Genomic DNA, 72,089 nt, shown 5'->3' with positions numbered 1-72,089 from the left:
TAAGGAGCTCCAGAAACAGAGGGATAAGGAGCTCCTGAAACAGAGCGATAAGGAGCTCATGAAAAAGAGAGATAAGGAACTCCTGAAACAGAGGGATAAGGAGCTCCTGAAACAGATGGATAAGGACATCATGAAATAGAGGAATTAGGAGCTCCTGCAAGAGAGGGATAAGGAGCTCCTGAAACAGAGGGACAAGTAGCTCCTGAAACAGTGGGATAAGGAGTGCCTGAAACAGAGGGATAAAGAGCTCCAGAAACAGAGATATAAGGAGCTACAGAAACAGAGGGATAAGGAATTCCAGAAACAGCGGGATAAGGAGCTCCTGAAACAGAGGAATTTGTGCTCCTGCAACAGAGGGATAAGGAGCTCCTGAAACAGAGGGATAATGAGCTCCTGAAAGAGAGGAATTAGGAGCTCTGCAACAGAGGGATAAGGATTTCCTGAAACAGAGGGATAAGGAGCTCCTGAAAGAGAAGGATAAGGAGCTCCTGAAAGAGAGGGATAAGGAGCTCGTTTAATAGAGGGATAACGTATTTCAGAAACAGACGGATAAGATGCTCCAGAAACAGAGGGATAAGGAACTCCAGAAAGATAGGGATAAGTAGCTCCTGAAACAGAGGAATAAGGAACTAATGAAACAGAGGGATAAGGAGCTCCTGAAACAGGGGAATTTGGACTCCTGGAAGAGAGGGAAAAGGAGCTCCAGAAACAGAGGGATAAGGAGCTCCTGCAACAGAGGGATAAGGAGCTCCAGAAACCGAGCAATCAGGAGCTCCTGAAACAGAGGGATAAAGTGCTCCAGAAACAGAGGATAAGTACCTCCAGAAACAGAGGGATAAGGAGCTCCAGAAACAGAGGGATAAGGAGCTCCTGAAACAGAGCGATAAGGAGCTCATGAAACAGAGGGAAAAGGAGCTCCTGAAACAGAGGGATAAGGAGCTCCTGAAACAGCGTGATAAGGAGCTCATGAAACAGAGGGAATAGGAGCTCCTGAAAAAGAGGGGTAAGGTGCTCCTGAAACAGAAGAATTAGTATCACCTGCAACAGAGGGATAAGGAGCTCCTGAAACAGAGAAATTGGAGCTCCTGCAACAGAGGGTGAAGGAGCTCCTGAAACAGATGGATAAGGACATCTTGAAATAGAGAAATTAGGAGCTCCTGCAACAGAGGGATAAGGAGCACCTGAAACAGAGGGACATGTAGCTCCTGAAACAGTGGGATAAGGAGCTCCTGAAACAGAGAGATAAAGAGCTCCAGAAACAGAGATGTACGGAGCTACAGAAACAGTGGGATAAGGAATTCCAGAAACAGCGGGATAAGGAGCTCCTGAAACAGAGGAATTTGAGCTCCTGCAACAGAGGGATAATGAGCTCCTGATACAGAGGAATTTGGAGCTCCTGCAACAGAGGGGCAAAGTGCTCCTGAAACAGATGGATAAGGAGCTCCTGAAACAGAGGAATTAGGAGCTCCTGCAACAGAGGGATAAGGAGTTCCTGAAACAGAGGGATAAGGAGCTCCTTAAAGAGAGGGATAAGGAGCTCCTGAAAGAGAGGGATAAGGAACTCGTTAAATAGAGGGATAACGTATTCCAGAAAAAGACGGATCAGGTGCTCCAGAAACAGAGGGATAAGGAACTCCAGAAAGATAGGGATAAGTAGCTCCTGAAACAGAGGAATAAGGAACTAATGAAACAGAGGGATAAGGAGTTCCTGAAACAGAGGGATAAGGAGCTCCTTAAAGAGAGGGATAAGGTGCTCCAGAAACAGAGGGATAAGGAACTCCAGAAAGATTATGATAAGTAGCTCCTGAAACAGAGGAATAAGGAACTAATGAAACAGAGGGATAAGGAGCTCCTGAAACAGGGGAATTTGGAGCTCCAGAAACAGAGCGATCAGGGGCTCCTGAAACAGAGGGATAAAGTGCTCCAGAAACAGAGGATAAGGACCGCCAGAAACAGAGGGATAAGGAGCTCCAGAAACAGAGGGATAAGGAGCTCCAGAAACAGAGCGATAAGGAGCTCATGAAAAAGAGGGATAAGGAGCTCCTGAAACAAAGGGATAAGGAGCTCCTGAAACAGAGTGATAAGGAGCTCATGAAACAGAGGGAATAGGAGCTCCAGAAAAAGAGGGGTAAGGAGCTCCTGAAACAGAAGAATTAGGAGCACCTGCAACAGAGGAATAAGGAGCTCATGAACCAGAGGAATTAGGAGCTCCTGCAACAGAGGAATAAAGAGCTCCTGAAACAGAGAAATTGGAGCTCCTGCAACAGAGGGATGAGGAGCTCCTGAAACAGAGCGACAATGAGCTCCTGAAACAGAGGAATTAGGAGCTCCAGAAACAGAGGGATAAAGAGCTCCTGAAACAGAGAAATTGGAGCTCCTGCAACAGAGGGATGAGGAGCTCCTGAAACAGAGCGACAATGAGCTCCTGAAACAGAGGAATTAGGAGCTCCTGCAACAGAGGGGCAAAGTGCTCCTGAAACAGATGGATAAGGAGCTCCGGAAACAGAGGAATTAGGAGCTCCTGCAACAGAGGGATAAGGAGTTCCTGAAACAGAGTGATAAGGAGCTCCTGAAACAGAGGGATAAGGAGCTCCTGAAAGAGAGGGATAAGGAGCTCATTAAACAGAGGGATAAAGAACTCCAGAAAGAGATGGATAAGGAGCTCCTGAAACAGAGGAATAAGGAGCTCATGAAACATACGGATAAGGAGCTCCTAAAACAGGGGAATTTGGAGCTCCTGAAACAGAGGGAAAAGGAGCTCATGAAACAGAGGGAATAGCAGCTGAAACAGAGTGATAAGGAGCTCATGAAACAGCGGGAATTGGAGCTCCTGAAAAAGAGGGATAAGGAGCTCCTGAAACAGAAGAATTAGGAGCTCCTGCAACAGAGGGATAAGGAGCTCATGAAACAGAGGAATTAGGAGCTCCTGCAACAGAGGGGCAAAGTGCTCCTGAAACAGATGGATAACGAGCTCCTAAAACAGAGAATTAGGAGCTCCTGCAACAGAGCGACAAGGAGCTCCAGAAACAGAGGGATAAAGAGCTCCTGAAACAGAGGGATTAGGAGCTCCTGAAAGAGAGGGATAAGGAGCTTTTTAACCAGAGGGATAAAGAGCTCCAGAAAAAGACGGATAAGGATCTCCAGAAACAGAGGAATAAGGAACTCCAGAAAGAGAGGGATAAGGAGCTCCTGAAACAGAGGAATAAGGAGCTCATGAAACAGAGGGATAAGGAGCTCCTGAAACAGAGAAATTGGAGCTCCTGCAACAGAGGGATGAGGAGCTCCTGAAACAGAGCGACAATGAGCTCCTGAAACAGAGGAATTAGGAGCTCCAGAAACAGAGGGATAAAGAGCTCCTGAAACAGAGAAATTGGAGCTCCTGCAACAGAGGGATGAGGAGCTCCTGAAACAGAGCGACAATGAGCTCCTGAAACAGAGGAATTAGGAGCTCCTGCAACAGAGGGGCAAAGTGCTCCTGAAACAGATGGATAAGGAGCTCCGGAAACAGAGGAATTAGGAGCTCCTGCAACAGAGGGATAAGGAGTTCCTGAAACAGAGTGATAAGGAGCTCCTGAAACAGAGGGATAAGGAGCTCCTGAAAGAGAGGGATAAGGAGCTCATTAAACAGAGGGATAAAGAACTCCAGAAAGAGATGGATAAGGAGCTCCTGAAACAGAGGAATAAGGAGCTCATGAAACATACGGATAAGGAGCTCCTAAAACAGGGGAATTTGGAGCTCCTGAAACAGAGGGAAAAGGAGCTCCAGAAAGAGAGGGATAAGGAGCTCCTGAAACAGAGGGAGAAGGAGCTCCTGAAACAGAGGGATAAGGAGCTCCTGAAACAGAGTGATATGGAGCTCATGAAACAGAGGGAATAGGAGCTCCTGAAAAAGAGGGATAAGGAGCTCCTAAAGCATAAGAATTAGGATCTCCTGCAACAGAGTGATAAGGAGCTCATGAAACAGAGGAATTAGGAGCTCCTGCAACAGAGGTATAAGGAGTTCCTGAAAAGAGGGATAAGGAGCTCCTGAAAGAGAGGGATAAGGAGCTCGTTAAACAGGGGGATAAAGAGCTCGAGAAACAGACGGATAAGGAGCTCCAGAAACACAGGGATAAGTAACTCCAGAAAGAGAGGGATAAGGAGCTCCTGAAACAGAGGAAAAAGTAGCTCATGAAACAGAGGGTTAAGGAGCTCCTGAAACATGGGAATTTGGAGCTCCTGAAACAGAGGGAAAAGGAGCTCCAGAAACAGAGTGATGAGGGTTTCCTGAAACAGAGGGATAATGAGCTCCTGAAACAAAGGCATAAGGAGCTCCTGCAACAGAGGGATAAGTAGCTCCAGAAACAGAGGGATAAGGAGCTCCTGAAACAGAGGGATAAAGTGCTCCAGAAACGGAGGATAAGGACCTCCAGTAACAGAGGGATAAGAAGCTCAAAAAACAGAGGGATATGCAGCTCCTGAAACAGAGCGATAAGGAGCTCATGAAACAGAGGGATAAGGAGCTCATGAAACAGAGGGAATAGCAGCTGAAACAGAGTGATAAGGAGCTCATGAAACAGCGGGAATTGGAGCTCCTGAAAAAGAGGGATAAGGAGCTCCTGAAACAGAAGAATTAGGAGCTCCTGCAACAGAGGGATAAGGAGCTCATGAAACAGAGGAATTAGGAGCTCCTGCAACAGAGGGGCAAAGTGCTCCTGAAACAGATGGATAACGAGCTCCTAAAACAGAGAATTAGGAGCTCCTGCAACAGAGCGACAAGGAGCTCCAGAAACAGAGGGATAAAGAGCTCCTGAAACAGAGGGATTAGGAGCTCCTGAAAGAGAGGGATAAGGAGCTTTTTAACCAGAGGGATAAAGAGCTCCAGAAAAAGACGGATAAGGATCTCCAGAAACAGAGGAATAAGGAACTCCAGAAAGAGAGGGATAAGGAGCTCCTGAAACAGAGGAATAAGGAGCTCATGAAACAGAGGGATAAGGAGCTCCTGTAACAGGGGAATTTGGAGCTCCTGAAACAGAGGGAAAAGGAGCTCCAGAAACAGAGGGATGAGGAGCTCCTGAAACAGAGAGATAAGGAGCTTCTGAAACAGAGGGATAAGCAGCTCCAGAAACATAGGGATAAGGAGCTCCTGAAACAGAGCGATAAGGAGCTCATGAAACAGAGGGATTAGGAGCTCCTGAACAGACGAGGGAATAGGAGCTCCTGAAAAAGAGGGATAAGGAGCTCCTGAGACAGAATAATTAAGAGCTCCTGCAGCAGAGGGAGAAGGAGCTCATGAAACAGAGCAATTAGGAGCTCCTGCAACACAGGGATAAGGAGCTCCAGAAACAGAGGGATAAGGAGCTCCTGAAACAGAGGGATAAAGTGCTCCAGAAATAGAGGATAAGGACCTCCAGAAACAGAGGGATGATGAGCTCCAGGAACAGAGGGATAAGGAGCTCCTGATACAGAGCGATAAGGAGCTCATGAAACAGAGGGATAAGGAGCTCCTGAAACAGAGGGATAAGGAGTCCTAAAACAGAGTGATAAGGAGCTCATGAAACAGCGGGAATTGGAGCTCCTGAAAAAGAGGGATAAGGAGCTCCTGAAACAGAAGAATTAGGAGCTCCTGCAACAGAGGGATAAGGAGCTCATGAAACAGAGGAATTAGGAGCTCCTGCAACAGAGGGTCAAAGTGCTCCTGAAACAGATGGATAACGAGCTCCTAAAACAGAGAATTAGGAGCTCCTGCAACAGAGCGATAAGGAGTTCCAGAAACAGAGGGATAAAGAGCTCCTGAAACAGAGGGATTAGGAGCTCCTGAAAGAGAGGGATAAGGAGCTTTTTAATCAGAGGGATAAAGAGCTCCAGAAAAAGACGGATAAGTATCTCCAGAAACAGAGGAATAAGGAACTCCAGAAACAGAGGGATAAGGAGCTCCTGAAACAGAGGAATAAGGAGCTCATGAAACAGAGGGATAAGGAGCTCCTGTAACAGGGGAATTTGGAGCTCCTGAAACAGAGGGAAAAGGAGCTCCAGAAACAGAGGGATGAGGAGCTCCTGAAACTGAGAGATAAGGAGCTTCTGAAACAGAGGGATAAGCAGCTCCAGAAACATAGGGATAAGGAGCTCCTGAAACAGAGCGATAAGGAGCTCATGAAACAGAGGGATTAGGAGCTCCTGAACAGACGAGGGAATAGGAGCTCCTGAAAAAGAGGGATAAGGAGCTCCTGAGACAGAATAATTAAGAGCTCCTGCAGCAGAGGGAGAAGGAGCTCATGAAACAGAGCAATTAGGAGCTCCTGCAACACAGGGATCAGGAGCTCCAGAAACAGAGGGATAAGGAGCTCCTGAAACAGAGGGATAAAGTGCTCCAGAAATAGAGGATAAGGACCTCCAGAAACAGAGGGATGATGAGCTCCAGGAACAGAGGGATAAGGAGCTCCTGATACAGAGCGATAAGGAGCTCATGAAACAGAGGGATAAGGAGCTCCTGAAACAGAGGGATAAGGAGTCCTAAAACAGAGTGATAAGGAGCTCATGAAACAGCGGGAATAGGAGCTCCTTAAAAAGAGGGATAAGGAGCTCCTGAAACAGAAGAATTAGGAGCTCATGCAACAGAGGGATAAGGAGCTCATGAAACAGAGTGAATCGGAGCTCCTGAAACAGAGGGATAAGGAGCTCCTGAAACAGAGGAATAAGGAGCTCCAGAAACAGAGGTATAAGGAGCTCCTGAAATAGAGGGATAAGGAGCTCCAGAAACAGTGGAATAACGAGCTCCTGAAACAGAGGGATGAGGAGCTCCTGAAACAGAACATTTAGGAGCTCCTGCAATAGAGGGAAAGGTAGCTCCTGAAACAGAGGTATAAGGATTTCCTGATACAGAGGGATTATAAGTTCCTGAAGCAGAGGGATAAGGGGCTCTTGAAACAGAAGAATTAGGAGCTCCTGCAACAGAGGGTTAAGTAGCTCCAGCCACAGAGGGATACGGAGCTCCAGAAACAGAGGGATAATGAGCTCCAGAAACAGTGGGAAAACGAGCTCCTGAAACAGAGGGATAAGGAGCCCCTGAAACAGAATAATTAGGAGCTCCTGCAACAGAAGGATAAGGAGCTCCTGAAACAGAGGGATATGGAGCTCCAGAAACAGAGGGATAAGGAGCTCCAGACACTGAGGGATAAGGAACTCCAGAAACAGAGGCAAAAGGAGTTCCTGCAACAGTGAAATTAGAAGTTCCTACAAAACAGGGATAAGTAGCTCCTGAAACAGAGGAATCAGGAGCTCCAGAAACAGGGGGATGAGGAACTCCTGAAACAGAGGAATTAGCAGCTCCTGCAACAGAGGGGCAAAGTGCTCCTGAAATAGAGGGATAAGGAGCTCCTGAAACAGAGGAATAAGGTGCTCCTGAAACAGAGGGATAAAGAACTCCTGAAACAGATGGATAAGGATATCCTGAAATAGAGGAATTAGGAGCTCCTGCAACAGAGGTATAAGGAGCTCCTGAAACAGAGGGGCAAGAAGCTCCTGGAACAGAGGGAAAAGGAGCTCCTGAAACAGAGGCATAAATAGCACCAGAAACAGAGAGATAAGGAGCTCCAGAAACAGAGGGATAAGGAACTCCAGAAACAGTGGGATAAGGAGCTCCTGAAACAGAGGAATTAGGAGCTCCTGCAACAGAGGGGCAAAGTGCTCCTGAAACAGATGGATATGGAGCTCCTGAAACAGAAGGATAAGTGGCTCCTGAAACACAGGGATAAGGAGCTCCTGAATCAGAGGGATAAGGAGCTCCTGAAACAGAAGAATTAGGAGCTCCTGCAACAGAGGGGCAAAGTGCTCCTGAAACAGATGGATAAGGAGCTCCTGCAACAGATGGATAAGGAGCTCCTGAAGCAGGGGGATAAGGAGCTCCTTAAACAGAGGAATTAGGAGCTCCTGCAACAGAGGCATAAGGAACTCCTGAAACAGAGGAATTAGGAGCTCCTGCAACAGAGGGGCAAAGTGCTCCTGAAATAGAGGGATAAGGAGCTCCTGAAACAGAGGAATAAGATGCTCCTGAAACAGAGGGATAAAGAACTCCTGAAACAGATGGATAAGGATATCCTGAAATAGAGGAATTAGGAGCTCCTGCAACAGAGGTATAAGGAGTTCCTGAAAAGAGGGATAAGGAGCTCCTGAAAGAGAGGGATAAGGAGCTCGTTAAACAGGGGGATAAAGAGCTCGAGAAACAGACGGATAAGGAGCTCCAGAAACAGAGGGATAAGTAACTCCAGAAAGAGAGGGATAAGGAGCTCCTGAAACAGAGGAAAAAGGAGCTCATGAAACAGAGGGATAAGTAGCTCCTGAAACATGGGAATTTGGAGCTCCTGAAACAGAGGGAAAAGGAGCTCCAGAAACAGAGTGATGAGGGGCTCCTGAAACAGAGGGATAATGAGCTCCTGAAACAGAGGGATAAGGAGCTCCTGCAACAGAGGGATAAGTAGCTCCAGAAACAGAGGGATAAGGATCTCCTGAAACAGAGGGATAAAGTGCTCCAGAAACGGAGGATAAGGACCTCCAGTAACAGAGGGATAAGAAGCTCAAAAAACAGAGGGATAAGCAGCTCCTGAAACAGAGCGATAAGGAGCTCATGAAACAGAGGGATAAGGAGCTCATGAAACAGAGGGAATAGCAGCTGAAACAGAGTGATAAGGAGCTCATGAAACAGCGGGAATTGGAGCTCCTGAAAAAGAGGGATAAGGAGCTCCTGAAACAGAAGAATTAGGAGCTCCTGCAACAGAGGGATAAGGAGCTCATGAAACAGAGGAATTAGGAGCTCCTGCAACAGAGGGGCAAAGTGCTCCTGAAACAGATGGATAACGAGCTCCTAAAACAGAGAATTAGGAGCTCCTGCAACAGAGCGATAAGGAGCTCATGAAACAGAGGGATAAGGAGCTCCTGAAACAGAGGGATAAGGAGTCCTAAAACAGAGTGATAAGGAGCTCATGAAACAGCGGGAATAGGAGCTCCTTAAAAAGAGGGATAAGGAGCTCCTGAAACAGAAGAATTAGGAGCTCATGCAACAGAGGGATAAGGAGCTCATGAAACAGAGTGAATCGGAGCTCCTGAAACAGAGGGATAAGGAGCTCCTGAAACAGAGGAATAAGGAGCTCCAGAAACAGAGGTATAAGGAGCTCCTGAAATAGAGGGATAAGGAGCTCCAGAAACAGTGGAATAACGAGCTCCTGAAACAGAGGGATGAGGAGCTCCTGAAACAGAACATTTAGGAGCTCCTGCAATAGAGGGAAAGGTAGCTCCTGAAACAGAGGTATAAGGATTTCCTGATACAGAGGGATTATAAGTTCCTGAAGCAGAGGGATAAGGGGCTCTTGAAACAGAATAATTAGGAGCTCCTGCAACAGAGGGTTAAGTAGCTCCAGCCACAGAGGGATACGGAGCTCCAGAAACAGAGGGATAATGAGCTCCAGAAACAGTGGGAAAACGAGCTCCTGAAACAGAGGGATAAGGAGCCCCTGAAACAGAATAATTAGGAGCTCCTGCAACAGAAGGATAAGGAGCTCCTGAAACAGAGGGATATGGAGCTCCAGAAACAGAGGGATAAGGAGCTCCAGAAACTGAGGGATAAGGAACTCCAGAAACAGAGGCAAAAGGAGTTCCTGCAACAGTGAAATTAGAAGTTCCTACAAATCAGGGATAAGTAGCTCCTGAAACAGAGGAATCAGGAGCTCCAGAAACAGGGGGATGATGAACTCCTGAAACAGAGGAATTAGCAGCTCCTGCAACAGAGGGGCAAAGTGCTCCTGAAATAGAGGGATAAGGAGCTCCTGAAACAGAGGAATAAGGTGCTCCTGAAACAGAGGGATAAAGAACTCCTGAAACAGATGGATAAGGATATCCTGAAATAGAGGAATTAGGAGCTCCTGCAACAGAGGTATAAGGAGCTCCTGAAACAGAGGGGCAAGAAGCTCCTGGAACAGAGGGAAAAGGAGCTCCTGAAACAGAGGCATAAATAGCACCAGAAACAGAGAGATAAGGAGCTCCAGAAACAGAGGGATAAGGAACTCCAGAAACAGTGGGATAAGGAGCTCCTGAAACAGAGGAATTAGGAGCTCCTGCAACAGAGGGGCAAAGTGCTCCTGAAACAGATGGATATGGAGCTCCTGAAACAGAAGGATAAGTGGCTCCTGAAACACAGGGATAAGGAGCTCCTGAATCAGAGGGATAAGGAGCTCCTGAAACAGAAGAATTAGGAGCTCCTGCAACAGAGGGGCAAAGTGCTCCTGAAACAGATGGATAAGGAGCTCCTGCAACAGAGGGATAAGGAGCTCCTGAAGCAGGGGGATAAGGAGCTCCTTAAACAGAGGAATTAGGAGCTCCTGCAACAGAGGCATAAGGAACTCCTGAAACAGAGGAATTAGGAGCTCCTGCAACAGAGGGGCAAAGTGCTCCTGAAATAGAGGGATAAGGAGCTCCTGAAACAGAGGAATAAGATGCTCCTGAAACAGAGGGATAAAGAACTCCTGAAACAGATGGATAAGGATATCCTGAAATAGAGGAATTAGGAGCTCCTGCAACAGAGGTATAAGGAGTTCCTGAAAAGAGGGATAAGGAGCTCCAGAAAGAGAGGGATAAGGAGCTCGTTAAACAGGGGGATAAAGAGCTCGAGAAACAGACGGATAAGGAGCTCCAGAAACAGAGGGATAAGTAACTCCAGAAAGAGAGGGATAAGGAGCTCCTGAAACAGAGGAAAAAGGAGCTCATGAAACAGAGGGATAAGTAGCTCCTGAAACATGGGAATTTGGAGCTCCTGAAACAGAGGGAAAAGGAGCTCCAGAAACAGAGTGATGAGGGGCTCCTGAAACAGAGGGATAATGAGCTCCTGAAACAGAGGGATAAGGAGCTCCTGCAACAGAGGGATAAGTAGCTCCAGAAACAGAGGGATAAGGATCTCCTGAAACAGAGGGATAAAGTGCTCCAGAAACGGAGGATAAGGACCTCCAGTAACAGAGGGATAAGAAGCTCAAAAAACAGAGGGATAAGCAGCTCCTGAAACAGAGCGATAAGGAGCTCATGAAACAGAGGGATAAGGAGCTCATGAAACAGAGGGAATAGCAGCTGAAACAGAGTGATAAGGAGCTCATGAAACAGCGGGAATTGGAGCTCCTGAAAAAGAGGGATAAGGAGCTCCTGAAACAGAAGAATTAGGAGCTCCTGCAACAGAGGGATAAGGAGCTCATGAAACAGAGGAATTAGGAGCTCCTGCAACAGAGGGGTAAAGTGCTCCTGAAACAGATGGATAACGAGCTCCTAAAACAGAGAATTAGGAGCTCCTGCAACAGAGCGATAAGGAGTTCCAGAAACAGAGGGATAAAGAGCTCCTGAAACAGAGGGATTAGGAGCTCCTGAAAGAGAGGGATAAGGAGCTTTTTAATCAGAGGGATAAAGAGCTCCAGAAAAAGACGGATAAGTATCTCCAGAAACAGAGGAATAAGGAACTCCAGAAACAGAGGGATAAGGAGCTCCTGAAACAGAGGAATAAGGAGCTCATGAAACAGAGGGATAAGGAGCTCCTGTAACAGGGGAATTTGGAGCTCCTGAAACAGAGGGAAAAGGAGCTCCAGAAACAGAGGGATGAGGAGCTCCTGAAACTGAGAGATAAGGAGCTTCTGAAACAGAGGGATAAGCAGCTCCAGAAACATAGGGATAAGGAGCTCCTGAAACAGAGCGATAAGGAGCTCATGAAACAGAGGGATTAGGAGCTCCTGAACAGACGAGGGAATAGGAGCTCCTGAAAAAGAGGGATAAGGAGCTCCTGAGACAGAATAATTAAGAGCTCCTGCAGCAGAGGGAGAAGGAGCTCATGAAACAGAGCAATTAGGAGCTCCTGCAACACAGGGATCAGGAGCTCCAGAAACAGAGGGATAAGGAGCTCCTGAAACAGAGGGATAAAGTGCTCCAGAAATAGAGGATAAGGACCTCCAGAAACAGAGGGATGATGAGCTCCAGGAACAGAGGAATAAGGAGCTCCTGATACAGAGCGATAAGGAGCTCATGAAACAGAGGGATAAGGAGCTCCTGAAACAGAGGGATAAGGAGTCCTAAAACAGAGTGATAAGGAGCTCATGAAACAGCGGGAATAGGAGCTCCTTAAAAAGAGGGATAAGGAGCTCCTGAAACAGAAGAATTAGGAGCTCATGCAACAGAGGGATAAGGAGCTCATGAAACAGAGTGAATCGGAGCTCCTGAAACAGAGGGATAAGGAGCTCCTGAAACAGAGGAATAAGGAGCTCCAGAAACAGAGGTATAAGGAGCTCCTGAAATAGAGGGATAAGGAGCTCCAGAAACAGTGGAATAACGAGCTCCTGAAACAGAGGGATGAGGAGCTCCTGAAACAGAACATTTAGGAGCTCCTGCAATAGAGGGAAAGGTAGCTCCTGAAACAGAGGTATAAGGATTTCCTGATACAGAGGGATTATAAGTTCCTGAAGCAGAGGGATAAGGGGCTCTTGAAACAGAAGAATTAGGAGCTCCTGCAACAGAGGGTTAAGTAGCTCCAGCCACAGAGGGATACGGAGCTCCAGAAACAGAGGGATAATGAGCTCCAGAAACAGTGGGAAAACGAGCTCCTGAAACAGAGGGATAAGGAGCCCCTGAAACAGAATAATTAGGAGCTCCTGCAACAGAAGGATAAGGAGCTCCTGAAACAGAGGGATATGGAGCTCCAGAAACAGAGGGATAAGGAGCTCCAGAAACTGAGGGATAAGGAACTCCAGAAACAGAGGCAAAAGGAGTTCCTGCAACAGTGAAATTAGAAGTTCCTACAACACAGGGATAAGTAGCTCCTGAAACAGAGGAATCAGGAGCTCCAGAAACAGGGGGATGAGGAACTCCTGAAACAGAGGAATTAGCAGCTCCTGCAACAGAGGGGCAAAGTGCTCCTGAAATAGAGGGATAAGGAGCTCCTGAAACAGAGGAATAAGGTGCTCCTGAAACAGAGGGATAAAGAACTCCTGAAACAGATGGATAAGGATATCCTGAAATAGAGGAATTAGGAGCTCCTGCAACAGAGGTATAAGGAGCTCCTGAAACCAGAGGGACAAGAAGCTCCTGGAACAGAGGGAAAAGGAGCTACTGAAACAGAGGCATAAATAGCACCAGAAACAGAGAGATAAGGAGCTCCAGAAACAGAGGGATAAGGAACTCCAGAAACAGTGGGATAAGGAGCTCCTGAAACAGAGGAATTAGGAGCTCCTGCAACAGAGGGGCAAAGTGCTCCTGAAACAGATGGATATGGAGCTCCTGAAACAGAAGGATAAGTGGCTCCTGAAACACAGGGATAAGGAGCTCCTGAATCAGAGGGATAAGGAGCTCCTGAAACAGAAGAATTAGGAGCTCCTGCAACAGAGGGGCAAAGTGCTCCTGAAACAGATGGATAAGGAGCTCCTGCAACAGAGGGATAAGGAGCTCCTGAAGCAGGGGGATAAGGAGCTCCTTAAACAGAGGAATTAGGAGCTCCTGCAACAGAGGCATAAGGAACTCCTGAAACAGAGGAATTAGGAGCTCCTGCAACAGAGGGGCAAAGTGCTCCTGAAACAGAGGGATAAGGAGCTCCTGAAACAGGGGGATAAGGAGCTCCTGAAACAGAGGGATAAGGAGCTCCTGAAACAGAGGGACAAGGAGCTCCTGAAACAGAGGGATAAGGAGCTCCTGAAGCAGAGGGATAAAGAGCTCCATAAACAGCGGGATTAGGAACTCCAGACACAGAGGGAAAAGGAGTTCCTGCAACAGTGAAATTAGAAGTTCCTGCAACACAGGGATAAGTAGCTCCTGAAACAGAGGAATCAGGAGCTCCAGAAACAGGGGGATAAGGAGCTCCTGAAACAGAGGAATTAGGAGCTCCTGCAACAGAGGGGAAAAGTGCTCCTGAAATAGAGTGATAAGGAGCTCCTGAAACAGAGGGATAAGGTGCTCCTGAAACAGAGGGATAAGGAGCTCCTGAAACAGATGGATAAGGACATCCTGAAATAGAGGAATTAGGAGCTCCTGCAACAGAGGTTTAAGGAGCTCCTGAAACAGAGGGACAAGGAGCTCCTGAAACAGAGGGATAAGGAGCTCCTGAAACAGAGGCATAAAGAACTGCAGAAACAGAGAGATAAGGAGCTCCAGAAACAGAGGGATAAGGAGCTCCTGAAACAGAGGAATTAGGAGCTCCTGCAACAGAGGGGCAAAGTGCTCCTGAAACAGATGGATAAGGAGCTCCTGAAACAGAAGGATAAGTAGCTCCTGAAACAGGGGGATAAGGAACTCCTGAATCAGAGGGATAAGGAGCTCCTGAAACAGAAGAATTAGGAGCTCCTGCAACAGAGGGGCAAAGTGGTCCTGAAACAGATGGATAATGAGCTCCTGAAACAGATGGATAAGGAGCTCCTGAAACAGGGGGATAAGGAGCTCCTGTAACAGAGGAATTAGGAGCTCCTGCAACAGAGGCATAAGGAACTCCTGAAACAGAGGAATTAGGAGCTCCTGCAACAGAGGGGCAAAGTGCTCCTGAAACAGTGGGATAAGGAGCTCCTGAAACAGGGGGATAAGGAGCTCCTGAAACAGAGGGATAAGGAGCTCCTGAAACAGAGGGACAAGGAGCTCCTGAAACAGAGGGATAAGGAGCTCCTGAAACAGAGGGATAAAGAGCTCCATAAACAGCGGGATAATGAACTCCAGAAAAAGAGGGAAAAGGAGTTCCTGCAACAGTGAAATTAGAAGTTCCTGCAACACAGGGATAAGTAGCTCCTGAAACAGAGGAATCAGGAGCTCCAGAAACAAGGGGATAAGGAGCTCCTGAGACAGAGGAATTAGGACCTCCTGCAACAGAGGGGCAAAGTGCTCCTGAAATAGAGTGATAAGGAGCTCCTGAAACAGTGGGAATCGGAGCTCCTGAAACAGAGGGATAAGGAGCTCCTGAAACAGAGGAATAAGGAGCTCCAGAAACAGAGGTATAAGGAGCTCCTGAAATAGAGGAATAAGGAGCTCCAGAAACAGTGGAATAACGAGCTCCTGAAACAGAGGGATGAGGAGCTCCTGAAACAGAACAGTTAGGAGCTCCTGCAATAGAGGGAAAGGTAGCTCCTGAAACAGAGGTATAAGGATTTCCTGATACAGAGGGATTATAAGTTCCTGAAACAGAGGGATAAGGGGCTCTTGAAACAGAAGAAATAGGAGCTCCTGCAACAGAGGGATAAGTAGCTCCAGCCACAGAGGGATACGGAGCTCCAGAAACAGAGCGACAATGAGCTCCAGAAACAGTTGGGAAAACGAGCTCCTGAAACAGAGGGATAAGGAGCCCTGAAACAGAATAATTAGGAGCTCCTGCAACAGAAGGATAAGGAGCTCCTGAAACAGAGGGATATGGAGCTCCAGAAACAGAGGGATAAGGAGCTCCAGAAACTGAGGGATAAGGAACTCCAGAAACAGAGGCAAAAGGAGTTCCTGCAACAGTGAAATTAGAAGTTCCTACAACACAGGGATAAGTAGCTCCTGAAACAGAGGAATCAGGAGCTCCAGAAACAGGGGGATAAGGAGCTCCTGAAACAGAGGAATTAGCAGCTCCTGCAACAGAGGGGCAAAGTACTCCTGAAATAGAGCGATAAGGAGCTCCTGAAACAGAGGAATAAGGTGCTCCTGAAACAGAGGGATAAAGAACTCCTGAAACAGATGGATAAGGACATCCTGAAATAGAGGAATTAGGAGCTCCTGCAACAGAGGTATAAGGAGCTCCTGAAACAGAGGGACAAGAAGCTCCTGGAACAGAGGGATGAGGAGCTCCTGAATCAGAGGGATAAGGAGCTCCTGAAACAGAAGAATTAGGAGCTCCTGCAACAGAGGGGCAAAGTGCTCCTGAAACAGATGGATAAGGAGCTCCTGAAACAGACGGATAAGGAGCTCCTGAAACAGGGGGATAAGGAGCTCCTGAAACAGAGGAATTAGGAGCTCCTGCAAAAGAGGCATAAGGAACTCCTAAAACAGAGGAATTAGGAGCTCCTGCAACAGAGGGGCAAAGTGCTCCTGAAACAGAGGGATAAGGAGCTCCTGAAACAGGGGGATAAGGAGCTCCTGAAACAGAGGGATAAGGAGCTCCTGAAACAGAGGGACAAGGAGCTCCTGAAACAGAGGGATAAGGAGCTCCTAAAACAGAGGGATAAAGAGCTCCATAAACAGCGGGATAAGGAACTCCAGAAACAGAGGTAAAAGGAGTTCCTGCAACAGTGAAATTAGAAGTTCCTGCAACACAGGGATAAGTAGCTCCTGAAACAGAGGAATCAGGAGCTCCAGAAACAGGGGGATAAGGAGCTCCTGAAAGAGAGGAATTAGGAGCTCCTGCAACAGAGGGGCAAAGTGCTCCTGAAATAGAGTGATAAGGAGCTCCTGAAACATAGGGATAAGGTGCTCCTGAAACAGAGGGATAAGGAGCTCCTGAAACAGATGGATAAGGACATCCTGAAATAGAGGAATTAGGAGCTCCTGCAACAGAGGTATAAGGAGCTCCTGAAACAGAGGGACAAGGAGCTCCTGAAACAGAGGGATAAGGAGCTCCTGAAACAGAGGCTTAAAGAACTGCAGAAACAGAGAGATAAGGAGCTCCAGAAACAGAGGGATAAGGAGCTCCTGCAACAGAGGGGCAAAGTGCTCCTGAAACAGATGGATAAGGAGCTCCTGAAACAGAAGGATAAGTAGCTCCTGAAACAGGGGTATAAGGAGCTCCTGAATCAGAGGGATAAGGAGCTCCTGAAACAGAAGAATTAGGAGCTCCTGCAAGAGAGGGGCAAAGTGGTCCTGAAACAGATGGATAATGAGCTCCTGAAACAGATGGATAAGGAGCTCCTGAAACAGGGGGATAAGGAGCTCCTGAAACAGAGGAATTAGGAGCTCCTGCAACAGAGGGATAAGGAGCTCCTGAAACAGAGGAATTAGGAGCTCCTGCAACAGAGGGGCAAAGTGCTCATGAAACAGAGGGATAAGGAGCTCCTGAAACAGAGGGACAAGAAGCTCCTGGAACAGAGGGATAAGGAGCTCCTGAAACAGAGGCATAAATAGCACCAGCAACAGAGAGATAAGGAGCTCCAGAAACAGAGGGATAAAGAACTCCAGAAACAGTGGGATAAGGAGCTCCTGAAACAGAGGAATTAGGATCTCCTGCAACAGAGGGGCAAAGTGCTCCTGAAACAGATGTATATGGAGCTCCTGAAACAGAACGATAAGTAGCTCCTGAAACATAGGGATAAGGAGCTCCTGAATCAGAGGGATAAGGAGCTCCTGAAACAGAAGAATTAGGAGCTCCTGGAACAGAGGGGGAAAGTGCTCCTGAAACAGATGGATAAGGAGCTCCTGAAACAGAGGGATAAGGAGCTCCAGAAACAGAGGGACAAGGAGCTCCTGAAACAGAGGGATAAGGAGCTGCTGAAACAGAGGGATAAAGAGCTCCATAAACAGCGGGATAAGGAACTCCAGAAACAGAGGGAAAAGGAGTTCCTGCAACAGTGAAATTAGAAGTTCCTGCAACACAGGGATAAGTTGCTCCTGAAACAGAGGAATCAGGAGCTCCAGAAACAGAGGGATAAGGAGCTCCTGAAACAGAGGAATTAGGAGCTCCTGCAACAGAGGGGCAAAGTGCTCCTGAAATAGAGTGATAAGGAGCTGCTGAAACAGAGGGATAAGGTGCTCCTGAAACAGAGGGATAAGGAGCTCCTGAAACAGATGAATAAGGACATCCTGAAATAGAGGAATTAGGAGCTCCTGCAACAGAGGTATAAGGAGCTCCTGAAACAGAGGGACAAGGAGCTCCTGAAACAGAGGGATAAGGAGCTCCTGAAACAGAGGCATAAAGAACTGCAGAAACAGAGAGATAAGGAGCTCCAGAAACAGAGGGTTAAGGAACTCCAGAAACAGTGGGATAAGGAGCTCCTGAAACAGACGAATTAGGAGCTCCTGCAACAGAGGGGCAAAGTGCTCCTGAAACAGATGGATAAGGAGCTCCTTAAACAGAAGGATAAGTAGCTCCTGAAACAGGGGGATAAGGAGCTCCTGAATCAGAGGGATAAGGAGCTCCTGAAACAGAAGAATTAGGAGCTCCTGCAACAGAGGGGCAAAGTGGTCCTGAAACAGATGGATAATGAGCTCCTGAAACAGATGGATAAGGAGCTCCTGAAACAGGGGGATAAGGAGCTCCTGAAACAGAGGAATTAAGAGCTCCTGCAACAAAGGGATAAGGAGCTCCTGAAACAGAGGAATTAGGAGCTCCTGCAACAGAGGGGCAAAGTGCTCCTGAAACAGAGGGATAAGGAGCTCCTGAAATAGAGGACAAGGAGCTCCTGAAACAGAGGGATAAGGAGCTCCTGAAACAGAGGGATAAAGAGCTCCATAAACAGCGGGATAAAGAACTCCAGAAACAGAGGGATAAGGAACTCCATAAGAGAGGGATAAGGAGCTCCTGAAACAGAGGCATAAGGACCTCATGAAACAGAGGGATAAAGAGCTCCTGAGACAGAGAAATTAGGAGCTCCTGCAACAGAGGGAAAAGAAGCTCCAGAAACAGAGGGATAAGGAGTTCCTGAAACAGAGGTATAAGGAGCTCCTGAAACAGAGGGATAAGGAGCTCCTGAAACAGAGGGATATGGAGCTCCAGGAACAGAGGGATAAGGATCTCTTGAAACAAAGTGATAAAGAGCTACAGAAACAGAGGTATAAGGAGCTCCAGAAACAGAGCGATAAGGAGCTCCAGAAACAGAGGGATAAGGAGCTCATGAAACAGAGGGTGTAGGCGCTCCTCAAACAGATGGATAAGGAGCTCCTGAAACAGAAGAATTAGGAGCTCCTGCAACAGAGTGATAAGTAGCTCCAGACACAGAGAGATACGGAGCTCCAGAAACAGAGGGATAATGAGCTCCAGAAACAGTGGGAAAACGAGCTCCTGAAACAGAGGGATAAGGAGCCCCTGAAACAGAAGAATTAGGAGCTCCTGCAACAGAAGGATAAGGAGCTCCTGAAACAGAGGGATATGTAGCTCGAGAAACAGAGGGATAAGGAGCTCCAGAAACAGAGGGAGAAGGAACTCCAGAAACAGAGGCAAAAGGAGTTCCTGCAACAGTGAAATTAGAAGTTCCTACAACACAGGGATAAGTAGCTCCTGAAACAGAGGAATCAGGAGCTCCAGAAACAGGGGGATAAGGAGCTCCTGAAACAGGGGGATAAGGAGCTCCTGAAACAGAGGAATTAGGAGCTCCTGCAACAGAGGCATAAGGAACTCCTGAAACAGAGGAATTAGGAGCTCCTGCAACAGAGGGGCAAAGTGCTCCTGAGACAGAGGGATAAGGAGCTCCTGAAACAGGCGGATAAGGAGCTCCTGAAACAAAGGGATAAGGAGCTCCTGAAACAGAGGGACAAGGAGCTCCTGAAACAGAGGGATAAGGAGCTCCTGAAACAGAGGGATAAAGAGCTCCATAAACAGCGGGATAAGGAACTCCAGAAACAGAGGGAAAAGGAGTTCCTGCAACAGTGAAATTAGAAGTTCCTGCAACACAGGGATAAGTAGCTCCTGAAACAGAGGAATCAGGAGCTCCAGAATCAGGGGGATAAGGAGCTCCTGATACAGAGGAATTAGGAGCTCCTGCAACAGAGGGGCAAAGTGCTCCTGAAATAGAGTGATAAGGAGCTCCTGAAACAGAGGGATAAGGTGCTTCTGAAACAGAGGGATAGGGAGCTCCTGAAACAGATGGATAAGGACATCCTGAAATAGAGGAAATAGGAGCTCCTGCAACAGAGGTATAAGCAGCTCCTGAAACAGAGGGACAAGGAGCTCCTGAAACAGAGGGATAAGGAGCTGCTGAAACAGAGGCATAAAGAACTGCAGAAACAGAGAGATAAGGAGCTCCAGAAACAGAGGGATAAGGAACTCCAGAAACAGTGGGATAAGGAGCTCCTGAAACAGAGGAATTAGGAGCTCCTGCAACAGAGGGGCAAAGTGCTCCTGAAACAGATGGATAAGGAGCTCCTGAAACAGAAGGAAAAGTAGCTCCTGAAACAGGGGCATAAGGAGCTCCTGAATCAGAGGGATAAGGAGCTCCTGAAACAGAAGAATTAGGAGCTCCTGCAACAGAGGGGCAAAGTGGTCCTGAAACAGTTGGATAATGAGCTCCTGAAACAGATGGATAAGGAGCTCCTGAAACAGGGGGATAAGGAGCTCCTGAAACAGAGGAATTCGGAGCTCCTGCAACAGAGGGATAAGGAGCTCCTGAAACAGAGGAATTAGGAGCTCCTGCAACAGAGGGCCAAAGTGCTCCTGAAACAGAGGGATAAGGAGCTCCTGCAACAGAGGGGCAAAGAGCTCCTGAAACAGATGGATAAGGAGCTCCTGAAACAGGGGGATAAGGAGCTCCTGAAACAGAGCGATAAGGAGCTCCAGAAACAGAGGGATAAGGAGCTCATGAAACAGAGGGTGTAGGCGCTCCTCAAACAGATGGAGAAGGAGCTCCTGAAACAGAAGAATTAGGAGCTCCTGCAACAGAGTGATAAGTAGCTCCAGACACAGAGAGATACGGAGCTCCAGAAACAGAGGGATAATGAGCTCCAGAAACAGTGGGAAAACGAGCTCCTGAAACAGAGAGATAAGGAGCCCCTGAAACAGAAGAATTAGGAGCTCCTGCAACAGAAGGATAAGGAGCTCCTGAAACAGAGGGATATGTAGCTCGAGAAACAGAGGGATAAGGAGCTCCAGAAACAGAGGGATAAGGAACTCCAGAAACCGAGGCAAAAGGAGTTCCTGCAACAGTGAAATTAGAAGTTCCTACAACACAGGGATAAGTAGCTCCTGAAACAGAGGAATCAGGAGCTCCAGAAACAGGGGGATAAGGAGCTCCTGAAACAGGGGGATAAGGAGCTCCTGAAACAGAGGAATTAGGAGCTCCTGCAACAGAGGCATAAGGAACTCCTGAAACAGAGGAATTAGGAGCTCCTGCAACAGAGGGGCAAAGTGCTCCTGAGACAGAGGGATAAGGAGCTCCTGAAACAGGCGGATAAGGAGCTCCTGAAACAGAGGGATAAGGAGCTCCTGAAACAGAGGGACAAGGAGCTCCTGAAACAGAGGGATAAGGAGCTCCTGAAACAGAGGGATAAAGAGCTCCATAAACAGCGGGATAAGGAACTCCAGAAACAGAGGGAAAAGGAGTTCCTGCAACAGTGAAATTAGAAGTTCCTGCAACACAGGGATAAGTAGCTCCTGAAACAGAGGAATCAGGAGCTCCAGAATCAGGGGGATAAGGAGCTCCTGATACAGAGGAATTAGGAGCTCCTGCAACAGAGGGGCAAAGTGCTCCTGAAATAGAGTGATAAGGAGCTCCTGAAACAGAGGGATAAGGTGCTTCTGAAACAGAGGGATAGGGAGCTCCTGAAACAGATGGATAAGGACATCCTGAAATAGAGGAAATAGGAGCTCCTGCAACAGAGGTATAAGGAGCTCCTGAAACAGAGGGACAAGGAGCTCCTGAAACAGAGGGATAAGGAGCTGCTGAAACAGAGGCATAAAGAACTGCAGAAACAGAGAGATAAGGAGCTCCAGAAACAGAGGGATAAGGAACTCCAGAAACAGTGGGATAAGGAGCTCCTGAAACAGAGGAATTAGGAGCTCCTGCAACAGAGGGGCAAAGTGCTCCTGAAACAGATGGATAAGGAGCTCCTGAAACAGAAGGAAATGTAGCTCCTGAAACAGGGGGATAAGGAGCTCCTGAATCAGAGGGATAAGGAGCTCCTGAAACAGAAGAATTAGGAGCTCCTGCAACAGAGGGGCAAAGTGGTCCTGAAACAGATGGATAATGAGCTCCTGAAACAGATGGATAAGGAGCTCCTGAAACAGGGGGATAAGGAGCTCCTGAAACAGAGGAATTCGGAGCTCCTGCAACAGAGGGATAAGGAGCTCCTGAAACAGAGGAATTAGGAGCTCCTGCAACAGAGGGGCAAAGTGCTCCTGAAACAGAGGGATAAGGAGCTCCTGCAACAGAGGGGCAAAGAGCTCCTGAAACAGATGGATAAGGAGCTCCTGAAACAGGGGGATAAGGAGCTCCTGAAACAGAGGCATAAGGAGATCCTGAAACAGAGGGACAAGGAGCTCCTGAAACAGAGGGATAAGGAGCTCCTGAAACAGACGGATAAAGAGCTCCATAAACAGCGGGATAAGGAACTCCAGAAACAGAAGGAAAAGGATTTCTTGCAACAGTGAAATTAGAAGTTCCTGCAACACAGGGATAAGTAGCTCCTGAAACAGAGGAATCAGGAGCCCCAGAAACAGGGGGATAAGGAGCTCCTGAAACAGAGGAATTAGCAGCTCCTGCAACAGAGGGATAAGGATCTCCTGAAACAGAGGAATTAGGAGCTCCTGCAACAGAGGGGTAAATTGCTCCTGAATTAGAGGGATAAGGAGCTCCTGAAACAGAGGGATAAGGTGCTCCTGAAACAGAGGGATAAGGAGCTCCTGAAACAGATGGATAAGGACATCCTGAAATAGAGGAATTAGGAGGTCCTGCAACAGAGATATAAGGAGCTCCTGAAACAGAGGGACAAGGAGCTTCTGAAACAAAGGGATAAGGAGCTCCTGAAACAGAGGCATAAAGAGATCCAGAAACAGAGAGATAAGGAGCTCCAGAAACAGAGGGATAAGGAACTCCAGAAACAGTGGGATAAGGAGCTCCTGAAACAGAGGAATTAGCAGCTCCTGCAACAGAGGGGCAAAGTGCTCCTGAAACAGATGGATAAGGAGCTCCTGAAACAGAAGGATAAGTAGCTCCTGAAACAGGGGGATAAGAAGCTCCTGAATCAGAGGGATAAGGAGCTCCTGAAACAGAAGAATTAGGAGCTCCTGCAACAGAGGGGCAAAGTGCTCCTGAAACAGAGGGATAAGGAGCTACTGCAACGGAGGGGCAAAGAGCTCCTGAAACAGATGGATAAGGAGCTCCTGAAACAGAAGGATAAGTAGCTCCTGAAACAGGGGGATAAGGAGCTCCTGAATCAGAGGGATAAGGAGCTCCTGAAACAGAAGAATTAGGAGCTCCTGCAACAGAGGGGCAAAGTGGTCCTGAAACAGATGGATAATGAGCTCCTGAAACAGAGGGATAAGGAGCTCCTGAAACAGGGGGATAAGGAGCTCCTGAAACAGAGGAATTAGGAGCTCCTGCAACAGAGGGATAAGGAGCTCCTGAAACAGAGGAATTAGGAGCTCCTGCAACAGAGGGGCAAAGTGCTCCTGAAACAGAGGGATAAGGAGCTCCTGAAACAGAGGACAAGGAGCTCCTGAAACAGAGGGATAAGGAGCTCCTGAAACAGAGGGATAAAGAGCTCCATAAACAGCGGGATAAGGAACTCCAGAAACAGAGGGATAAGGAACTCCATAACAGAGGGATAAGGAGCTCCTGAAACAGAGGCATAAGGACCTCATGAAACAGAGGGATAAAGAGCTCCTGAGACAGAGAAATTAGGAGCTCCTGCAACAGAGGAAAAAGAAGCTCCAGAAACAGAGGGATAAGGAGTTCCTGAAACAGAGGTATAAGAAGCTCCTGAAACAGAGGGATAAGGAGCTCCTGAAACAGAGGGATAAGGAGCTCCAGGAACAGAGGGATAAGGATCTCTTGAAACAAAGTGATAAAGAGCTCCAGAAACAGAGGTATAAGGAGCTCCAGAAACAGAGGGATAAGGAGCTCCAGAAACAGAGGGATAAGGAGCTCATGAAACAGAGGGTGTAGGCGCTCCTGAAACAGATGGATAAGGAGCTCCTGAAACAGAAGAATTAGGAGCTCCTGCAACAGAGTGATAAGTAGCTCCAGACACAGAGGTATAAGGAGCTCCTGAAACAGAGGGACATGGAGCTCCTGGAACAGAGGGATAAGGAGCTCCTGAAACAAGGCATAAAGAGCTCCAAAAACAGAGAGATAAGGAGCTCCAGAAACAGAGGGATAAGGAACTCCAGAAACAGTGGGATAAGGAGCTCCTGAAACAGAGGAATTAGGAGCTCCTGCAACAGAGGGGCAAAGAGCTCCTGAAACAGATGGATAAGGAGCTCCTGAAACAGAGGGGCAAAGTGCTCCTGAAACAGAGGGATAAGGAGCTCCTGAAACAGGGGGATATGAGCTCCTGAAACAGAGGCATAAGGAGATCCTGAAACAGAGGGACAAGGAGCTCCTGAAACAGAGGGATAAGGAGCTCCTGAAACAGAGGGATAAAGAGCTCCATAAACAGCGGGATAAGGAACTCCAGAAACAGAGGGAAAAGGAGTTCCTGCAACATTGAAATTAGAAGTTCCTGCAACACAGGGATAAGTAGCTCCTGAAACAGAGGAATCAGGAGCTACAGAAACAGGGGGATAAGGAGCTCCTGAAACAGAGGAATTAGCAGCTCCTGCAACAGAGGGATAAGGAACTCCCGAAACAGAGGAATTAGGAGCTCCTGCAACAGAGGGGTAAAGTGCTCCTGAAATAGAGGGATAAGGAGCTCCTGAAACAGAGGGATAAGGAGCTCCTGAAACAGAGGGATAAGGAGCTCCTGAAACAGATGGATAAGGACATCCTGAAATAGAGGAATTAGGATCTCATGCAACCGAGATATAAGGAGCTCCTGAAACAGAGGGACAAGGAGCTCCTGAAACAGAGGGATAAGGAGCTCCTGAAAGAGAGGCATAAAGAGATCCAGAAACAGAGAGATAAGGAGCTCCAGAAACAGAGGGATAAGGAACTCCAGAAACAGTGGGATAAGGAGCTCCTGAAACAGAGGAATTAGGAGCTCCTGCAACAGAGGAACAAAGTGCTCCTGAAACAGATGTATAAGGAGCTCCTGATCAGAAGGATAAGTAGCTCCTGAAACAGGGGGATAAGAAGCTCCTGAATCAGAGGGATAAGGAGCACCTGCAACAGAAGAATTAGCAGCTCCTGCAACAGAGGGGCAAAGTGCTCCGGAAACAGATGGATAAGGAGCTCCTTAAACAGAGGGATAAGGAGCTCCTGAAACAGGGGGATAAGGAGCTCCTGAAACAGAGGAATTAGGAGCTCCTGCAATAGAGGGATAAGGAGCTCCTAAAACAGAGGAATTAGGAGCTCCTGCAACATGGGAGCAAAGTGCTCCTGAAACAGAGGGATAAGGAGCTCCTGAAACAGGGGGATAAGAAGCTCCTGAAACAGAGGGATAAGGAGCTCCTGAAACAGAGGGACAAGGAGCTCCTGAAACAGAGGGATAAGGAGCTCCTGAAACAGAGGGATAAAGAGCTCCATAAACAGCAGGATAAGGAACTCCAGAAACAGAGGGATAAGAAACTCCATAACAGAGGGATAAGGAGCTCCTGAAACAGAGGCATAAGGACCTCATAAAACAGAGGGATTAAGAGCTCCTGAAACAGAGGGATAAGTAGCTCCAGACACAGAGGTATACGGAACTCCAGAAGCAGAGGGATAAGGAGCTCCAGAAACAGTGGGAAAACGAGCTCCTGAAACAGAGGGATAAGGAGCCCCTGAAACAGAATAATTAGGAGCTCCTGAAACAGAGGGATATGGAGCTCCAAAAGCAGAGGGATAAGGAGCTCCAGAAAGAGAGGGATAAGGAACTCCAGAAACAGAGGAATCAGGAGCTTCAGAAACAGGGAGATAAGGAGCTCCTGAAACAGAGGAATTGCAGCTCATGCAACAGAGGGTTAAGGAGCTCCTGAAACAGGTGGATAAGGACATCATGAAATAGAGGAATTAGGAGCTCCTGCAACAGAGGGATAAGGATCTCCTGAAACAGAGGGACAAGTAGCTCCTGAAACAGTGGGATAAGGAGCTCCTGAAACAGAGTGATAAAGAGCTCCAGAAACAGAGATATCAGGAGCTACAGAAACAGAGGGATAAGGAATTCCAGAAACAGTGGGATAAGGAGCTCCTGAAACAGAGGAATTTGAGCTCCTGCAACAGAGGGATAAGGAGCTCCGGAAACAGAGGGATAATGAGCTCCTGAAACATCGGAATTAGGAGCTCCTGCAACAGAGGGGCAAAGTGCTCCTGAAACAGATGGATAAGGAGCTCCTGAAACAGAGGAATTAGGAGCTCCTGCAACAGAGGGATAAGGAGTTCCTGAAACAGAGGGATAAGGAGCTCCTGAAAGAAAGGGATAAGGAGCTCCTGAAAGAGAGGGATAAGGAGCTCGTTAAATAGAGGGATAACGTAATCCAGAAACAGAGGGATAAGGAGCTAATGAAACAGAGGGATAAGGAGCTCCTGAAACGGGGGAATTTGGAGCTCCTGAAACAGAGGGAAAAGGATCTCCAGAAACAGAGGGATAAGGAGATCCTGCAACAGAGGGTGTAGGCGCTCCTGAAACAGAGGGATAAGGAGCTCCTGAAACAGAAGAATTAGGAGCTCCTGAAACAGAGGGATAAAGAGCTCCTGCAACAGAGGGATAAGGAGCTCCAGAAACAGAGGGATAAGGAGCTACTGAAACAGAGCGATAAGGAGCTCATGAAACAGAGGGATAAGGAGCTCCTGAAACAGAGGGATAAGGAGCTCCTGAAACAGAGTGATAAGGAGCTCATGAAACAGAGGGAATAGGAGCTCCTGAAAAAGAGGGGTAAGGAGCTCCTGAAACAGAGGAATTAGGAGCACCTGCAACAGAGGGATAAGGAGCTCATGAAAAAGAGGAATTAGGAGCTCCTGCAACAGAGGGATAAGGAGCTCCTGAAACAGAGAAATTGGAGCTCCTGCAACAGAGGGATAAGGAGCTCCTGAAACAGAGCGATAATGAGCTCCTGAAACAGAGGGTTAAGGAGCTCCTGAAAGAGAGGGATAAGGAGCTCATTAAACAGAGGGATAAAGAAGTCCAGAAAAAGACGGATAAGGAGCTAGAGAAACAGAGGGAGAAGGAACTCCAGAAAGAGAGGGATAAGGAGCTCCTGAAACAGAGGAATAAGGAGCTCATGAAACAGAGGGGTAAGGAGCTCCTGAAACAGGGGAATTTGGAGCTCCTGAAACAGAGGGAAAAGGAGCTCCAGAAACAGAGGGATGAGGGGCTCCTGAAAGAAAGGGATAAGGAGCTCCTGAAACAGAGGGATAAGGAGCTCGTTAAATAGAGGGATAACGTAATCCAGAAACAGACGGATAAGGTGCTCCAGAAACAGAGGGATAAGGAGCTAATGAAACAGAGGGATAAGGAGCTCCTGAAACGGGGGAATTTGGAGCTCCTGAAACAGAGGGAAAAGGATAACCAGAAACAGAGGGATAAGGAGCTCCTGCAACAGAGGGTGTAGGCGCTCCTGAAACAGAGGGATAAGGAGCTCCTGAAACAGAAGAAATAATAGCTCCTGAAACAGAGGGATAAAGAGCTCCTGCAACAGAGGGATAAGGAGCTCCAGAAACAGAGGGATAAGGAGCTCCTGAAACAGAGCGATAAGGAGCTCATGAAACAGAGGGATAAGGAGCTCCTGAAACAGAGGGATAAGGAGCTCCTGAAACAGAGTGATAAGGAGCTCATGAAACAGAGGGAATAGGAGCTCCTGAAAAAGAGGGGTAAGGAGCTCCTGAAACAGAGGAATTAGGAGCACCTGCAACAGAGGGATAAGGAGCTCATGAACAAGAGGAATTAGTAGCTCCTGCAACTGAGTGATAAGGAGCTCCTGAAACAGAGAAATTGGAGCTCCTGCAACAGAGGGATAAGGAGCTCCTGAAACAGAGCGATAATGAGCTCCTGAAACAGAGGAATTAGGAGCTCCTGCAACAGAGGGGCAAAGTGCTCCTGAAACAGATGGATCAGGAGCTCCTGAAACAGAGGAATTAGGAGCTCATGCAACAGAGGGATAAGGAGTTCCTGAAACAGAGTGATAAGGAGCTCCTTTAACAGAGGGATAAGGAGCTCCTGAAAGAGAGGGATAAGGAGCTCATTAAACAGAGGGATAAAGAACTCCAGAAACAGATGGATAAGGAGCTAGAGAAACAGAGGGTGAAGGAACTCCAGAAAGAGAGCGATAAGGAGCTCCTGAAACAGAGGAATAAGGAGCTCATGAAACAGAGGGGTAAGGAGCTCCTGAAACAGGGGAATTTGGAGCTCCTGAAACAGAGGGAAAAGGAGCTGCAGAAACAGAGGGATGAGGGGCTCCTGAAAAAGAGGGATAATGAGCTCCTGAAACAGAGGGATAAGGACCTCTTGCAACAGAGGGATAAGTAGCTCCAGGAACAGAGGGATAAGGAGCTGCTGAAACAGAGGGATAAAGTGCTCCAGAAACAGAGTATAAGGACCTCCAGAAACAGAGGGATAAGGAGCTCCAAAAACAGATGGATAAGCAGCTCCTGAAACAGAGCGATAAGGAGCTCATGAAACAGAGGGATAAGGAGCTCATGAAACAGAGGGAATAGCAGCTGAAACAGAGTGATAAGGAGCTCATGAAACAGCAGCAATAGGAGCTCCTGAAAAAGAGGGATAAGGAACTCCTGAAACAGAAGATTTAGGAGCTCCTGCAACAGAGGGATAAGGAGCTCATGAAACAGAGGAATTAGGAGCTCCTGCAACAGGGGGGCAAAGTGCTCCTGAAACAGATGGATAACGAGCTCCTAAAACAGAGAATTAGGAGCTCCTGTAACAGAGGGATAAGGAGTTCCTGAAACAGAGGGATAAGGAGCTCCTGAAACAGAGGGATAAGGAGCTCCTGAAAGAAAGGGATAAGAAGCTTTTTAATCAGAGGGATAAAGAGCTCCAGAAACAGACGTATAAGGATCTCCAGAAACAGAGGAATAAGGAACTCCAGAAAGAGAGGGATAAGGATCTCCTGAAACAGGGGAATTTGGAGCTCCTGAAACAGAGGGAAAAGGAGCTCCAGAAACAGAGGGATAAGGAGCTCATGAAACAGATGGATAAGGAGCTCCTGAAACAGAGGGATAAAGTGCTCCAGAAACAGAGGATAATGATCTCAAGAAACAGAAGGATAAGGAGCTTCAGAAACAGAGGGATAAGGAGCTCCTGAAACAGAGGGATAAGGAGCTCCTGAAACAGAGGGACAAGGAGCTCCTGAAACATAGGGATAAGGAGCTCCTGAAACAGAGGGATAAAGAGCTCCATAAACAGCGCGATAAGGAACTCCAGAAACAGAGGAATTGCAGCTCCTGCAACAGAGGGTTAAGGAGCTCCTGAAACACGTGGATAAGGACATCATGAAATAGAGGAATTAGGAACTCCTGCAACAGAGGGATAAGGATCTCCTGAAACTGAGGGACAAGTAGCTCCTGAAACAGTGTGATAAGGAGCTCCTGAAACAGAGGGATAAAGAGCTCCAGAAAAAGAGATATCAGGAGCTACAGAAACAGAGGGATAAGGAATTCCAGAAACAGTGGGATAAGGAGCTCCTGAAACAGAGGAATTTGAGCTCCTGCAACAGATTGATAAGGAGCTCCGGAAATAGAGGGATAATGAGCTCCTGAAACATAGGAATTAGGAGCTCCTGCAACAGAGAGGCAAAGTGCTCCTGAAACAGATGGATAAGGAGCTCCTGAAACAGAGGAATTAGGAGCTCCTGCAACAGAGGGATAAGGAGTTCCTGAAACAGAGGGATAAGGAGCTCCTGAAAGAAAGGGATAAGGAGCTCCTGAAAGAGAGGGATAAGGAGCTCCTGAAACAGAAGAATTAGGAGCTCCTGCAACAGAGGGATAAGGAGCTCATGAAACAGAGGGATAAGGAGCTAATGAAACAGAGGGATAAGGAGCTCCTGAAAAGGGGGAATTTGGAGCTCCTGAAACAGAGGGAAAAGGATCTCCAGAAACAGAGGGATAAGGAGCTCCTGCAACAGAGGGTGTAGGCGCTCCTGAAACAGAGGGATAAGGAGCTCCTGAAACAGAAGAATTAGGAGCTTCTGAAACAGAGGGATAAAGAGCTCCTGCAACAGAGGGATAAGGAGCTCCAGAAACAGAGGGATAAGGAGCTACTGAAACAGAGCGATAAGGAGCTCATGAAACAGAGGGATAAGGAGCTCCTGAAACAGAGGGATAAGGAGCTCCTGAAACAGAGTATAAGGACCTCCAGAAACAGAGGGATAAGGAGCTCCAAAAACAGATGGATAAGCAGCTCCTGAAACAGAGCGATAAGAACCTCATGAAACAGAGGGATAAGGAGCTCATGAAACAGAGGGAATAGCAGCTGAAACAGAGTGATAAGGAGCTCATGAAACAGCGAGAATAGGAGCTCCTGAAAAAGAGGGATAAGGAGCTCCTGAAACAGAAGAATTAGGAGCTCCTGCAACAGAGGGATAAGGAGCTCATGAAACAGAGGGATAAGGAGCTCATGAAACAGAGGGAATAGCAGCTGAAACAGAGTGATAAGGAGCTCATGAAACAGCGGGAATAGGAGCTCCTGAAAAAGAGGGATAAGGAGCTCCTGAAACAGAAGTATTAGGAACTCCTGCAACAAAGTGATAAGGAGTTCCTGAAAAGAGGGATAAGGAGCTCCTGAAACAGAGGGATAAGGAGCTCCTGAAAAAGAGGGATAAGGAGCTCCTGAAAGAGAGGGATAAGGAGCTCGTTAAACAGAGAGATAAAGAGCTCCAGAAACAGACGGATAAGGAGCTCCCGAAACAGAGGAATAAGGAGCTCATGAAACAGAGGGATAAGGAGCTCCTGAAATAGGGGAATTTGGAGCTCCTGAAACAGAGGGAAAAGGAGCTCCAGAAACAGAGGGATAAGGAGCTCCTGAAACAGAGCGATAAAGTGCTCCAGAAATAGAGGATAAGGAGCTCATGAAACAGAGGGATAAGGAGCTCCTGAAACAGAGCGATAAAGTGCTCCAGAAATAGAGGATAAGGAGCTCATGAAACAGAGGGATAAGGAGCTCCTGAAACAGAGCGATAAACTGCTCCAGAAATAGAGGATAAGGAGCTCATGAAACAGAAGGATAAGGAGCTCCTGAAACAGAGGGATAAGGAGCTCCTGAAACAGAGTGATAAGGAGCTACTAAAACAGAGGGAATAGGATCTCCTGAAAAAGAAGGGATAAGGAGCTCCTGAAACAGAGGGATAAAGTGCTCCAGAAACAGAGAATAATGACCTCCAGAAACAGAAGGATAAGTAGCTCCAGAAACAGAGGGAAAAGGAGCTGCTGAAACAGAGCGATAAGGAGCTCATGAAACAGAGGAATAAGGAGCTCCTGAAACAGAGTGATAAGGAGCTCCTGAAACAGAGTGATAAGGAGCTCATGAAACAGAGGGAATATGAGCTCCTGAAAAAGAGGGATAAGGAGCTCCTGAATTAGAAAAATTAGGAACACCTGCAACAGAGGGATAAGGAGCTCATGAACCAGAGGAATTAGGAGCTCCTGCAACAGAGGGATAAGGAGCTCATGAAACAGAGGAATAAGGAGCTCCTGCAACAGAGGGGCAAAGTGCTCCTGAAACAGATGGATAAGGAGCTCCTGAAACAGAGGAATTAGGAGCTGCTGCAACAGGGGGATAAGGAGTTGCTGAACCAGAGGGAAAAGGAGCTCCTGAAACAGAGGGATAATGAGCTCCTGAAAGAGAGAGATAAGGAGCTCGTTAAACAGAGGGATGAAGAGCTCCAGAAACAGACTGATTAGGAGCTCCAGAAACAGAGGGATAAGGATAAGGAATCCAGAAAGAGAGGGATAAGGAGCTCCTGAAACAGAGTAATAAGGAGCTCATGAAACAGAGGGATAAGGAGCTCCTGAAACAGGGGAATTGGAAGCTCCTAAAACAGAGGGAAAAGGAGCTCCAGAAACAGAGGGATAAGGAGCTCGTGAAACAGAGGAATAAGGAGCTCGTGAAACAGAGGGATAAGGAGCTCCTGAAACAGAGGGAAAAGGTGCTCGTGCAACAGAGGGATAAGGAGCTCCTGAAACAGAGGATAAGGAGCTCCTGAAACAGAGTGAAAAGGAGCTCATGAAACAGAGGGGAAAAGAGCTCCTGAAAAAGAGGGATAAGAAGCTGCTGAGACAGAAGAATTAGGAGCTCCTGCAACAGAGGGATAAGGAGCTCATGAAACAGAGCAATTAGGAGCTCCTGCAACACAGGGATAAATAGATCCAGAAACAGAAGGATAAGGAGCTCCTGAAACAGAGTGATAACGAGCTCCTGAAACAGAGTGATAAGGAGCTCATGAAACAGCGGGAATAGGAGCTCCTGAAAAAGAGGGATAAGGAACTCCTGAAACAGAAGAATTAGGAGCTCCTGCAACAGAGGGATAAGGAGCTCATGAAACAGAGGAATTAGGAGCTCCTGCAACCAAGGGGCAAAGTGCTCCTGAAACAGATGGATAACGAGCTCCTGAAACAGAGGAATTAGGAGCTCCTGCAACAGAGGGATAAGGAGTTTCTGAAACAGAGGGATAAGGAGCTCCTGAAACAGAGGGATAAGGAGCTCCTGAAAGAGAGTGATAAGGAGCTTGTTAAACAGAGGGATAAAGAGCTCCATGAACAGACGGATAAGGAGCTCCTGAAACAGAGGGATAAAGTGCTCCAGAAACAGAGTGATAACGAGCTCCTGAAACAGAGTGATAAGGAGCTCATGAAACAGCGGGAATAGGAGCTCCTGAAAAAGAGGGATAAGGAACTCCTGAAACAGAAGAATTAGGAGCTCCTGCAACAGAGGGATAAGGAGCTCATGAAACAGAGGAATTAGGAGATCCTGCAACCAAGGGGCAAAGTGCTCCTGAAACAGATGGATAACGAGCTCCTGAAACAGAGGAATTAGGAGCTCCTGCAACAGAGGGATAAGGAGTTTCTGAAACAGAGGGATAAGGAGCTCCTGAAACAGAGGGATAAGGAGCTCCTGAAAGAGAGTGATAAGGAGCTTGTTAAACAGAGGGATAAAGTGCTCCATGAACAGACGGATAAGGAGCTCCTGAAACAGAGGGATAAAGTGCTCCAGAAACAGAGTATAAGGACCTCCAGAAACAGAGGGATAAGGAGCTCCAAAAACAGATGGATAAGCAGCTCCTGAAACAGAGCGATAAGAAGCTCATGAAACAGAGGGATAAGGAGCTCATGAAACAGAGGGAATAGCAGCTGAAACAGAGCGATAAGGAGCTCATGAAACAGCGAAATAGGAGCACCTGAAAAAGAGGGATAAGGAGCTCCTGAAACAGAAGAATTAGGAGCTCCTGCAACAGAGGGATAAGGAGCTCATGAAACAGAGGGATAAGGAGCTCATGAAACAGAGGGAATAGCAGCTGAAACAGAGTGATAAGGAGCTCATGAAACAGCGGGAATAGGAGCTCCTGAAAAAGAGGGATAAGGAGCTCCTGAAACAGAAGTATTAGGAAATCCTGCAACAAAGTGATAAGGAGTTCCTGAAAAGAGGGATAAGGAGCTCCTGAAACAGACGGATAAGGAGCTCCTGAAAAAGAGGGATAAGGAGCTCCTGAAAGAGAGGGATAAGGAGCTCGTTAAACAGAGGGATAAGGAGCTCCAGAAACAGAGGAATAAGGAGCTCATGAAACAGAGGGATAAGGAGCTCCTGAAATAGGGGAATTTGGAGCTCCTGAAACAGAGGGATAAGTATCTCCAGAAAGAGAGGGATAAGGAGCTCCTGAAACAGAGGAATAAGGAGCTCATGAAACAGTGGGCTAAGGAGCTCCTGAAATAGGGGAATTTGGAGCTCCTGAAACAGAGGGAAAAGGAGCTCCAGAAACAGAGGGATAATGAGCTCCTGAAAGAGAGGGATAAGGAGCTCGTTAAACAGAGGGATGAAGAGCTCCAGAAACAGACGGATTAGGAGCTCCAGAAACAGAGGGATAAGGATAAGGAACTCCAGAAAGAGAGGGATAAGGAGCTCCTGAAACAGAGTAATAAGGAGCTCATGAAACAGAGGGATAAGGAGCTCCTGAAACAGGGGAATTGGAAGCTCCTAAAAAAGAGGGAAAAGGAGCTACAGAAACAGAGGGATAAGGAGCTCGTGAAACAGAGGGATAAGGAGCTCGTGAAACAGAGGGATAAGGAGCTCCTGAAACAGAGGGAAAAGGTGCTCGTGCAACAGAGGGATAAGGAACTCCAGAAACAGAGGATAAGGAGTTCCTGAAACAGAGTGAAAAGGAGCTCATGAAACAGAGGGGAAAAGAGCTCCTGAAAAAGAGGGATAAGGAGCTGCTGAGACAGAAGAATTAGGAGCTCCTGCAACAGAGGGATAAGGAGCTCATGAAACAGAGCAATTAGGAGCTCCTGCAACACAGGGATAAATAGATCCAGAAACAGAAGGATAAGGAGCTCCTGAAACAGAGTGATAACGAGCTCCTGAAACAGAGTGATAAGGAGCTCATGAAACAGCGGGAATAGGAGCTCCTGAAAAAGAGGGATAAGGAACTCCTGAAACAGAAGAATTAGGAGCTCCTGCAACAGAGGGATAAGGAGTTCCTGGAACAGAGGGATAAGGAGCTCCTGAAACAGAGGGATAAGGAGCTCCTGAAAGAGAGTGATAAGGAGCTTGTTAAACAGAGGGATAAAGAGCTCCATGAACAGACGGATAAGGAGCTCCTGAAACAGAGGGATAAAGTGCTCCAGAAACAGAGTATAAGGACCTCCAGAAACAGAGGGATAAGGAGCTCCAAAAACAGATGGATAAGCAGCTCCTGAAACAGAGCGATAAGAAGCTCATGAAACAGAGGGATAAGGAGCTCATGAAACAGAGGGAATAGCAGCTGAAACAGAGTGATAAGGAGCTCATGAAACAGCGGGAATAGGAGCTCCTGAAAAAGAGGGATAAGGAGCTCCTGAAACAGAAGAATTAGGAGCTCCTGCAACAGAGGGATAAGGAGCTCATGAAACAGAGGGATAAGGAGCTCATGAAACAGAGGGAATAGCAGCTGAAACAGAGTGATAAGGAGCTCATGAAACAGCGGGAATAGGAGCTCCTGAAAAAGAGGGATAAGGAGCTCCTGAAACAGAAGTATTAGGAAATCCTGCAACAAAGTGATAAGGAGTTCCTGAAAAGAGGGATAAGGAGCTCCTGAAACAGAGGGATAAGGAGCTCCTGAAAAAGAGGGATAAGGAGCTCCTGAAAGAGAGGGATAAGGAGCTCGTTAAACAGAGGGATAAGGAGCTCCAGAAACAGAGGAATAAGGAGCTCATGAAACAGAGGGATAAGGAGCTCCTGAAATAGGGGAATTTGGAGCTCCTGAAACAGATGAATAAGGAGCTCCTGAAATAGGGGAATTTGGAGCTCCTGAAACAGAGGGATAAGTAACTCCAGAAAGAGAGGGATCAGGAGCTCCTGAAACAGAGGAATAAGGAGCTCATGAAACAGTGGGCTAAGGAGCTCCTGAAATAGGGTAATTTGGAGCTCCTGAAACAGAGGGAAAAGGAGCTCCAGAAACAGAGGGATAAGGAGCTCCTGAAACAGAGCGATAAAGTGCTCCAGAAATAGAGGATAAGGAGCTCATGAAACAGAGGGATAAGGAGCTCCTGAAACAGAGCGATAAAGTGCTCCAGAAATAGAGGATAAGGAGCTCATGAAACAGAGGGATAAGGAGCTCCTGAAACAGAGGGATAAGGAGCTCAAGAAACAGAGTGATAAGGAGCTACTAAAACAGAGGGAATAGGATCTCCTGAAAAAGAAGGGATAAGTAGCTCCAGAAACAGAGGTATAAGGAGCTGCTGAAACAGAGCGATAAGGAGCTCATGAAACAGAGGAATAAGGAGCTCCTAAAACAGAGTGATAAGGAGCTCCTGAAACAGAGTGATATAAACTCATGAAACAGAGGAATAAGGAGCTCCTGAAACAGAGTGATAAGGAGCTCCTGAAACAGAGTGATAAGGATCTCATGAAACAGAGGGAATTGGACCTCCTGAAAAAGAGGGATAAGGAGCTCCTGAAATAGAAGAATTAGGAACACCTGCAACAGAGGGATAAGGAGCTCATGAACCAGAGGAATTAGGAGCTCCTGCAACAGAGGGGCAAAGTGCTCCTGAAACAGATGGATAACGAGCTCCTAAAACAGAGAATTCGGAGCTCCTGCAACAGAGGGATAAGGAGTTCCTGAAACAGAGGGACAAGGAGCTCATGAAACAGATGGATAAGGAGCTCCTGAAACAGAGGGATAAAGTGCTCCAGAAACAGAGGATAATGATCTCCAGAAACAGAAGGATAAGGAGCTCCAGAAACAGAGGGATAAGGAGCTCCTGAAACAGAGGGATTAGGAGTTCCTGAAACAGAGGGATAAGGAGCTCATGAAACAGAGGGATAAGGAGCTCATGAAACAGAGGGAATAGCAGCTGAAACGGTGTGATAAGGAGCTCATGAAACAGCGGGAATCGGAGCTCCTGAAAAAGAGGGATAAGGAGCTCCTGAAAGAGAAGAATTTGGAGCACCTGCAACAGATGGATAAGGAGCTCATGAAACAGAGGAATTAGGAGCTCCTGCAACAGGGGGGCAAAGTGCTCCTGAAACAGATGGATAACGAGCTCCTAAAACAGAGAATTCGGAGCTCCTGCAACAGAGGGATAAGGAGTTCCTGAAACAGAGGGATAAGGAGCTCCTGAAACAGAGGGATATGGAGCTCCTAAAACAGAGGGAAAAGGAGCTCCAGAAACAGAGGGATAAGGAGCTCGTGAAACAGAGGGATAAGGAGCTCGTGAAACAGAGGGATAAGGAGCTCCTGAAACAGAGGGATAAGGTGCTCGTGCAACAGAGGGATAAGGAGCTCCAGAAACAGAGGATAAGGAGCTCCTGAAACAGAGTGAAAAGGAGCTCATGAAACAGAGGGGAAAAGAGCTCCTGAAAAAGAGGGATAAGGAGCTGCTGAGACAGAAGAATTAGGAGCTCCTGCAACAGAGGGATAAGGAGCTCATGAAACAGAGCAATTAGGAGCTCCTGCAACACAGGGATAAATAGATCCAGAAACAGAAGGATAAGGAGCTCCTGAAACAGAGTGAATACGAGCTCCTGAAACAGAGTGATAAGGAGCTCATGAAACAGCGGGAATAGGAGCTCCTGAAAAAGAGGGATAAGGAACTCCTGCAACAGAAGAATTAGGAGCTTCTGCAACAGAGGGATAAGGAGCTCATGAAACAGAGGAATTAGGAGCTCCAGCAACCAAGGGGCAAAGTGCTCCTGAAACAGATGGATAACGAGCTCCTGAAACAGAGGAATTAGGAGCTCCTGCAACAGAGGGATAAGGCGTTCCTGAAACAGAGGGATAAGGTGCTCCTGAAACAGAGGGATAAGGAGTTCCTGAATGAGAGTGATAAGGAGCTTGTTAAACAGAGGGATAAAGAGCTCCATGAACAGACGGATAAGGAGCTCCAGAAACAGAGGGATAAGGAACTCCAGAAAGAGAGGGATAAGGAGCTCCTGAAACAGAAGAATAAGGAGCTCATGAAACAGAGGGATAAGGAGCTCCTGAAGCAGGGGAATTTGGAGCTCCTGAAACAGAGGGAAAAGGAACTCCAGAAACAGAGGGATAAGGAGCTCCTGAAACAGAGGGATAAGGAACTTCTGAAACAGAAGGATAAGATGCTCCTGCAACAGAGGGATAAGGAGCTCCAGAAACAGAGGGATAAGGAGCTCCTGAAACAGAGTGATAAGCAGCTCATGAAACAGAGGGAATAGGAGCTCCTGAAAAAGAGTGATAAGGAGCTCCTGAGACAGAAGAATTAACAGCTCCTGCAACAGAGTGATAAGGAGGTCATTAAACAGTGCAATTAGGAGCTCCTGCAACACAGGGATAAGAAGCTCCAGAAACAGAGGGATCAGGAGCTCCTGAAACAGAGGGATAAAGTGCTCCAGAAACAGAGGATACGGACCTCCAGAAACAGAGGGATAAGGAACTCCAGAAAGAGAGGGATAAGGAGCTCCTGAAACAGAAGAATAAGGAGCTCATGAAACAGAGGGATAAGGAGCTCCTGAAGCAGGGGAATTTGGAGCTCCTGAAACAGAGGGAAAAGGAACTCCAGAAACAGAGGGATAAGGAGCTCCTGAAACAGAGGGATAAGGAACTTCTGAAACAGAAGGATAAGATGCTCCTGCAACAGAGGGATAAGGAGCTCCAGAAACAGAGGGATAAGGAGCTCCTGAAACAGAGTGATAAGCAGCTCATGAAACAGAGGGAATAGGAGCTCCTGAAAAAGAGTGATAAGGAGCTCCTGAGACAGAAGAATTAAGAGCTCCTGCAACAGAGTGATAAGGAGGTCATTAAACAGTGCAATTAGGAGCTCCTGCAACACAGGGATAAGAAGCTCCAGAAACAGAGGGATCAGGAGCTCCTGAAACAGAGGGATAAAGTGCTCCAGAAACAGAGGATACGGACCTCCAGAAACAGAGGGATAAGGTGCTCCAGAAACAGAGGGATAAGGAGCTCCTGATACAGAGCGATAAGGAGCTCATGACATAGAGGGATAAGGAGCTCCTGAATCAGAGTGATAAGGAGTCCTGAAACAGAGTGATAAGGAGCTCATGAAACAGCGGGAATAGGAGCTCCTGAAAAAGAGGGATAAGGAGCACCTGAAACAGAAGAATTAGGAGCTCCTGCAACAGAGGGATAAGGAGCAGATGAAACAGAGGGAATCGGAGCTCCTGAAACAGAGGGATAAGGAGCTCCTGAAAGAGAGGAATAAGGAGCTCCAGAAAGAGAGGGATAAGGAGCTCCTGAAATAGAGGGATAAGGAGCTCCTGAAACAGTGGAATAACGAGCTCCTGAAACAGAGGGATGAGGAGCTACTGAAACAGAACAATTAGGAGCTCCTGCAACTGAGGGATAGGGTGCTCCTGAAACAGAGGGATAAGGAGTTCCTGATATAGAGGGATTATAAGTTCCTGAAACAGAGGGATCAGGAGCTCTTGAAACAGAGGGATTAGGAGCTCCAGAAACAGAGGGATATGGACCTGCTGAAACAGAGGGATAAGGAACTCCAGAAACAGAGGGAAAATTAGTTCCTACAACAGAGGAGTTAGAAGCTCCTGCAACAGAGGTTTAAGGAGCTCCTGAAACAGATGGATAAGGACATCCTGAAATCGAGGGATAAGGAGCTCCTGCAACAGATGGATAAAGAGCTCCAGAAACAGAGCGACAAGGAGCTCCAGAAACAGAGGGATAAGAAGGTCCTGAAACAGAGGGATAAGGAGCTCCTCAAACAGAGGGATATGGAGCTCCTGAAACAGAGGGATATGGAACTCCAGAAACAGAGGGATAAGGAGCTCCTGAAACAGTGGGATAAAGAACTGCTGAAACAGAGGGATACGGAGCTCCAGAAATAGAGTGAAAAGGAGCTCCTGAAACAGAGGGATAAGGAGCTCCTGAAACATGGGGTATTCACAGCCCCGGCTACAGGGATTTTAGGCGTTTCACAAACAGGGGCATTTGGTTTTCAATAGACAACTAAATTATGACCACCAAAAACAGGGGAATTAGGAGAGATTTCAGTTCTTGCACCGCTAAATATTATTGTCAGGTATAGTTTCTAAATATAATGTACTCTGATCCATCTTTTTTCGGTTCAATGTGGAAGAATTTAAACTTCACCACAGAGACCTTTATCTACAGTTATTTTCGCAAACACTTAATAAACGTCTCTTTGCAACTTTATGTACCACGACACTATTTGCGCTGCCAGTTACATTGTTTTTCACTAAAATTGGATGAGACGCGCGACTGGAATGAGTCTCCCCGTTTGTTTTTCTTTCTCTGTCTTCTTACGTCTGTGTTTCCTTCTGTCTGCCCATCTTTTTCCAACAGTCTCTCGCCCAACATGACACCCCACCTTCTTTCTCGCCACTTATGTAACCCGCGTCTGTCTTTCTCTGTGCCCCTCCCGCCTGTCTCTCCGTCTGACTCCCATTGTCTTTTTCTTTCCTCTGCTGTTATCTCTATTTCTGTCTCCCCGTCTGTGGCATAAGTCTCTCCCCCTCCATCCCTCTGCCGTCTGTCTCTCGAGTCTGTCCCTTGCAGTTCTCCAACCGTCTGGCCCGCAGTCTGTCCACCTATCTCTCTCACTGTCTGTCTCTGTCGTTTCCCCCCTGTCTCCCTCCTGTTTAACTTCCTCGTTTGCACCCTCTATGTCTCCCCATTCTGGGTCTCTCTCTTCCTAACTTTCCTGCTTTCCTGTGTCTGTCTGATCCGTCTGTTCTATTTCTGTCTTCCCCGTTTCCCTCTGCTGTATCTCTCTCCCCTTCGACTTCCTCCCGTCTGTCTACCACCATCAGTCTCGCCCACTCTGTCTCCTTCTTTTACATTTCCAGTCGGACGATCTCCACCACACGGTCTGTCGCTCTCTCTCTATCACCTCCTGTGTGTGTGTCTCTCTCTGTCCGCCCACCCCCCTCCACACCTCATCTCTATCTCCTTCCTATATCTCGCCTGTCTTTCTCTCACTCTCTCTGCTGCCCCTCTGGCTCACCAGTATGCCTGTTCCCGTCTGGCACCGTCTCCACCTTTGTCTTTGTAACATATCATCTATCGACCGCAGCCGGTCGCAATCCACCATTCTTCCAGTCAATTTCTATCGCAACACACCCACTATGTTGCTCTCTCTCTGTTTCTCGCTCCCCCAGCTCGTTTTCTTTGTCTATCACGTAATTTTCTCCCTGGGTCTGATTTCTGCCGATTCCTCTCCCACGTCTGTCCCATTCTAACCCGCCTCACGTGTACTAACTTCTGCATCAAACCCGTCTGTCCCTGTCCCTCCACAGCTGTCTCCCCATCTCGCACTCTCTCTGTCACCCCCAAAAGTTCTCTCTCTTTGTCCCGCCGATCTGTCTGTCTGTCTCTCTCTGTGCCTCCGCCTTCTCGTTCTCTCCCTCTTTCTCCCCACGTCTGTCTCCCTATCTTTCTCACTCTGTTTAACCCATCCATTACCCCACCTTCTGCATATGTCTTTTTAACTCTCTCTTTCACTGTCTCCAACGTGTTTTTTTTAATTAATTCAGAAATTTGGGCGTCGCTAGTAAGGCCTTCCTTCCTTTGTTGCCCTTCTGAAACTGCCCCGGCGGAGGTGGTGGAGAGCCGACTGTTTGAACCGCTGCAGTCCGTGTGATGAAGGTACTCCCACAATGCTGACATTGTCGCAGCGGTTTGATTCAACTGAGTGTCTCGCTGGGCCATTGTCGGGGGCATTGAAGTGTCAACCACATTGCTATGCATTTGGAGTCATGTATAGCCCAGATCAATAAAGGATGGCATATTTCATCCTCTAAAGGACATTAGTGAACCAGATGGATTGTTACCACGATCCAGTAGTATCATGGTCATTTTCCATACTCGCTTTTTAAATCCAGATTGATGTAATTAACTGAACCTAAATTCCTCAGCTGTGGTGGCAGGATTTCAACTTACATCTCCGGATCTTTAGTCCAGGCCACTGGATTAGTTCAGTAACATTCCCACTCTGCTACCGGAAGGTTTCTCTCGTTCTCTCGTTCTCTCTCTTGGTGTATTCCCGGTCTGTCTCCTCCTTCCTTCTCCCCCACCTGCCTATCTCTGTCTTGCCATCTGTCTTTTTCCACCGCCTGTCTCCGTCACTCGCTCTATCTCCCCACGCTCCTACTCGTATCTGTCTCTAGCTCTGATCCCCCGTATGTCTCTCTCATTCTGCCTCCTCGTATGCCTTTCTGGTCCTGTCTCTCCTGTATGCCTCTCTCTCTGTCTCTGTCTCCTCATCTGTCTGCCGTTGCTCTCTGCCCCATCTGTATCTCTCGCCGTTTCGCACTGTTTGCCCCGATTGTTTCAACCCATTCTCTATTTTTCTGTCCCTTACACTTCTGTCTCACCCCCTCTCTGTCACTCACTGTGTCATCCCACCGTCTGTCTCTCTCTCTCGCTATCTCTATCTCAGCCCAATCTATTATCTTTCTGGCTAACATACTTCTGCCTCCCCTGTCTGGCAATTACTGTCCCTTCCACCATTCACCCCCGTCTGCCCCTGTCCATCGCTCTCTGTCTGCGTTCCGTCAGTTTTTCCTGTCTGCCTCCCCTGTCTGTCACGCACTGCCCCCTTCCATTATTCTCCCACATCTGACTATTCCCTTCTGCCTTCCACGTCTATCTCTCCCTTTGTCTCCCACCATATCTCCTATCCCCTCCCAGTTTGTCTCCATCCGTTTCTCACCCTATCGGTCTGTCTTGCCGCCCCCTCCGCTCAGTATTGTCGCTCTCTATATCCTCCACCATAATTAACTCACTCTTTCTCCCATCCCCCTAGTCTGTCGCTCTCTCTTTTTCAAAATATGTCTGTCTCACTTTCTGTCTCTCCGGACTGTCTACTCTCCATCACAAACCCCTGTCTGTCTCTCTCTTTCTGTGACATGCACATAATTGTCTCCCCCTGCCTGTCTATCCCTCTTTCACCTTTACCAGGTGTAAGGTTTTGAAGGAGATCTTCCAGGCAAGAGTTGGTAAAATAGAACAAATCTGCGGCCACAAAGACCCTTCTCTCGGGTTGGATCTGTCAAAAGCCTGTTTGACTGTTCCAGTGGCGATTTTTGGCGCATGCGCACTTGAGGGACCTCAACGGGTGTGTGCTGACAAGTTGTCAATCTCGATTTCAATAATTATTATTCTTTCACAGAGAGTTATGAAATTAATTTAATAAGCTTCATTTTAATTTACTAAATCCCAGAACGGGCATCGAACCTGTGCCAACGAGGATAGAGCACTGCACCCTAACTACTAGGTGGCGGTCACAGGTTTGAGTAAATGTTGAGGCCGAGAGCTCGTGAGCCAGTCAGACGGCCTCTGTGAGAATCTTCAAAGGGAGAATGTGGAAAGTTAACTAGTCGCAACAGCATTGAACTGCAATTTTAATAAAAACAGCCAAAACCTATGTTTTGCCCTGGCACACATGGCGGAAATTAAACGGCGTAAGTTAACAGTTTTGAAGATTGAATGTCTTTTGGAACTGGCTCGTTTTCTTAACTGTAAAACATATGATTTATCTTAAAGACTTGGATATTTTATAGCAGCCATCTGCTGTTGCGACTTTACAAGAACAACAACATCAAGTTAGCTCCCACATTGATGTGTGGCATCCAGATTGGTTTGAAGACCCGCAAACTGGGGCACTGGGATTACATCGGACAGTATCTGGATTGTATTGTTGACGCTTTACGTCAATGATATTTAATCACAACCTCATCATCAGAAATCTTTCCAGAGTTGCTGGCTGAGTATATCCAACATTTTCTGATGTCATTTCAGATTTACAGACTTCGCAGTTCTTTGCTTTTGAAACTAAAAAGTTATGTAATTTGACGTCATTGGGGATTCGAAAGACAGAACGTTTATTCAACGGCAAACGTGAGACGTGCGTGGTGTGTATCCTCCCTGCTGACAGATACAGAACATAACTGACTGGCGAGGAATATTTTGAGGGGTGAAGGGGATCAGCATAAGCCGTGATCTATGTGCTAAACAATGACATAAGGAGATAAAGGGATGAGTTCCTTCAGTCGGAGTTTCAGGTGTAATTGAGGAAATTAATGAGCAGGACCACAAAGGCATTCCATGGATTATTCCCAGTTCCCCGCGATATTGAGTTTCGAATAAACGGTGCACGAGGTTGGGCTACAGAAACCTGGGACATTGGGACCAGTTCTGGCGCAGGACGGACCTGTTATAGTAGGTCGGGTTGGACATCAACAGAGCTTGGACCAAAGTACTCGCGGGAAGATTACCTCGTGGGTCGGGTGAGGGGTTGAACCAATTTGGCAGTGGATTTGTGTATCAGGATGAAACAGCTGTCGATGTTGTAATTTTGCACTGTATACCCAAGTCCAGATGATTATTATATAGCAAATATCGGAGTGAACGTGGCCTCAGACAGGGCATTGCAGCCCAGCCATGGGAAACGATATACCACGGCCCGAACAAACCTTCCCTGACACCGAGCACAAGCACAGGCAAAACAGGCACAGCAGAATTTGCTGAGGACCGCAGAGAGCAAAATGTTCCTTGATCAGCGATAGTTATAAATATAATTTAATGTATCTGTGTTAAGTTGCAATTTGTTCTGTGGGATATAAATATATTTTATATATCTGTTTAAGTGTTTATGTATTTGAATGCAACAACGTTATTTATAATTGAATTGTGGAGCACATCTGTGTGTTATAAATGTATATTCTGTGTCTATGATTGTATCTATGTTGCTGTCGACACCTCGCAAATAAACGTAAATACAATTGCAGCACAGAGCTACTTAGAGATAAATTCAGAAAGAAACACAAATAATTTGATTATCAAGGTTTCACACAATTGTATTTACATGTCACAGATAGATGCACAAATATATTATAAATTTCCCGCACGGACATCCAAATTCATTAGAAATAACAAAACATTACACACAAAAATAAAACACATCTATGGCGTCTCAATAACTGAAGGCTTCTTGCAGAGAGCCGGCACAGACACGATGGGATGAATAGCTTCCTTCTGTGCTGATTGATTCAATTATTCTTTGTCTTCTTGCTCGTAAGACAGGTGCAACAGGCAGCTGTATGATGGAAGCACGGAGGCTACAAGACTTGCAGCTGAAATGGCGCAATCGGTTAGCGTGCGGTACTAAAATGACAATGTCAAGCCTGGGAAATGCCGAGGTTGTGTGTTTGAGACTCACCGAAAGCAGCCGATGTTTTTACATATGACGATTGTGCTTTTCAGACTCTGGGGCCGTTATGTATTTATCCATCTCTCTTGTCTATTCTCCATGTTCTCCGGTGCTGTCTGTGTCTCTTCTTGCGGTCATCTCAGTGTCAGTCATTGGGTAGTCAAGACAGTATGGTTTTAAAAGTGGATTAAAATTTTTATATGTATTGGGATAATCTGACTAGCACCTGTCAGAAAGATTGTGAACTTCCTGAGCGTGTCCGGACTAGTTCGAGAACAATCTGTTCCAGAACATCGAAACTTAGAAACATAGAAAACAGGCGCAGGAGCAGGCCATTCAGCCCTTCTAACCTGCACCGCCATTCAATGAGTCCATGGCTGAACATGAAACTTCAGTACCCCCTTCCTGCTTTGTCGCCATACCCCTTGATCCCCGGAGTAGTAAGGACTTCATCTAACTCCCTTTTGAATATATTCAGTGAATTGGCCCCAACCACTTTCAGTGGCAGAGAATTCCACAGGTTCACCACTCTCTGGGTGAAGAAGTCTCTCGTCATCTCGTTCCGAAATGGCTTAACCCTTATCCTTAGACTGTGACCCCTGGTTCTGGACTTCCCCAACATTGGGAACATTCTTCCTGCATCTAACCTGTCTAAACCCGTCAGAATTTTAAACTTTTCTATGAGGTCACCTCTCATTTTTCTGAACTCCAGTGAATACAAGCCCAGTTGATCCAGTCTTTCTTGATTGGTCAGTCCCACCATCCCGGGAATCAGTCTGGTGAATCTGCGGTGCACTCACTCAATAGCAAGAATGTCCTTCCTCAAGTTAGGAGACCAAAATTGTACACAGTACTCCAGGTGTGTTCTCACCAAGGTCCTGTACAACTGTAGCAACACATCCCTGCCACTGTACTCAAATCTCCTCGCTATGAAGGCCAACATGCCATTTGCTTTCTTAACCGCCTGCTGTACCTGCATGCCAAACTTCAATGACTGAAGTACCGTGACACACAGGTCTCGTTGCACCTTCCCTTTTCCTGATCTGTCACCATTCAGATAATAGTCAGTCTCTCTGTTTTTACCACCAAAGTGGATAACCTCACATTTATCCACATTGTACTTCATCTGCCATGCATTTGCCCACTCATCTAACCTATCCAAGTCATTCTGCAGCCTCATAGCATCCTGCTCGCAACTCACACTGCCACCCAACTTAGTGTCATCCGCAAATTTAGAGATGCTACATTTAATCCCCTCGTCTAAATCATTAATGTGCAATGTAAACAGCTGGGGCTCTAGCACAGAACCTTGCGGTACCACACTAGTCACTGCCTGTTATTATGAAAAGTACCCATTTACTCCTACTCTTTGCTTCCTGTCTGACAACCAGTTCTCAATCCACGTCAGCACACTACCCCCAATCCCATATGCTTTAACTTTGCACATTAATCTCTTGTGTGGGACCTTGTCGAAAGCCTTCTGAAAGTCCAAATATACCACATCAACTGGTTCTACTTTGTCCACTTTACTGGAAACATCCTCAAAAAATTCCCGAAGATTTGCCAAGCATGACTTCCCCTTCACAAATCCATGCTGACTTGGACCTATCATGTCACCATTTTCCAACTGCGCTGCTATGACATCCTTAAAAATTGATTCCATCATTTTACCCACTACTGAGGTCAGGCTGACATGTCTATAATTCCCTGTTTTCTCTCTCCCTCCTTATTTAAAAAGTGGGGTTACATTGGCTACCCTCCACTCGGTCGGAACTGATCCAGAGTCAATTGAATGTTGGAAAGTGACTGTCAATGCATTCGCTATTTCCAAGGCCATCTCCTTAATTCTCTGGGATGCAGTCCATCAGGCCCTGGGGATTCATCGGCCTTCAATCACATCAATGTCCCCAACACAATTTCCCAACGAATAAATATTTCCCTCAGTTCCTCCTCCCTACTAGACCCTCTGACCCCTTTTTTATCCAGAAGGTTGTTTGTCTCCTCCTTAGTGAATACTGAACCAAAGTACTTGTTCAATTGGTTTGCCAGTTCTTTGTTCCCCGTTATGACTTCCCCTGAATCTGACTGCAGGGGACCTACGTTTGTCTTTACTAACCTTTTTCTCTTTACATACCGAAAGAAACGTTTGCAATCCGGCTTAATGTTCCCTGCAAGCTTCTTCTCGTACTCCATTTTCCCTGCCCTAATCAAACCCTTTGTCCTCCTCTGCTGATTTCTAAATTTCACCAGTCCCCAGGTTCGCTGCTATTTCTGGCCAATTTGTATGCCGTTTCCTTGGCTTTAATACTATCCCTGATTTCCCAAGATAGCCAAGGTTGAGCCACCTTCCCTTTATTATTTTTACGCCAGACAGGAATGTACAATTGTTGTAATTCATCCATGCGGTCTCTAAATGTCTGCAATTGCCCATCCACAGTCAACCCCTTAAGTGTCATTCAGCAATCTATCCTAGCCAATTCACGCCTCATACCTTCAAAGTTACCCTTCTTTAAGTTTTGGACCATGGTCTCTGAATTAACTTATCATTCTCCATCCTAATGCTGAATTCCACCATATTATGGTCACTCTTCCCCAAGCGGCCTCGCACAACGAGATTGCTAATTAGTCCTCTCTCATTACACAATACCCAGTCTAAGATGGCCACCCACCTAGTTGGTTCTTGGACATATAGGTCTAGAAAACCATTTCTTATGCACATCAGGAAATCCTCCTCCACCGTATTGCTTCCAGTTTGGCTAGCCCAATCTATATGCATATTAAAGTCACCCATTAAACTGCTGCACCTTTATTGCATGCACCCCTAATTTCCTGTTTCATGCCCTCCCAACATCACTACTACTGTTTGGAGTTCTGTACACAACACCCACTAACGTTTTTTGCCCTTTGGTATTCTGCAGCTCGACCCATATAGATTCCACATCATCCAAGCTAATGTCTGTCCTAACTATTGCATTAATCTCCTCTTTAACCAGCAATGCTACCCCAGCTCCTTTTCCTTTTATTGTACCCTTCCTGAATTTTGAATACCCTTGAATGTTGAGTTCCCAGCCCTGATCATCCTGGAGCCACGTCTCCATAATCCCAATCACATCATGTTTGTTAACATCTATTTGCACAGTTAATTAATCCAGCTTATTGCGGATACTCCTTGCATTAAGACACAAAGCCTTCAGGCTTGTTTTTTTAACACCCTTTGTCCTTTTAGAATTCTGCCGCACAGTGGCCCTTCCTTTTACCCGCCCCGGGCCACTCCGCCCTCCCCCCTCCCCATCTCCCCTCCGTCTCCTGCCTCTGCCTCCCTTTTGTCTCCCTCTGTCTTCCTGCATTGTTTCCCATCCCCCTGCCATATTAGTTTAACTCCTCCCCAACAGCACTAGCAAACACACCTCCAAGGATATTGGTTCTGGTCCTGCCCAGATGCCGTCCGTCCGGTTTGTACTGGTCCCACCTCCCCCTGAATCGGTTTCAATACCCCAGGAATTTGAATCCCTCCCTGCTGCACCACTGCTCAAGCCACGTATTCATCTGCACAATCCTGTGATTCCTACTCTGACTAGCACGTGGCACTGGTAGCAATCCCGAGATTACTACTTTTGAGTTCATACTTTTTAATTTAGCTCCTAGCTCCTTAAATTCGTTTCGAAGGAACTCATCCCCTTTTTTACCTATGACGTTGGTACCAATATGCACCACGACAACTGGTTGTTCTCCCTCCCATTTCAGAATGTCCTGTACCTGCTCCGAGACATCCTTGACCCTTGCACCAGGGAGGTAACTTACCATCCTGGCGTCTCGGTTGCGGCCGCAGAAACGCATATCTATTCCCCTCTCCATTGAATCCCCTATCACTATCGCGCTCCCACTCTTTTTCTTGTCCTCCTCTGCAGCGGAGCCAGCCACGGTGCCATGAACTTGGCTGCTGCTGCCCTCCCCTGATGAGTCATCCCCCCCAACAGCACTCAAAGCGGTGTATCTGTTTTGCAGGGGAATGACCACAGGGGACCCCTGCACTACCTTCCTTGCACTGATCTTCCTGCTGGTCTTCCATTCCCTATCTGGCTGTGGACCCTTCTCCTGCGGTAAGACCAACTCACTACACGTGATACTCACGTCATTCTCAGCACCGTGGAAGCTCCAGAGTGAATCCACCCTCAGCTCCAATTCCGCAACGTGGACCGTCAGGAGCTCGAGGCGGATACACTACCCGACACGTCGTCGTCAGTAACACCGGAAGTGTCCCTGAGTTCCCACATGGTACAGGAGGAGCATATCACGTGGCCGATCTCTCCTGCCATGCCTTAACACTTAGATACCCTTAATTTGGTAATAACAATGTTACAGTTCACTTACTGATATAAAAAAGAAAAAGAAAAGCTACTCACCAATCACCAGCCAATCACTTACTCCATTGCTTGTGACGTCACCTTTTGATTCCTTTATACTACTATTTTGCTTTCTCTCCCGCTGGTGCTGCACCAGTACGCTTTTATAGGCCGCTCCGACGCTGCTCCCGCCTCTCCCCAACTGCCGCTGGTACTCGAGCTCCTGCTGGGCCTTTTATAGGCCGCTCCGTCGCTGCACCCGCCTCCCCCCAACTGCCGCAAGAACGAACAAGGGGCATTCCCATTTACATTTAGTAATAAGTAACGAGTTTGATGTATTCAACAGCCTAAGGGTAAGTGAAATAGCGATCAAAACATGATCGACTTCAAAGTAAATTTTAACAGGGAGAAACGCGAAACAAGGACTACCATTCCAGAATTCGGTAAAACCGACTTCAAGGAGCTAAGACAGAGACTGTCCACAATAAACTGGGAAATCGTTAATGTGAAAAAGGACAGGAGGTGTTAATATAATTAAAAATTATACAGAATCAGTGTATACCCCTGGGGGCCCCAAAAAAACAGGCATGGACGACTAAAAAGGTAAGGGACCTCATTAAACTAAAAGTAAAAGCGTACACAAATGCAAAAAATAGCACAGTTCCTGGTGAATGGGAAAGCTACAAAGAAAATCAAAGGGGCACAAAGCAGATAGTAAGTGCTACAAAGAGGGAGTATGGAAATAACCGACTGGTGAAATGAACAGACACATAGCAGATGTAAGTTAACGCAGAAAATTGTGAAGTGATACATTTTGACAGGATGACGATAGGCAATATGAATTTAAAATACTATGTTAACGTGGCCAGATTTATATATGAATATTTAAATACCCCATTAATCATCTGCCTCTGGAGATCAATGATTCCGAACTCGGTGAGATTGCCCTCCCTGTTTTGTATTAACCAGCTCTAAATCGTACAATTTTAAAGAGGGGGCAGCATCTGGAAGACATGAGGACTTTTTCATTGTTAATAGACGAATAGAGTATAAAAACAAGGAAGTTATGCCAACAATTATAAAACACCGATGTGGTCTTTGCTGGAATGTTGCGTTCGATGTTCTATGTTTCTATGTTCAGTTCTGGGCAACACGCTTGAGGGAAGAAGTCAAGCCCTTGGAGAGGGTGCAGAATAGATTTACTAGAATACTGCCAGAGTTGGGGACATCACTTATACGAAGAGACTGGAGAAGCTGGGATTATTCTCCTTAGAATAGAAAACGTTAAGAGGCGGTTTATGACCTAACTTCAAAATTATGAATTGTTTTGATAGTTAAAAAGGAAAACCCTTTAAAATATCACATTTAAGGTGATAAAATCTCAATAGGCACAGATGGGTGTCGAACCCATCACCGTCGGTTTACGTGACCGACGCCTTACCACTTGGCCACCGCGCCCTGGTAAGTTACATGACTCGCGTCACTTTGCTACCGAATCCCAATTAATTTAAATTCTGTTGTCGAAGCACTGACACATATCCAAAAAAATAAAGTGGGATCGTGGAACGGGCAAATGACCAGCGTAATTTATATGAAACTATCATAAAACATTTCATAAAATCATACATTACCGATGGAGAGTGCTTGGTCCATCGTACTCTTGAACGAGCTATCCAATTACTCCCAGATCTTTCCACAACGCCCTGCAAAATGGACCTCTTCAAGCATTTATCCAATTCTATTTTGAGGGTTACAATTGAATCTGCAGTGCTACAGGGAAGTAACAGGGTGGTGAGACTAGCTGAGAGTCAGCACGGGCTCGACGGGCCGAATTATCTTCTTCCGTGCTGTAACAATTCTATGAATCGATGACTCTATGATTCACCACCCTATCAGGCAGTGCTTTACAGATCACAACACTCTCAACTTCAAAAGAAACAATTCTCCTCCACTTACATCTGTTTCCTCTGTTGTGTTCTGGATGTTCCCAGGACTGGATAGATTTGGTTATGGGGAAAGATTGGAGTAGTTTACGTCGGAAGAGATGAGGATAATGGGTGACAGAATTGAGGTGTTTAACATTATGCGGGGCCCAGATAGTTTGCATAAGAAACACCTGTACCCCTGAGCAGAGAGGTCAATAACCAGGGGGCATAGAGTTAAGGTAATTAATAAAAGGTATACACGAGAGTCGAGGAGAAATTTTTTCACCCAGAATGAATTTGGGTCTGGAACTCACTGACTGAAAAGTTGGTGGAGACACAATCCCTCATCACATTTAAGCAGTACTTGCATCGGGATTGAATTGCCCTAATCTGCAACGCTACAGACCAAGAACTGGGAAGTGGGATTAGGCTGGATAGCTCTTTCGGTTGGCGGACACAGGTTGGGCCGAATGCCCTCCTTCTCTGCGGCAAACTTCTACAATGCCATGATTCTAAGAGGTGGGGAATGCTCCTTTGTGTCCTGTACTTATCTGTATCCCACCATCGATGGGATCTTGCTGTGTGGTAATTGGCTGCCGTATTGCGCTACAGTACACCCAGTGACTACACTTCAACAAGTACTTATTTTCTGTAAAGCACGTTTTAATAAAATATTAATTCAGTGGATGTGGGCGTAGCTAGCAACGCTGACATTTATTGCCATCGCTAATTGCGTTTGAGAAGAAAGTGATGAACAAATTTCGTGAACCACTGCAGTACTTAGATATGCACTTGATGGCTACATTCCAAGAGCTAGAATTTGATTTGGCAGGATAGTGCTTTGTCCACCAGCAAGGACACGATGGGCTAAATGGTCTCCTTCTGTGCTGTAAATTTCTATGGTTCTATGATTCAGTCACTGAGGTGATGGTACTACCAATGTGCTGTTGTAGAAGGAGTTCCAAGATTTTCACCCAGCCACAATAATGGAAAGGCGATATATTTCCTGTTTCATTATCTGTGGAGTTGATACTCGAGTTGGAAAAATCAATGTTCAGCGATCATGCCCACTTCTGACCTTATGATGGTGGGCAGGTGATGATGAACTTCTGCAGCGATATCCTGGGTTGAGATGTTTGGCGTTGAAAAACCACAACCATCTTCTTTTAGGCTAGGTATTTCTCCAGCTGTGGAGATTAACCCCGCAATGACTTCAACGTTCGAAGCCTCCTTGATGAATCATTCGGTCAAATGCTGCTTTGATGTCAAGGACAATCACTCTCGCCTCATTTTAGAATTAGTCACTTTTGGCCATATTTGGACCAAGGCTGTAATGATGTCTGGAGGCTGGGGGTCCTGTCGGAACTCAAACTGAGCAATGGCGGGCAATTGGGTCAATCTATGTTCGTGAAAGATGCTACAGGAATGCAAGCTCGTGCTGTTACAGTTTGAAAACAGTGCACAGTTGCATGACGTATATTTGTCGGATCAGATGGGTCTTCGACCTGAAATCTTACTCCTACCTTCCTCTTCCGACAGACCCAACCAGTATGGCACGTTTTAAAGTGTCAGTGTTAAAACAATTGTTTCATTCGAAATTTCTTAAGGATTAAGAAGGCACAACAGGCAGCCAGATATCCTAGTTTGCCGATGATGCAAATATTGGTGATATAGTAATTAGTGCAGATGTTAGCGTATACTTATAAAGATGTATTGATAGATTAAATGAACGGACAATTCAATGGCAGATAGATTCCAAACAGGTAATTGTGTGGTCATCCAATTTAGATCACAAATATAAATCCGAGTACTAATTAAATGGAGCACAGATCGGAGGGATGGAGTTCCAAAGTGGTTTTCAGTCCAAGTGCATATCCCGCTAAAATGCAGTAGCAAGTTAGAAATCTATTCAAAACAGCTAATGGCATTGTAGGCTTTATAACTAGCGGTTGGACTATAAATCAACGGAAGTTTTTCTTCAACTGTACAGATTTGTAGTTCGACTGTATCTGGAGTACTCTAAGTTATAGAGTATAATAGATTCATACAAGTTTACAGCACGGAAGGAGGCAATTTCGGCCCATCCTGTCCGTGCCACGGTTATCCAGCCTAATCCCACTTTCCAGCTCGTGGTCCATAACCCTGCACGTTACGGCTCTTCAAGTTCACATCCAAATACGTTTTAAATGTGCTAAAGATTTCTGCCACTACCACTCTTTCAGGTAGTGCGTTTTAGACAACCACAACTATCTGCGTGTGGAAATTTCCATCACATCTCCTGTAAACCTTCTCCAATTACTATAAATGTATGCCCGCTGCTTGTTGAGCAGTCTGCTAAGGGCAATAAGCCGTTTCTATCCATTATATATAGTCCCCTTATGGGCACGGCCACTTAGAAATTATAGGCTGGATTGGAATGTGTTCAGTTCATACTCACCAGAATGTTACCAGGATGCCACTGGTTAAATTATGAGGAGAGATTACATAAACTAGGCCTGTACTTCCTGGAATATAGAAGGTTAAGTGTCGATTTGATTGAGGTTTTTAAGCTTTTGAAACGAATTGATAAGGTCGACAGAGATAAAGCTTTTTTCACCGTTCGTGGGGGAGTTTTCACAAGGGGACATAATGTTAAAATCAGAGGCAAGACATTCAACAGAGAAGTTAGGAAAATCTTCTTCACGCAATGGGCGATGGATATATCTTCTACAAAAGGCAGAATATACTAGCTTAATTAAAAATGTTAATGTTAGGTTGATAGTTTTTGCGAGACACTGGTTGAAATGATGTGGAGCCAATGTAGATGGATGGAGTTACGATAGAGCTCAGCCCAGAATTAACAGAATGACGAATAGGCACAAGGGGCGGAATGGCCTAATCCTGTTCCTATGTTCAGTCACTTGGCTGAACACCTATTATAAATAAAGAAACGTTGTCTTGAAGGGTGAATTAATATATATTATTTGCAGTGATCATGGACCGCTTCCAAGCTTTCATAACAAACAAGCATTAAGTCTCATTGTCAAATCAGTTGTTTGAATATTTACAAGGAGCAGAGACACGTCAGTTGGATTTTAATTCCAACGTATTAACATCTCGGCCATTCTGGTCATGGGCACGCTGCAGTGCAGTGCTTGGAAATTCGGCAAATCGCTTGCAGAGTCAAAATTTAGTTTTCAGCGCAGAGCAAACTACACGTCTGCATACTCTGAAAACGTGGGAGGACATATGCCTTGTTTTTAACTGAGGACGGTGAAAAGCTGAACCGCAAAAGCATAGCACTTAGGCAATAACGCATTGAACTGACCGTCTGTAACTAGAAAAGAAAACCCCTTGCTGTAACCCACAGAACATGTAATCTTCCCGTCAACACTGAACATTTTTGAATGAATATGTTAAAATGCACGTCAACCACCCAGTATCAGCAAGCTCAGACTGAACCAGCGCTTAAAGTGATAACGCATAATGTATGGAGTAAACTGCAGTGGGGAGCGATGGAGAGAGTGACAGAGAGAAAGTCATATTTGGACGGATAAACATATCCCCAATGAGAAAAGCTTACAGAAATTGACTGCAACTGAGATAGACATAAAGCGAGATATACACACGGAAAGGAAGTTAGAGTCAGAGAGAATTAGAATAAATGATAGAGAGAGAAAAAGAGAACCAGCATACTAAATGTGAGAAAATACCTGCCGGCACGGCCGGGAATTAAATCCGTGAACTGAGGTTTACAGGTAAAAATACAAGCTCACTGAGAGAGAGGATTGTCGCATCCCATGAGACACTTTCCCCAGAGCCCTGCCAACTGTTCGCCATCAAATATTTACCCAATTCCCATCGAGAGGTGGTCACCCCGCTGCTTAAGAACGTGCAGGTAGAGAGGGAGTGGGTGATCAGCAGACAGAATAGGAGGTCTAGGCAGGTAGTGCACGAGCCCCCGAGTCCATCTCGCTCGCCAACAGTGTGGAACCAGATCCAAATCCACGGCACCGAAGGTGGTTCAGCTGCACAGGGGAGGAGAGAGAAGAATGGAAGAGCTATAATGATAGGGGTTTCAATAATTAGGGGAGCAGGCAGGCGTTTGTGCAGCCGGAGACGTGACACCAGAATAATATGTTGCCTTCCGAGAGGCAAGGATGTCACCTCGCGGCTGCAGGACATTCTGATGGAGCAAGGTGATCAGTCAGCGGTCATTGTCCATATTGTTACCAATGACATAAGTAGAAACAGGGGTTAAGTCCTGCAGGCAGAGTTTGGGGAGCTACGAGAGAGGTTAAAAAGCAGGACCTGAAAGATAGTAATCTCCGGAATACTCCAGGTGCCACGAACTAGTGAGTAGAGTAATAGGATGATAGAGCACGTGAATGCATGGCTGTAGAGATGGTGCAGGATGGAGGGATTGAGTTTCCTGAGACATTTGGACTGCTTTTGGCGGAGTTGGGACCTGTACAAGCCGGACGGGTTGCCCCTCAATAGAGCCGGGACCAATAACCTCGAGTGGCGGCGGGCCGGGGGGAGGCAGAGATTGCTCGTGCTGTTGGGGAATGTTTAAACTAGTTTGGCAGGGGGATCGGAAACTTATAATAGATTCACTATGGAGGGGAGTAGAGTTGGAATTAAAAAGCAAAAAGGTAGAAAGTTAATTTGTAGAACAGAGGAAACAAGCAGGAAATAAGTGTAATAAACAAATTTTAAAAGCTTTTTGTTTAAATGCACGTAGCATTCGTAACAAACCAGATGAGTTGACGGAACAAATAGATACAAATGAGTACGATCTGATAGTAATACAGAGACGTGGTTGCAAGGTGACCAGAACTGGAAACTAATTATTCTGGGGTATTTGACATTTCTGAAGGACAGACAAAAAGGGAAAGTAGGTGGGGTAACATTGTTCATAAAAGATGGGATCAGTGCATTAGTGAGAAACGATATTGGCTCAGAGCGTCAAGAGGTTGAATCAGTTTGGGTGGAGATAAGAAACAATTACTGGAAAAAGTCGCGGCTGGGCATAGTCTATAGGCCCCCTAACAGTGGTTACACGGTTGGACGGAGTATAAATCAAGAAATAATAGAGGCTTGGAAAAAAGGAACGGCAATAATGATAGAGGCTTTTAACCTTAATATTTACTGGAGAAACCTAATTGGCATGGCTAGACTTGAGGAGGCGTTCATGGAGTTTATCCAGGAGAGTTTATTTCTACAGGGAGCAGGCTATCTTAGATCTAGTACTGTGTAATGAGATATTTCAGGAGATATTTTATAACACAGAACAAAAAATTACCCAATGAGAAGGAAATGCATGTGAGAGAAGGGATAACCTAAAGGCGTCTAACTAAGGAAATAAAGGAGGGTATCATATTGAAGTCAAAGGCATACAATGTGGCCACGACTTGTGGGAGACGAGAGCAGTGCATTGGAAATGTTTTTAAGCAAGCAGAGAACGATTAAAAACATTATCAAAGCGGGAAGATAGATTATGAAATTAAACTAGCACGAAATATAAAAACAGTTTGTAAGAGTTTCTACAAACACATAAAAAGGAAAAGAGTTGCTAATGTGAATGTTGGCCCGCTGGATGATGACACAGGGGAATTAATATTGGAGAACAGGGAAATGGCAGAGACGTTGAACAAATATTTTGTATTGGTCTTTAAATTAGATGACACTAAAAACAACCCAATAGTGGATAATCAAGCGGGTATAGGCAGGGATGAATTAATCCTATCACTATTTGAAGGAAGTAGTACGAGTAAAATAATTGCCCTAAAGGCAGATAAGTCCCCTGGACCTCATGGCTTACATCATAGGGTCTTAAGAGAAGCGGTTGCAGAGGTAGTGGATGCATTTGTTATAATTTCTCAAAATTCTCTGGATTCTGGAGCGGTCCCAGTCGATTGGAAAACCGCAAATGTAACGCCACTTAAATACGAGTCAAGCAAAAAGCAGGAAACTATAGACCAGTTAGCCTAACATCTGTCGATGCGAAAATGCTGGAGTCCATTATTAAGGAGGCAGTAGCGGGACATTTGGAAAAGCATGATTCAATCAAGCAGAATCAGCATGGTTTTATGAAACGGAAATCATGTTTAACAAATTTGCTGGAGTTTTGAGGATGTAGCGTATGGATAAGGTGAAACCAGTAGATGTGGTGTATTTGGATTTCCAGAAAACATTCGATAATTTGCCATATAAGAGGTTACTGCACAAGATAAAAGCTCACGGGGTTGGGAGTAAAATATTAGCATGGATAGAGGCTTTGCTAAATAACAGAAAACAGAGCATCGGGATAAATGCGTAATTCCCCAGTTGGCAAACAGTGACTAGTGGGGTGACGCAGGTATCGGTGCTGGGTCCACAACTATTTACAATCTATATTAATGATTTCCATGAAAGGACCGAGTGTAAAGGAGCTAAGTTTGCTGATGATACAAAGATGGGTAGGAAAGCAAATTCTGAAGAGGACACAAGAAATCTGCAAAGGGATATAGACAGGCTAAGTGAGTGGGCAACAGTTTGGCAGTTGCAATATAATGTGTGAAACTGTGACGTTACCAACTGTGGCAGAAAGAATAGAAAAGCAAATTATAATTTAAATGGAGAAAAGTTGCAAAGTGCTGCAGTACAGGGACACCTGGGGGTACTTGTGCAAGAAACACAAAAATTAATGTGCAGGTGCAGCACTTAATTAGGAAGGCAAATGGAATATGCGTTTATTGCAAGGGAGATGCTTTATAAAGGCAGATTAGAGCAGCTACAATTGTACCGCGTATTAGTGAGGCCAAACCTGGAGTACTGCGTACATTTTTAGTCTCCGTATTTAAGGAAGGATATACTTGGAGACTGTTCAGAGAGGGTTCACTAAGTCGATTTCGGAGATGGTGAGGGTTGACTTATGATGATAAGTTAAGTAGGTTGGGACTATCCACACTGGAGTTCAGAAGAATGAGAGGTAATCTTATCGAAACGTATATGATAATGAGGACGCTCGACAAAATGGATGCAGAGAGCATATTTGCACTCATACGGGAAACTAAAACTAGGGGACAAAGACTTAGAATAAGGGACCGCACATTTATAAGATCATAAGAACATGTGAAAAATGAGCAGGAATAAGCCATACGGCCCCTCGAGTCTGCACCACCATTTAATACGATAATTGCTGATTGGATAATGGACTCAGGTGCACTTTCCTGCCCGCTCCCCATAACCCCGTAATCCATTATTGGTTAAGAAGCTGTCTCTGACTTAAATTTATTCAATGTCCCGGCTTCCACAGCGCTCTGATGCAGCGAATTCTACAGATTTACAACCCTCTAAAAGAGGAAATTCTTCCTCATCTCAGTTTTAATTGGGCGGCATCTTTTTCTAAGATGTTGCCCCCTCGTTCTCGTCTCCCCTATGAATGGAAACCTCCTCTTTGCATCTACTTTGTTAAGCCCCCTCATAAACTTATACGTTTCGATAAGATCACCTCTCATTCTTCTGAATTCTAATGAGTAATGGCTGAACCTCCTCAATCTTTCATCAAAAATCAACCTCCTCTTCTCCGAATGAACCTAGTGAACCTTCTCTGAATTGCCTCCAAAGCAAGTATCCTTTCGTAAATATGGAAACGAAAACTATACACAGTATTTCCGGTGTGGCCTCACAATACCCGATATTGCTGTAGCAAGACATCCCTGCTGTTATACTCCATCTCCTTTGTAATAAACGCCATGATTCCATTGGCCTTCCTGATTATTTGCTGCAGCTGCATACTAACCTTTTGTGTTTCATACACAAGTATCCATAGTTCCTGCTGTACTGCAGCACGTTCAAATGTTTCTCCATTTAAATAATAGCTTGCTCTTTTCTGTCACATTTTTTTTCTGTCAAATTGCATGACCTCACACTTTCCAACATTATACTCATACATTGCTTTTCATTCCACCTTTTCATCGTCAGCAAACGTGGCTACGTTACACTCAGTCCCTTCTTCTCAGTCGTTTATGCAGTTTTAAAACTGAGATGAGAAGAAACTTATTTTCTCAGTTCGTTTTAAATCTATGGAATTCTCTCCCCCAGAGAGCCGTGGAGGTTGGGTCAATGAATATATATAATCGGAGATAGACTCATTTTTGAATAATCAGGGAGTAAAGGGATATGGGGACTGAACAGGAAAGTGGAGCTGAGTCCTTGAGTAGATTATCCATGATCTTATTCAATGGCGGAGCAGGCTCGAGGGGCCTAATACTCCTGCGCCAAATTCTTATGTTCTTATATACTTAAGAAAGTTCTGATCGCATCTGTGCCAACCAACTGTTCAGGTAATGCATTCCAAACCTGAACTAATTGGAGAATAATTCAATAATCTTCTCATCTCAACTCCAGTTTATTTATCAACTAAATTGCTAATTTAAATCTGAGATTGATAGATTTTTGCTGGATACTGGTAGGAATTGAATTGGAGTCAAAGCAGATGGATGAAGTGAAGATATTTTAAACAATTATCTCACTGAACGACTCGAGGGTTCAACGACCACTGCTCTTATTTTCCATGAATCGGCTGAGCATCTCTTGTAAATGTAGGAGCGCTTCCTGGAAATGTAAAATATAAATACAGAACCTTCCCTTCCAATGATTATAACATGTTAACAACTTATCGTAATAGACACCATCTGCTAGTACTGGAGCTCAAACTCATGCCAACATTCGCACATTTGATGTTCAGTCCAAAACTTATTATTCACTCAGCCATCCTGACGATTGAAGCAAAAAATGCAATTTTCGACAATTCAGCAAATTCATTCCACACCAAATACCAATCCATTGTTAATGCCAGTGATTGGAAAGCTGCTGTACAATAAAAGTAACATCAGTTACTTTTAAATTTCCTGGCTCTCAATCTCCCTATCACTATGGTCGTCCAATTACTCTCGTCATCCATTCCCCACCAGGATGGCTTGAGGCCCCCCTGCTTCTTCATTGGAAGGACGCACAACCAATTTCCATCCACTATCAATTCATCCGCCTGGCGGAACTTGATTTAAAATGGCATTGGACAACTTATCCTTTGACTCCACACACTTACTCCAAATTAAATTTGTTGCTATGGTAACCCGCATGTGGCCTAGGTATGCCTGTATTTCAATGGTATAAGTGCAACATTCTTTGTTCTAGTCCTACTCAGGTCCCATCCATCACCTCGTTTTCTGGAACATTGATGATTTTATCTGTGCCATTTCCAGCTTTCGCAGTGAACAAGACGTTTAGTCAACTTTGTTTTAAATTTCCACCATTCCCTGCCCTTCACATGGCCCATCTCAGACTCTTCCCTTCCCCTCCTGATTTCGCTACCTGCATTGCTGGGGAGAGTCGGCCGACCAATATCTACTTTCACCGCACTGATTCCCACAGCTACCTTAATAACACTTTTTCCCACTCGCTTTCTATAAGGACTCTATTCCATTCTCCCAGTTTCTCCATCTCCATTGTATGTGGCCTGACGATGGCAAAGTCAATACCAGTGCTACCGATATGTAGCCAAATGATTCTCCAGCAAGACAAAACACTCAACCCGGGTGCACATGACACTCGACTATGTCCGGCACATTTCCCACACTTCTACTCTCATCGCTTCTCCTCCCTCGCAGAACCACGATAGGGTTCCACTTGTGCTTAACATTCACCCCACTAACCACCACATTCAATGGATCATCCTGCCCCATTGCTGACACATCCATCGTGGTCCCACCATTAAATATATCTTACCCTCCCCTCTCTTTTCAGCAGTGCAAAGGAACCAGTCTATCCGGCACGCCCTGGTCCACTATCCAATAACCACCAACAACTCTTTCCTTCCCACAGCACCTTCCCGTGCAGTTCAGAAGAAGCAACACATGACCATTTCCTCCTCCCTTCCCACAGTTCAGGCCAGTATAGTTAAACGACGTACTTGTACTTCTTTCAACATAATATACTGTATCGACTGAAATCTACTCGACATTGGGGCGACTAGGCACATATTAGGTGAGCACTTTACCGAGCAGCTCATTCAGTCCGCAACGAGAACCCCAAAATTTCGGTCGCCTGTCTCGTCCTCCTACACTGTTCCAATGAAGCTCAACATAAGATCGAGGAACAGCAGCTCATCTTTCCATTCGGCACTTTGCAGCCTACCAGGCTCAAAGTTGAATTCAACAATTTCAGATTCTAACCACTGCTCCCATTTCCTCGGACAGTAGCTGGTAGTAATGATCCTGCTATTCCCTCTTACCCTTTCTCTCAACGCATATTTGTTTCTTGCAGTGTCCCATTATCATGCCCTATCGCTTTTGTCATGAAATCATTCCTGCTTTCCACCATGTCACAGGCCTTCCTTTTTGTTCTTCCATCCCCTCCACCTCTCCCTGCTTAAGTAACTGCTTACAACCTGTTACACCTCCAACTTCGGACAGTTTTGATGAAATATCATCGACGTGAAACATTATCGCTGTTTCTCACTTCAGTAATGCTGCTTGACCTGCTGAATATGTTCAGCAATTTCTGTTGCATTTCCAATTCGCAGCATCCATAGTAAGTTGCTTCAGAAAAAATAACATCAGTGCTGTGGATGAGAGGGTTCGTTATCTAGTGGTGATGATGCCGTCCTGTAAATCGGAAAATGCGGGTTCAACTCGTATGCACTCGTATACAAAAAGTATGCGCTTTCATACAAGTGCCCTGAGGATCTCCTGTTGTTCCGAACAGCCCATAATTATCTCAAGTGTTAATAGTTCAGCAAGTCCACTGACCCGAGAGTTTAAAGAGCCATTGAATGTTTCTGAGTCCGTTAATGTTTCCAATCTTTGCTAAATGTATTAATCTGAAGTCACGTGCAGAACATTATTATCCGCTTCCCACAGGACTAAACGAACCACATCGAGGTAGAGGATGAGTATCCGAGAGTGACAGAACTGAAGGAGACTTTTTGTCCCATCATGACTCAGCCGGCTTTGTGAAAATGCTATCCAATTAGACCCACTCCCTACACATTCAACATAGCCCTGCAATTGATTCCTATCAAATGTTATCCAATTCTAGTTTGATGGCAAGCATTTCAAGAAAATGTGATAATTCGCTACAATGTACATTCCTTGAAGGAATAATAACACAAAACTAAAAATGTTCCAATCGTGGCTATCAAGAGAAATTAAAGATAGCATTAGATTCAAGGAAGAGATTAATAACATTGCCAAAAAGAGTAGTAAGCCTGAGCATAAGGGGCTTTTTATAATTTAAAAAGCTGTGTGCTTTCAGTCCCGGATCACGCTGTGTCTGTTTGAAAGGGATGTGCTCACAGTGCTTGATCATTCTGTGTCTTTTTAAAAGGTATCTGTTGTTAGTCCTGGGCCATTTTGTGTCTGTTAAAAAGGGTTATGCTCTCAGTCCCGGATCATTCTGTGTCTATTTAAATGGGATGTGCTGTCCGTCCTGGATCTTTCTTTTCCTGTTTAAAAGGGATATTTTCTCTGTCCCGGGTCATTCTGTGTCTGGGTAAAAGGGAAGTGCTCTCAGTCCGGGATCATTCTGAGTGTGTGTAAAGGGATATTCTCTCTGTCCCGGATCATTCTGTGTATGTGTAAAACGGATATTCTCTCAGTTCGGGATCTTTCTGTTTGTCTGTAAAAGGGATATTCTCTCAGTTCGGGATCATTCTGTGTGTGTGTAAAAGGGAAATTCTCTCAGTCCTGGATCATTCTGTGTATGTGTAAAACGGATATTCTCTCAGTTCGGGATCTTTCTGTGTGTGTGTAGAAGGGATATTGTCTCAGTTCGGGATCATTCTGTGTGTGTGTGTAAAAGGGAAATTCTCTCAGTCCTGGATCATTCTGTGTGTGTGTGTAAAAGGGAAATTCTCTCAGTCCTGGATCATTCTGTGTGTGTGTGTAAAAGGGAAATTCTCTCTGTCCCAGATCATTCTGTGTGTGTGTAAAAGGGATATTATCTCAGTCCGGGATCATTCTATGTTTGTGTCTGTTTCAATGGAGCGCGATTACAGTTGTGATTACCGAATATTTAATGTGATGTAATCGAAATCGCATTTGGTTTACCTGCGTATGTGCGGACCCACTTTGCAATGCTTCTGTTCAGTAATTCAATATATGTTTATCTTAACGTGAAACATTTTTTTAATCATAATAGTGGCTCTGAAAATGTTCACAATTCTCTTCACACCAATTCATATCATCGAATCATTGCATTTCATAGTGTGGAAGGAGGCCATTCCGACCCATCGTGTCCACGTGTGCCAAACAAGAGCTATCGAGCCTCATCCCACTTTCCAGCTCTTGTTCCGTACTCTTATAGCTACCGACACTTTAAGTGCAAATCCAAGTACTTTTTTGAAACCTGGGCAGGGAATCTGCCTCGCCCATCCTTTCAGCGGTGTGCTACAGAACCCCCTGGATGAAAAATTGTCCCCACAAATCACCTCTAAACCTAATACCAATTACAATAAATCCATGCCTCCACTTTGTTGACTGTACTGCTAAGGGAAATAGGTCCGCCCTTACACCTCTACCTAGTCCACTTATAATTGTTTGATACTGAATATCGTCTCTCCTCAGCCTCCTCTGTTCCACAGAGAACTAACACAGCCTATCTAATCTTTCCTCACAGCTCAAGTTCTCTGGTCCAGGCAACATTCTCGTAAATCTCCTCTGTATTCTCTCCAATGCAAATACATCTTTCCTGTAATGTGCTGAAACAGTACTCTAGTGGTGGCCTAACTAGTGTTATAGGCAGTTCAAGCATAACCCCCCTGCTCTTGAATACTATGCCTCCACTGGTAAAAGCAAATATTACATATGCCTTATCAACCACATTATCAACCAGGCCTGCAACGTTCAGGGATCTGTGGACCTGCACTCCAAGGTCCATTTGATCCACTACACATCTTAGTGTTCGACAATTTATTGTATATTCTCTTGCCTTTTTTTCCCATTTAAGTATATATGAATAATTTGAGACATGTCATGAGCTGAGTGTAGCAAGCTAGGGAAAAAAGGTGAATGTGGATAAGAATTTTCAGGTGATTGATAAAAAGAACCACATGCATCAAATATTCTACCAACGAGGATGGGACTGGGCCCACGTGTGCAGAATACAATGGATTCATAGTCCATCGGATTATCAAGTCTGCCAACTAGTGTCGCAACACGATCAGCCAACCCGTTTATTTATTTTTGCATCCAAACAGAATTCCCCTGTGACAACGTGCCTTCACCGCTTGTCCTGCCCGTGCACCCAAATCGACAATATTGAAAATGTACAATCAGCTTCTGCAAGCAAAGGGCCTTCCGTTACTTCAAGTGAGCGACTTTCAGAAATGGTCGGTTTTGAGACAGATTCAGAACGGAAAAAAAGATGTTTCGCCCGGTGAGTTAATGTGAGTTGATTGTGGAAGGCAGAAAAAGCTGGGAGAAGAGGTGGGTTTGAAGGTGTAAATATGTTTCCACCGCTAAAAACGTAATATCTGTTTCATTTAGTAAGGATAGATGTTTGGCTGTTTTCTATCAGCAGGTGCTGTAGTGAATAAAATAAATAAAGCCAGATGTGCCATGACTCGAATTCGAACCGAGGTTGCTGCGGCCACAACACAGAGTACTAACCACTATACGATCGCGGCGCCGCACACTTGCTACAACGGTCGTCTTCTGACTGCAGCAAAGTTACACACGGTGCTGGTCAGAAAATATGTAACTTTTTGATGAGGCCAAATTCGACCCCGCCAGAAATTATAGCAGCGGTGGTATGCGACCAAGGCCACGCACTGAATAGGGCCTTAATCCAGAATGGGAACTCGTGCAACCCCAGTTATGTTTAAAACGATTGCAGTTCTATTCCATGGCAAGAAACTCACCCTTTGTAAATCATGAAGATAGTAAGTGCCAGCCCGGCTGTGAGTCAAACCGAGAATCTTTTGTTTACTAGATAGGCGCTTTGACTAGTTAAGCCACAGAGTCAAACCACGCCTTTGGTCTATCGCCTCCACTTACTCATATCTATCAGCCACCTGTCACTTCCATTTAGAGTTTGAGTCCATTTTATATTTAAACATCTCTCTTGTCTATTCCGCCATGTGTGCCAATGCTGCCTGTATATCTCGCTGCATTTATCTCGATGTCAATTCGTGCGTTGATTCTGAATGGATACCTATGTTTGTCTCTAACGTGAAATAAATGAAGGACGCAGACAATTCCTCCTCTGACACCAGGGAACTAAGGAGCCAACATTTATAACAAGATATTGTTTATTGTGATCCAGAAAATACAATATTCCAACTTGAATGATTTAGATTCAGTTCTGTGCGAACTAGATTATGACCCCAACGTGTTTCCAATAAGCCAGCTTTTAATTCGATGTCCGAAGCAGTCCCATTTCAACTCTACGAGATTCATAACAATAAACATAGAATCAAGCAGTGAAACGATATTTGCAGAAAGAGTTGTGAGACTGCAGAATACACTGGCTCAGAGCAGCAGACTTAAAACAAGGTTTAAAAACATGCAGCGTGTGGGATGAAGGGGCGAGAGAGGCAAGAGAAGCACAGGAAAGTCGGGGGAGTTCTTCCCTGACGACAACATCATTGCGAGTGGCATGGTTATTTTGCTGTTAAATATGAATAAAATGCAACGTGTATTTGCAGCTGTTTCTGTTTCTGTCCTGTTACGGTCACAGGAAAATAGAAAAAGGAGGTTGCTATTCAACCTCTCAAGCTTGCTCCGACATTTAATTAGATCAGGGCTGGTCTGAGCGATGATTCCATACACCTTCATAAGCTTGTCTAACAACAATCTATCAATTACTAGTTTGAAATTGTCAATCGACCCCCAGCATCAACTGATTTTTAGGGGAGGAAGTTTCTAGATTTCCCTACATTCTGTGAGCAAATCGATTCCTTTCATCATCCTTGGACAGGTTAGCTCTAATTTTACGTGTAGCTCCCATTGAACAGGACCCCCCCATACGGAAAATATTTCTCTCTATCTTTCACCTATTTGTTTGCAACTCTGAATGAACTCCACACCCCAGAACATTACCTGTTCCCCTGATGCTGTCCCTCTAATTTGTATTTAGAGATCATGCCACTTTCGCTGATGATTCTCTGAGCCCTATCTCTACAATTGAATTAGTTGTGGATCATTGGCAGCAGGCGGCGGAAGTGAGCGGGATATGTAACCTGACAGAGAATGCTGCTTCACATGGTTGCCTTATACCCCGCGGGAGTTTTCGGGGATTGGAAAATCTTCATGTGTCATAAAGTTAGAATTAAGGAAGCGATGTCTCAAAGTGCCACCATGTAGAAGAAGCGCCTCATTATGTGGGGGTATTTGAGACACAACAGGATTGTATCCGTCTGACTCCAGATTATAAGACTGCGTGATCGTATCACACCTGTGTCGCGGCGGCCTTTACACCAGATGTCCGTCCGAATAATCAAAACTCTTCACAGTAAACACTGTCATCTTTTCACGTTCAGAGAACGGGTTTCTCGGAGCAATGTACCTGGTTCTCTCATTAATGCGTTGCTAAAAAGACAGAGGTTAAATGATTTGCAGAGATACCTTCAAAACATATCAAATCTTACATTCACTAACATGAAGCACAAAGTCACTAATTCAGAAACGTATTCTGTATTCGGCCCTGTGTCGCAATCTGTAGCACATTAGATTTCTAGGTAAACTTCAAACAAACATTCAAAGGTTGTGGGTTCGCGTTCCACCCGTGTTGTTACTGATTCAAGTTTCGGTGAGGAACCTTTGCAACACACCTACAACTCATTCATTAGTGTGGTTCATTGACTTAGAATTGCCGGAATAGCGCAGTTCGCAGCGTGTTATGCTGAGACGTAAAGATTCCGGGCTTCGGAAGTTTTTAGTTATTTTGTGTCTCTTTCTTTGGTCCGATTCTCGAAACAGTGCGCCCGGAAAGAAGACAGATGAGGTTTTGCTCCACATGTTCACTTCCGGTGTCCTAAACACCAAACCCTGCCTAAAATTTGAGCCGATAACCTTTGAATGTGTCGATATAATAGAATGATATAAATGGTCAATGCAATACCCATTGCGCCACAAAGCAGCACCATTGCCAACATCTGCCTAATGGTTCAAATCAAAAAAACGCCGAAAATCCTATAAATGGCAGTGGTAGTCTGAGGAGTAGGGTTGCTCCCAGCGAGCGGGGCGGTTTGTCCGCTCCCGTCAAACTTCATGTCCCACCTCTAAGTGATCGCTTGCAAACGGCGAACACATGTGATGATCTTTATCGAAATTCTCAACAAGCTGTTCAGCGGAAGTCTTGCTTGTGTTGAATATTATGTAGGAAGCATATACAGATACTCCGTGCGTATACACATATTCCACTGTGTGCCAAAAGCATTGTCAGAGCGTTGAATTCGAGTCTGTTTCTAGATCATTTTTCCTCACTTTGGAGTTCCTGATTTATGAATGGAAACGGCCCCGCTCCCTTCGATAAATCTGTAATACAAAAACGATACTTAAAACTCTCACCTGCACTTACAACATTGCGGCATAGAGGAACCTAACTGCTCACATGGAAACTCTAATAAGTAGATAAAGTTTGGGAACCGACCAAGTGAACCTTCAACTCCGCTGCACATGTTACTAGCAAAACCATTGTCTGTTAGAGTTGAGGCATTTCGCGTGCCTGTACTGTCATATAAATACTGCGCACTAATCGATCATGCCACTCGAGCCACATGCAGATGCTGTGCAGTATCAGTGCTCCCAGCATATAGCTGCATTTTCAGCTGTCTTATAAAAAAGAAGACATAGAATCATCGAATCATTCAACACAAAATGAGGCTGTCCATCAATCGCGTCTGTTCCGGCTCTGTAAATTACACACATAACAATTATTTTTCGCCGTAGTACTGGTTTATAATTGTGTTGTTTCTGTTTATTATTTATTAATGCAGGAAATAAATATTCATATTTGAGTGAGTGCAGTGTAATTTGAGAGGAATTAAACCTGGACTCGAGGAGAAATTACAAGGAGATGATTACAAAAATCAGCGTTGTATGATATTGAATTTGTAAGATTAAGTTATGATTTGATTGAAGTTGTCACGATATTAAGGGGAACTGATAGTATAACCAGAGAATTTGTTTACACTGGTTAGATTTTCGCGGACTCCCCTCTCTGCGGTTTCCCTGTGCAGCTTTGATCCCTGCTCGCAGCGGGTACTCTCTCTATTGAAATCAATTATCCAAATCGTTTAATTTCTTCAATCGGAACCCTCTGCAGGGTTTTGGAGATTTAAGGACCTGTTCTGAGTAAAGTAAAGATTTCGGGAGAGCCCTGGAATATAGATGTACTTCAAGAAGGCATGCTGGGACGGATGACCTATTTCCAAAGTTATTCTGCAGATTGCCTGGAAGTTTCAGAAAAGGAGGCCTCGAGAGAATGCGGATCACCATCACCTTCTCAAGGACAATGAGAGATGGGCAATAAGTGCTGGCCTTGCCAGCGATACCTACATCCCAGGAATGAATTAAAAAATCAATTTTGCGACGAACGACGCCGATTTAATTAATTTTTTTTGTGAAGTGTTTGTCTCATTCGATACCTTACTAAAGTTTCCAGCAATTTTTATTTTTTGGTTTTAACATTGCAACTCTGAGTTCGTTTAAAAACATCAATATAAAGCAAACTATGGCAGCGGTTGGTTTCTAACACAGACCCTCTCGGGAACTGTAATATAAATCCAGCGCCTTAGACCGCTCAACCACGCTACAATGCCAAATGCAATTCACATGATGCTGGTGATAGATAATTGAAAGCTAGCTCTCCCGTTGCTTCATTTGAGTCCTGGCCTTTGCATTAAGAAAGAAAGAAATGAAAAAGCTTTCTGAGCTGTGTTCACGGGTCAAGGTGGTTGAGAGGTTAAGGTGATGGGCCGTTAATCGACTGTGTGTGGTTTCCAATTCTATCGTTTTTGCATTGAATAATATTATCATTTGCTTTTTTCTACTCATTCAAGACTCCTCCGTCTGAGTTCCATCCTTACCTAAGCCGCAGTGGGGGAGTTTTATTATGCTCCCTTAATCTATTTGCTCAAAACAGCAAAGTCCGAATTCCATTCACAACTTTTGATTCCAGGGAGTGGTTGGAATTGTAAGATATGAACTACGTGAAGTGTAAATCAAAGTGGAAGTGAGGTCCTGGGAAACGCAATATTTCTCCACCGATGATGCCTGAGCTGCTGAATGTTGCCAGCACTTTCTGTTCATAATCTTGTGCTTTCATTATAGCAGTTAACCAGACAACTCAAAACTTTCCGCAAGGGCGCAAGTCCTAGCTGAACGTTTCTGTGCTCTTCTCAAACACAAGTTCAAAATTAACGTTCCTACTCACCAGCTGTAAAGTCAGCCATTTCTCCCTGCATTATCGTTCACTCGGGCATTCAAAATAGACTTTGCTCATGGTATCGGGGAGTCTCACAATTTCTTATTGGGAATTCTGAGAGCAAGGGGATCTCAGAGGATCTGTGGGAATTGAAGGGTTTCTGAAATTGTGTCATGTGATTATGAGGGTTCTCAGTAGATATCAGAGAGAGTAACTGACTCTCAAAATATTTTGGAGAAATTAAGGGACCTCAGAGGATATCAGAGCGGGTAATCCACGCTTAGTAGGTATCAGAGATATTAAGGGAAGTTCAGGATTTATTAATGACGCTCAGGAGGTATTGGAGTGAGTAAGGCTAGCTCGGGATCTATCAGAGAGCGTATGTGAAACAGTTAATGCTTCAGAAAGTCTAATGCAACATGAGTAGTTATCTTCTGAACATCACATTTTATAAATATCAGCATGGTTAATTAAAGCAAACGTTGAAATCGAATGTCACAGATGGTTTGCCGTCTCCCACTTCGGGGATATGAGAGGGTCGATTGAGGCCAGACTGAACATTTGAAGCGCTCAAAAATACATTGATAACTAACACAGATCCTCCACCCCAATGCACTAAATAACAATATAGATACCGTTAATTACATTAGAATAATCAGAGACGCAAAAAACGTTACATTTAACACAATAACACCTCACAAAAATATGTGAATCTAACGTGGAAACACTCAAGTGTAATTACAAAAATCACAGGGAATTGATTGTTGTAACAGAACTTTAATTGATTTTTTTTTTAACCATGCTGTACATATGAAAGTTTATGTGAACTTTCTTCAAAAGCCGCTGTAGAATTCTGTGGAATGATTTAATTCCTATCCGATAATTTATAATGTTGATTACTGCAACGTTTGAGAACAATGGATTGATTCATAACAGAATGATCTTAAATAAACTCGCTTCCAAAGCTATGCAGAGTTGGCTAAAGTTGATAGGTAAAATAGATTCAACTGTAAGAATGTTGATGAGCAATGGCGGATATTTAAGTTGCTATTTCCTAACTCTCCATAACAATATATGCCAGTCAGAAGAAAAGACATTAAGAGAAGGGAGAACCAACCGTGGCTAACTAAGGAAGTAAAGGATGGTATCAAATTAAAAATAATGGCATACAATGTAGGCAAAATTAGTGGGAGGCCAGAGTTTTTAAAAATAACAGCAAAGGACGACTCAAAAAATAATAGAGTGAACATGGATTATTAGAGTAAAGAAACAAGGAATATATAAAGATATATTCAGAGGTTCTACAGTTATATAAAAGATGAAGAAAATTGCTCAAGTACCTTAGAGGTTGAGACTAGGAAATAAATAATGGGGAGCAGGACATTGGGACAGACTTTGAACAAATATTTTGTACCGGTATTCACGGTAGAAGACACTCAAAATATCCCAATAATAGATCACTAAGGGCCTATATTGAGGGGTAAATTAATGCAATCACTTTCATTATTGAAAATGAGTTCAGTAAAATAATGGAACTAAAGCCAGCCACGTCTTTTGGAGCTGATTGTCTGCAGCCCCCGGTCTTAAAAGTAGATGCTGCTGAGATATTGTTTGCAATCTACCAAAATTCACTGGCGTCTGGAGAGATCCCAGCTGATTGGAAACCTGAAAATGTTAAGTCCCCATATAAAAAAGAAAGAAGGCAGACAGCAGGAAACTATAGACCAGTTAGCCTAATATCTGTCGTTGGGAAATTGATGGAATTCATTGTAAAGGAAGCAGTACCAGAACACATTGCAAATTAATAATGCAGTCAAACAGAGACAGCCTAGTTTTATGAAAGGGAAATCATGTTTGACAAATTTTCCTGAGTTATCTGCGGATGTAACGAGCAGGTTGTTTAAGGGGAACCAGTGGTTTAGGTATATTTGGATTTACAGAAGGCATTCAATAAGATTCCAAGTAAAATGGCACTGCGAAAGATAATAGCTCACATGATTGGAGGTAACATATTAGCATGGATAGAAGATTGGCTAAATAACAGAAACAGAGAGTGACGATAAATGAGTCATTATCCGCTTGCAAACAGTAACTAGTGAGGTCCACAGGGATCAGTGCTGGATCCTCAACTATTTACAATCTATATCAATGACTTGGATGAAGGGACCGAGTGTAATTTAGCCAAGTTTGCTGATGAAGCACAGATGGGTTGGAAAGCAAGTTCTGAAAATTAAACAAGAAATCTACAAAGGCTTATACACAAGCTAAGTAAACATTTGGCAGAAGCAATATAATGCGTGAAATTGTGAAGTTATCCACTTGTCAGAAAGCATAACAAAGCAAATTATTACTTAAATGGAGACAGATTACAAAATGCTGCAGTACATAGGGACCTTACGGTCCCTGTGCATGAAACAGAACAAAACAGTATGCATAAGAGCAAGTAATCAGGAATGCTGTCCTTTATTGTAAATGGGATGGAGTATAAAAGCAGAGAAGTCCTGTTACAACTGTATAGGTTAGTGGTGAGACCGCACCTAGCAGAGTACTGCTTACAGTTTTGTTCACCTTATTAAAACATTTCATGGAAGGTTCACTTGGTCGATTCCTGCAATAAAAGGGTTCGCTTATGATAAAAGGGTGAGCAGATTTCGCCTATTCTCATTGGAGTTTATAAGAAAGAGTGGTGATCTTATTTAAACAAATAAGATAATGAGGGGACTCACTCAATAAGGTAGTTGCCGATAGGACGTTTCCACTAGTGGGGGAATCTAGAACTAGGGGGCATACTTTAAGAATAAGGATTCGCCTATTTAGAACAGATCAGCAGGAATTTCTTCCCTCAGAGTGCCGGATATCTGTGGAATTAGCTGCCCCAGAGGGCT

The 72,089-nt window shown here is 45.3% G+C and overlaps 1 non-coding gene across 1 annotated transcript; it reads right to left on the bottom strand.

Moving 5' to 3' along the window:
• Window positions 1-50,272: 50,272 nt before the first annotated feature.
• trnat-cgu (transfer RNA threonine (anticodon CGU)) lies at window positions 50,273-50,344 on the bottom strand. The gene has a single exon. It is a non-coding gene; the product is annotated as a tRNA-Thr (tRNA).
• Between the last annotated feature and the right edge of the window lie 21,745 nt (window positions 50,345-72,089).

The sequence above is a fragment of the Pristiophorus japonicus genome, unplaced genomic scaffold, assembly GCF_044704955.1.
Source record: "Pristiophorus japonicus isolate sPriJap1 unplaced genomic scaffold, sPriJap1.hap1 HAP1_SCAFFOLD_45, whole genome shotgun sequence".
Lineage (NCBI taxonomy): Eukaryota > Metazoa > Chordata > Chondrichthyes > Pristiophoridae > Pristiophorus > Pristiophorus japonicus.
Note: the sequence above shows the minus strand (reverse complement) of the source record. Positions and strands in the feature narration are given on the sequence as shown.